General features: G+C 38.7%; 1 protein-coding gene and 1 long non-coding RNA gene across 2 annotated transcripts; both read left to right on the forward strand.

Annotated features, from left to right (window-relative positions):
- Positions 1-7,844: 7,844 nt before the first annotated feature.
- LOC133089806 (V-type proton ATPase subunit S1-like protein) lies at positions 7,845-33,048 on the forward strand. Its single transcript, XM_061187970.1, is given in 8 exon segments — positions 7,845-7,939; positions 14,703-14,749; positions 14,991-15,052; positions 16,556-16,582; positions 16,584-16,789; positions 21,916-21,966; positions 28,075-28,317; positions 32,748-33,048. Coding segments are annotated over 8 exon segments (1,032 nt in total).
- On the forward strand, positions 17,086-19,527 carry LOC133089805 (uncharacterized). Its single transcript, XR_009700746.1, has 3 exons — positions 17,086-17,174; positions 18,624-18,679; positions 19,293-19,527. It is a non-coding gene; the product is annotated as an uncharacterized LOC133089805 (long non-coding RNA).
- Positions 33,049-72,089: the final 39,041 nt, after the last annotated feature.

The following is a 72,089-nucleotide window of genomic DNA, read 5'->3' on the forward strand; positions in this document are numbered from 1 at the left end:
ATAAGCAGTAAAAGTAAGACCAGTGCTTACACGCTCTGTATAACTACTATTAATAAATGTTGAGTGCTTCATTTTACCTGATTAAATTATTAAACACAACTTTTCCTTTATCCAAAATTAATGAGATTTCTTATCCTCTCATTCTAGCTACTTTTTGATGTAGTTGTTGTTTCTTCTCATATACCTATTCTGTGGAACTAAAGAAATATGTGTATTGCCATATAATCTTACTAACATTCAAACCTGATCTTTAAAATCTTGTTATTTAATTGAACTTCTGTGTAGGATCTAAGGGGAATTGACAGTGCTGTTCTTTGATGCCCTTTGTGAAGTTCCTGGAAGAGAGTTGTCATTTTAATATGCATGTTAAAAGTTATTCTCCAGGTGTTCTCTAACTTGGCTGAAAACCAAACAAAAGAAAATAGGCCTCTATTTCATCAGGGACCTTTGAATTATAAGAAATGAAAGATAATTTTTCTCACTAGGAAAAGAAAATAACTTTCTTCACTCAGTGGAACATTAAGTTTTAGAATCTTATTCCCTGGAGAGGTTTAAGAACCTGTAGATGGGCCAAATCTGTGCTGTCTGAGTTCAGTGGGGACCAGTTGATGTTTGCGATGGAGAATGGCTGGTGTCACTCTTTCTGCCTTTTCATTCCATAGTAAAATGAAGTTTCACCGGGACTATTTCTAGATTATTTAAATGTAATAATATTATAATATATAAATATAAAACTTTTATGAAAGTAGATGTGTAAAATTTTGAGCATTTTCTGTTACTAAGATTTTTATTGTTTAAAGGACTTTAAATAAGGTTAAACAAGATTTTTTTCCATAAATTTAAAAAAAAAAAAAGGAAAAAAGAAGGAATGAGGAAGTGGAGGAAGAGAGGAAGAGAAGAAGTAGTGAGGGGTTCTGGGTTTTTATAGCTACAAAAAGACAGAGGTAATTTTTCCACTGCTCTAAAACATTACTTTTTGATCTTGTTGGTTCTAGCAGTCATTACTGATTATGAAGATAACCCAAATGAATGAATCTATAACCAGTTCATATATAAGATCATTTTTTGTACTATGTGCCGATGAATTTTGAAATTTACTTAGATAGGTTTTCAGTTAAAATTTCCAGGTTTATGTTAATTATGTAGCAGACAACATCTTGGATTTTTACCGAGTAGTTGTACATAATGCTCTCTGAAGTATTAATTTTTGTCCAAAGAATCCATTTTGCTCTTTCTATAAATGGCAGCCTAAAGTATAGGGCAACATCAAATAGCACATATTCTCAATGTGAGTTTTATTTTATGAATTAAAACTCTGATTCCTGTCTGTTGAGGTGAGGACTCTGCAGGTGCCTGTGAGAGCATTTTTGAGAATAGTGGAGGCATTTTCTTCCCTAGGAAAGCTGCTTCAACTCTTCAAAAGAGATAGTTATGACTCATCTTTTATCTCTTTATCTATTATATACCTGCCTCTCTCCCCCTCATCTAATCAGCCGTTGCTTGGAGTGGAGGTGGGACTTCAGAGAAGTTTGCTAGGTGAAACGTCCCCAAAGTGTTTACCCCAGCAATTATGTGTTCACATCTCTGCATATCACTCGCTTGGGATCTTTTTGGGGGCGAAGACTAGGTCCTTTTTACCTTGTATTCCTGGCATCTAGCATATGACAATCAATGTTTGCATAATGGACAGATTTATGAAACATCAGGCCTCCTGGTTCAGTTTAGCTTGAGAAACAAGAATGTAAAAGTGTGCCACTAATTTGGCACATTATCCACATTCCACGAAGTCAAAGGGGGATCTCAAGTAAGAAACATTAACATTTAAATCAAAAGCACTTGTGTTTCATTTGCTAACCTGACTCTAATCAACTCAAGTTAATTTGATGAAAATTGGTAGAAATCGTGGCAGCAGTTAGGCTCTGAACTTGATAAAGAGTCTGTATTAAGATTCTCCAAAGAAAACCAATAGGAGATATATACATATATATGCACACATATGAATATGAATATATGATTTAATATAGGAGTTGGCTTTTGCAGTTATAGAGGCTGAGAAGTCCCAACATCTATAGCCAGCAAGCTAGAGACCCAGGAGAGCCAATGTTGTATAGTTCCAGTTGTAGTCTGAGTCAGGCAGGAAAAGACTGATGTCCTTGCTACAAGACAGGTAGAGAAAGTGCAGTCTCCCTTACTCCACCTTTTTGTTCTGTTTGGACCTTCAGTGGGTTGGATGAGGACCACTCACCTTGGAAAGGGCAATCTGCTTTGCTCAATCTACTGATTCAAAATGTTCATCTCATTCAGAAACACCCTGAGGGACACAACCAAGTATCTGGGTACTTAACAGCCCAGTTAAGTTGACAGACATTAACCATCACAGAGTCATACCCCTGACAACGAGCAAGAAGTACATACATACTATGGTATTTTGCTAATAAACTAATGTAATGTGGGTTTTGTCCATTTGCATTTTCAAGTTACTGAATTTGATGGAATACTTGAATTAATTGATTTTCTAGCTACAGTTACCTAAATATTCAGGCCCTAGGAGTCACAGCCATGTGGCATGAAGTGGGAATTAATTTTGTAACATTTTTGATAGGTTTATTCATTATTCTGTACACTTTATTTAACACCAACTTGGACCAGCAGCGTCTTGGTGTACATCAGTTAATTAGACATGTTCCCTGCCCTCATGGAGCAGGCCTTCTGATGAGGAAATGCAATGTAAATAAGTAACAAGAAAATAAATGTCTTGGTACAAATTGTGATATATGTTATGATGAGAGTGAACAGAAGGCAGGGAGAGCTAGAGGGGTGTGAGGTGATCCCTACAGAGGAACAATATGTGCAGAGTCATTGAGGTGCAAAAAAGCTTGGCCTATGGAGGGTGTTGAGAAGCTGAGTGCAAGCCAGTGTGCTGGAGCATGGTGGGAGAAGGGCGGTCATAAATGAGGCGAGAGAGACCAGCAAGGGCCAGGTCATGCAGGCTTTGTAGGAGGTATATGGATTTGGATTTTGAATCAGTGTGCAAAGACCATTGTAATTGCTTTGAACATTTGACTAATGCGATTTTCAGTCTGAGAGCATTTGGATGAATAGAGACTGTGGTCTGACAAATGCTAGATGCTCCTTGAAGTAAATATTAGAATTAAGATAGATCCATTTTTTTCCCATGAGAACTCAATTCTGTATAGTTATATATGATTATGGAAGATAGATTTTTGATATTCATATTTTCAGGTAACATTTCATTTAATAATATATAGTAAATCAGAAAATGAAGCAAATCCAAGTATTTTCAGTTGAAAAGAAGGCAGCATGGATTTACAACTTCCTGTTCTCTCATGGAAAATGTTGAGGGAATATTTTCCATGCACCTCTGTATTTTCTGTTTATCTTGTAAGTCACTGATTGCCCTTCGTTTTGGAATATCTTTAGGATGTTTGTATAGCAAACAGCCTTGAAAGGTAGAAATAATGTCTTTCTGTCTAGCAGAGGGGCAGGTTTGTTTATAGCCTTGGAAACTCAGGGTTTTTCTCCTGAAATGAAACCCACCGTGTGTACAAGCGTCCATCTGGGCCTGCCTATATTGCTTTATGGGCAAAGGGAACTAACACAAATAGACTGACGCTCATACTGCTTGTTCTGTGGTGAGTGGTAAATAAAGTCCTTTGTCTCTGACCCATGAGTCTTGTCTTCTGCTAGCATCCATGAAGCCACAGCAGGCTAACTTGTTAGCTTCCAAGTTGGGAAAACCTCAGACCTTCAAAGTTTTGGACAGAGACCCCTTAGCCGTCTGAGCAGGCAGGTACAGTGCCACACAGGTGGCACCCTGTGCTTTGCAGCCTGCAAGCTATCATATTAGCATTTTTTTTGTCACTGATTTTCTCCTCCAGAGTCACAAGATGAGCTATTCTCAGACAATCACATTTTAAGTATGACTTCTATTCTAAAATACATGTGTGAAACCTACTAACTACTAATTATTCTGCCTTAAATATTCTTAACCAAGTGGGAGAAAATTTCGACAACAGAAAGAATGCTATATTAAAATTTTAGAATCATCCAGTCATAAAATATATTAAAATGATACTTGATTTAAATAAAAAATGTAGCATATGTGTATGTGCCTGAAAATATAAATGAAGTGTATTTTCAAGCAAGTTTGTTACATGATAAGCACTAAGGGACTAACACTGTGGTTTCTGAGTGTTCACAGAACCATTATTATCACAGTACAGGATCATCATGGGCTTGGGCTCTCACCTTCTCCTGACAGGAGTTTGAGGAGCAATGTGATCAGGTACTACTTCTACTACCGTGGGAGACTATGAGGTGTTGCTCCGGCAGCTGGAGATGTTCTGTGTTTGCACTGTCCAGTACAGTGGCCATTAGCCACATGTGGTTATTGAGCACTTAAAGTTTGGTTAGTCTGAATTGAGATGTGTGTAAGTGTAGATTAAATCAATGTACCAGATTTCAGACTTAGGGCAGAAAAGGAAGGTAAAATATCTCATTAATAATTTTAAAAATTACTTATGTTTGGAATAATATTTTAGATGTATCAGGTTAAATAAAATATATTATTAAAACTAATTTCACCTGCTTATTTTTAATTCTTTCAATGTGGCTACTAGAAAACTTTAAATTACATATGTACAATAGCTCTTATTTTATTTCTACTGAACAATGTTTTATCTTTGCTACTCACAGAGCAGTCCTCAGGCAAGCAGCATCAGCATCATCCGGAAACTTGTTAGAAACAAAGAAGCTCATGCCCCACCCCAGACCTACTGAATCAGAATTTGCATTTTTAGAAAATCTCATGCGATTTGTATGCATGTTAAAATTTGAGTAACAAAGAGTCCCTAAGACTAGGATTGCCAGATTTAGCAAATAAAAATACAAGATGTCCAGTGGAATTTAGTTTTCAGATAAACAACAAATAATTTCTTAGTATAATATGTCCCAAGTGTTGCATGGGGCATACTTAGTAATAAAATTATTTGTTTTTTTATCTGAAGTTCACATTTAACCCAGTGTCCCGAATTCTATTTGGCAACACTGCCTATGACAAAACTCCTCCTGCCCAGGCCTGTCTTGCTCCTTGAAATTCCATGGAATCAGGAAGAGGACAGAAAGGTAAAAGAAAAGGTGAAGGGTGGAAGTTGGGTGCAATGAAAGAACAGAGAAGAAAAGAAATACATGCTGAGAAGCAGGAATAAGATGGGGCATGGACAGACCTTTTTTATTTTATAATTTTTATTATCAGTTTTCTTCCTTATTTCTGTTTTCTCCCACTTCTCCCAGTCATTGTGATTTAATCTCCTCATTTTCTATAGGGCTCCCTAGAGCCATGTTAGAAGATGGTATTTGTGCAAAGTGGACAGTGAGGAAGGTAGTATCTCATCAGGGTCAAGTCCCAAGTCTTCCTATAATGCACCCTCTCTGAAATGCCACTACAAATAGCCCCTTTCAGCTACCAGTACTTTGCCATTAAAAAGATCAAGGTTCTTAAGTGTCAAAAATGCTGACACTTTAATTTTGGAGGATTTTCTTTATTGTGGCTTTTTAATTGTATGTTTTTATATAAAACAACTGTTAGGAATTTTGTTGTTTGTTTGATGCTTTTTAGGTGGTGGTGGGTGGGAGTGGAGGCTGACAAAGAAGGAATAACAATAGATATTCTTTATTTAGCTAGACATTGAAGTAAGAAAAGGCTTTCATCTGTGTTAAGTATTTATTTAAAATTTTATTGTATTGTGATAAAAACACAATATGAGATACACTCTCTTAGCAAATTTTTAAGTGTGCAGTACAGTATTGTTAAATATAGATGCAGTCTTGTACAGCAGATCTCTAGAATGTATTAATATTGCTTAACTGAAGCTTTGTGCCAGTTAATTAGCAAGTCCCATTTCCTCGTTCCCCAGCCCTTGGCAACCACCATTCCACTCTTTGATTCTATGAATTTGCCTGTGTTAGACACCTCGTATAAATGGAATCATGTAGTATTTGTGACTGGCTTATTTCACTTAGGTAATGTCCTCGAGGTTCATCCATGTTGTCACATATCGCAGAATTTCCTTTTTATTTAAAGGCTGAATGATATTTCATTGTACGTATATATCACGTATTGTTTATCCATTCATCCATCAACAGAGACTTAGGTTTTTTCTACCTCTTGGCTATAGTGAATAGTGCTGCAGTGAACATGGGAGTGCTAATATCTCTTTGAGATCCTGATTTCAATTCTTGTGGATAATGATCCATAAGAGCAATTGTAGGATCATATGGTAGTTCTATTTTTAATTTTTTGAGGAGTCTGCATATTGTTTTCCATAGCAACTGCACCATTTTGTATTCCCACCAACAGTGTACATGGGTTCCAATTTCTCCACATCCTTGCCAACACTTCTTTTTTTGATAATAACCACCCTGACAGGTGTGAGATGATGTCTCTTTGTGGTTTTGATTTTTATTTCCCTGATGATTAGTGACACTGAGCACTTTTCATATACATGTTGGCCATTTGTGTGTCTTCTTTGGAGAAATGTCTAGTCAAATCGTTCGCCCATTTTAAAATTGTGTTATTGTTTTATGCTATTGAGTTGTAGGAGTTCCTTATATATTTTGGAAATTAACCCTATATCAGACGTATGTTTTGCAAATATTTCCTCTCATTCTATAGGTTGCCTTTTTACTCTGTTGATGGTTTCCTTTGCTGTGCAGGAGCTTTTTAGTTTGATGTAGTCCTATGTCTGTTTTTGCTTTTATTGCCCATGCTTTGGGAGCATAGCCATAAAATTACTGATGAAACCAATGTCCTGAAGCTTTTCCCCTATGCTTTCTTCTAGGTTTTAAGTCTTTAATCCATTTTGAGTTGATTTTTGTGTATGGTGTGAGATAAGGATCCAATTTCATTCTTTTGCATGTGGATATCCAGTTTTCCCAGCATCATTTGTTGAAGAGACTGTCCTTTCCCCATTGTATGTTCTTGGCACCCTTGTTGACCAGTTACCCTTTTGTGCATGTATTTATTTCTAGGGTCTCTAGTCTGTTCTATTGTTCCATATGTCTGTCTTTATGCCAGTACTGTTCTGTTTTAATTACTATAGCTTTGTAATGTATTTTGAAATCATGAAGTGTGGTGCCTCCAGCTTTGTTCTTCTTTCTCAAGGTAGATTTGGCTATTCAGGGCCTTGTTTAATCTTCACAACAATTCTTTGAGTTAAGTACTTTTGTCCCCAACTCTGCAAATGAGGAAAAGTAACTTGCCTGATACCAGATAGCTAGTAAGAGCTGGAGCTGGGAATGTACTTGAGTGCGGTCTGACTCCAAAGCCAGTGTGCTTTACCATTGCATTCCATGCTTCTCAGCAAATGGACAGTCATGAATTCAATAGGAAACTGTGTTCTAGGACACATACATAAAATTAGTTTAGCCTCAGAGAGTTTTACTTAGTTATTCACCTGAAAAATGCATATGATATTGTATACTTCATAGATTTTTGAGGAGAATTTGTTTCCTGAAAAGCATTATGAGATTCTTAAGAGAGTACCAAAACTATGCCAGTTTATAAAAAGAGCTTAATAATCTTTCATTGCGATGAATAATCAAACAACCTAAACAGACTGATTAGTTTCACTCTGTACTCTAAATTAAACAGTATCAGGCCCCTCCTTCCACCCTCTCCCACACATAATACATCCTGGAAAAGCTATCTTTTTATTGGTTGAATATATTAGTCAGTCACAAGGCGTAAAAAGTACTGCCTCTGCTCTGTTTGCATTTATGAATTAACAGATGTGCCTGGTTTGAAAAAATGGATTCATTTCTTGATGGGAAGAAAAATCTTCTTTAGTTTTTCACTTATTTTTTTATGTATGGGATTTTCACTAACCTTGGACCAGTTACTTGCCAGGAAGAATATAAGGTGAGTAACTGCACATCTTTTAATATAATGCATCTGCGAACTTCAGTGCAAGTATGAAATTAGGTGGTTCTGTAATTTCTTTATATTGTTGCACAGCTACATTTGTTAACAATTCAAAATGGATATACTATATTAGATCATTTGGTAGCTACTAAAATCACTGAATGAGAGTTTATAAATAAGAGATTAAAATATAATCTTTATTATAAGAGGGAAGAGTTAATTTATTTGTTCAAAATATCCAAGAAACATTTGTATTATGTATCAAAGTATATCTCTATGAGAAAATGACTCAAATCAGTGTTCATGTTTCTTTTATACTTATAAGTAAATGCTAATTTTGGTTTCTCCTGCTGTTTTTATGTGAGAAGAGAGTAAGAAAACTTTTAAAAACCTCAGAAATATGTTACCTGTCCCCCAAAGAACAGGTATTAAATCACTTTAACTGGTAGGAGACGGTAAATGTGTGGAGTACATACTATTTAAAACTAACAAGCAAAATTTCTATTTCTATTTCCTTTGTCCTTTTGGCTTCTTTCCATACCATGTAAGGGAACATATAGAGATTTCTATATAAAGAAGAACATGCAAAATCTGAATAGCAATTAACTTATGTCACATTCCCCAGTTACTCATTATGTGCTCTCGCAACAAATCCATCAGGGGATTTAGTGTGAGCACAAAGGAAGGTGTCAAGCAGGAAGATCTGCCAAAACTTGTGTTAAGGAATTCTTAAGTCATCAGCTAATAAAAACAGTAAGTACAGGTATTTTTTATTTGTTTCCCCACATTGTTTCCAAATCAGTTAGTGCTTTCCTTCAGGTTCACTTTCAAGTAATAAATGACCTATACTCCTTAGGTGGTTAAAGCTTAGTAATGTTTCCTCACCTGGTTTATACAGAAATGACTGATTTGTGTATTACACTGGTAAAATATACACCAAGAACTGTAAAAATCCTAATTCTGTTTTTGAAGCAAGATTAATGGGTTTAAATAATTTTAGCTCCAGAAGAGACCCTAGAAATCATACAAATCAATGATCATTTGAATCTAATAATATGTCATATTAATTCATTATGAAAGAAACAACAGTTGCTGTTTTGTGAATGTTCTTTCAAATCATAGATCTGGAATTTAAAATATATTTCAATTCTATGAGTAATTCAAGGTTCTTAAGTCTCTAGGAAGGGTGATTGTATTTTAAGCCTGATACATGTTAACTAAGCTTAGAGAAAGTAGGGGTCATCACTCTTCATTTATATATTCCTTCCTCAAATTGGGTTTATACTTAAACAAAAAGGAAATCTTTTCCCTCTCACACAGCACCCCCTGTGATCTCCCATTTCCTACTTGCCTTTCAGAGTTTGTTCGTTCATTAAATTGTTAGTTCATTTATGCATGTAACACATATTTTTAATACTTGATACTTTTAAATAGGCAGAGTGCTAGGTGCTGGTTGTACAATGGTGAGCAAAACAGATATAGTCTCTGCTCTCATGGACCTTTAAATCTAGAGCAGAGGTGCTCATTAATCAAATGAATGATATTCTTACAAATAAACTGTGAAATGTACTTTGAAAGAAAAGTATGGTAGACTGTGAACACATATAATAGGGGGATCTGAACTAGTCTGAAAAGTTAGGGACAGTGTTTCTGAGGAAGTTATATTTGAGCTGTGATCTGGAGAATATGGAGGACATGACAAGGAGGTAGGGGGAAGGGCAGGATGGAGAACATTCCAGGTAGAGGGGACAGCAGGTGCTAAGACTCTTATGAGGGAAGAAGGGAACATGAAGCATTCAGGGAACTGAACTAAAGAATGCTAGTGTAGCTGTAGGAGAGAGGGGCGGAGGCGAAATGAGCACAGCTAGCAGGCTGAGGCCTTTCAGGGCCTTGTAGGCCTTGGTAGGAACCTGATCTTCACCCTGAGCAGAGCCATGAAGGAGCTACTTCACCTTCATCTTCATGAAGGCATACTTGGGAGACTCATGATGGAACACCTGGTAAATCAAAAATATTTCACCAGCCACTGCAAGCCTAGGGCTCTTGATTACTTTTCATATATTGCAGAGTTCCCTTTTACTGGAAAAGGGTCTGAATATTTTAGTGCTAATGTAGGTTTACTTTTTTTACATTAAAAATCAGTGTTTCTTAGTTTATTCACATGGATAATTTTAACCAGATAATCCTTTAGTTCTACTTTAGTTCAGAGATCATGTAGTGATGTGAAAATTCTTGTGTACAGTATTTTGTCTTTGGTTGAGATTATGGCTTCCTTTAAAACCTCATTAGTTTAGGCTTATGGGTGTGGGCAAGGCCTATCCAAATTAGAGTTTATTTGAAAAAGAAGTATAGCAGCATTATTGTATGTCCATAGATTCATTGAAATGAAAATAAGCCTATTTTGTGTGCTAAAAGCTTTTCATTAGTGAACACGTGGAAAATTTTAATTAGTAGAGTCTCAATCCAAACATATTAATGATATGATAACTCATTCATTTATTCATATACTTTTATTCAGTAAACATTAAACTCCTTTGCTGACTAGATATTTTCAAATGACTTGATATCTTATTATCTTATTTAGGTAAAATATATCTCAATTTTCTGTTTTTGTTCATTAAAACATTTTAAAATTGAATCCTTAACCTTGTATCATGAATTATGATTTTTGGATAAAGTTCAAATTAAAAAAATTTAAAAATCTATTTGTATATGGTGATATTAGAAAGCTTAAAACTTTTCAAGAAATATTTCTGGGGTATTAGTGTTTCTTTCATATATTCAGTTACTGTTTTACTTGTACTATAGAATTTGGAGTTTAGGTAGGTAGAGATCTTTTGGCTAAAGCATATCTCTATTGTGGTTATATGATTATTTTGATTGGAGCCTCATGCTTGCTGCTCAGGAAATTTAATTTCTTAGTGCTCCTAGGTGTGATTTGATTCAGAGGACTGATGAATGCTAACCCTACTCACAAGAGACATAGTATAAATCAGAATGCTAATTTATAAATTTTTAAAGTAAGGCACCTTTTAAAAAAGAATAAATTAGAAAAATTTATCAAAGTAATACATATACATGGTTAAAACAATCAAATGGTACCAAGACACATAATAAATTATTAAAAAACTGTCTCCTATTTCGTCAGCTTTTCTCTAGTAACAAACAACTCCAAAATTCCAGAATCTTACAATCTCAAACATTTATTTCTCACTCCTGTTACATGTTGACAGCTACAGGTGGGCTGCCATGGCCCTGCTCCAGCTCTGTTTCCCATGTCTTCTCATTTCAAGACCCAGACTTGAAAGAGCAGCCTCTATTTGGACATGCCATTATCATGTCAAAGAGAAAAGGGCAAGGGGTGGCAGACGCATGTAACGTCTCTTAAAGTTTCTGTGGAACTGGCACATTATTGCTTCCACTCATATTCCATTGCCCCATATTCCAAGACATATAGCCAAGCCTGATGATGGGGCAGGAAATATTCCCCCCACAGGGAGGTACTACAAGGAATATGGCCAAAGACAAGGATATATTCATCTCTGGGATTGCTGTTCCTAGGGAGTTAGTTGGGAACAATCATACAGTCCACCACTGTATGTATTAAATATTATTATTTAAATGATATATGCAGATGATTTCTCAATTTATACATTTTAGATTTTGTGTAACAACTTCCTTTTATTATCAACAGAGTATTTAACATATAACATGGTCTCTCAGATCCTCCTTTTGCGTAGAGATCTCCCTCTAGGTTTCCCTTCTTCAGAGCCTTTTTGTCCTGTTACTCCGATCTGGATTGATTCTCTCTAGGTCTGATGTGCAGTAGTCATCCTTAGGTTTCTCGTCATTGTTCTTCTGAGTTTGATCCACTGTTTATTGGAACCTATGCTTTCCTCTTTCTTGGTTTTATCCCTTACTTTGGTGGAGCATGTCCTCCATTAGCTTTTGAAAGGGTGTAAGAAATACATTTTCTGAATCCTTGCATGATTCTTGTTTTTTATTTCTGGAAGCTTATAGGACATTTTCTTTCTTCCAGTCTTCAAAATGTTACACGTACCTTATCTCACAAATATCAACTCAAAATTGATCCTCACATAGCTAAATGTAAATGCTGAAACTTTAAAACTTCTAGATAAAATGCAAGAAAAAATCTTTGTGACCTTATGTTAGGAAATATTTCTTTTAGACACAAAAAAATGGACAATAAAAGAAAAACAAATTCATTAGACTTTTGAAAGTTAAAACTTTTGCTTTTTGAAAGTCACCATTAGAAAATGAAAAAGACATAGAATGGAAAAAATGATTTTCAATGCATATATCTGACAGAGAACTTGTATCTAGAACATACAAAGAATTCTTTCAACCCGTAAGAGGACCATGAACTTATTTTTAAAAATTGGAAAAAGTTTTAAACACACTTTACAAAAGAAAATATATGAATGGCCATTAGACACAAGAAAAGATGCTCAGCATCATTAGTCATCAGGGAAATGAAAATTAAAACTACAATGAGATAGCAACCCACACCCATTAGAATGGCTACAATTAAGCAGACTGACAATACCAAATGTTATAAGAATGTGGAGCTACAGGAAAGCTCACATGCTGAAACTGATTGGCAGTTTAAAAGTTAAACAAACTTATACATTATGACTCAGCCATTCTACTTTGGGTATGTATTCAAGAGAAACAAAAACATATTCCACAAAACCCCATAAATGTCCATCAATGGGTTCATAGACAAAATGTGGTATATCCATACAATGAAATATTTCTCAGTAATAAAAAGGAATGAAATATTGATACATGTAACAACATCAGTGAATTTTAGTCATTATAAATCTGAAAGAATCCAAGCACCAAAGAATATATGTTATATGCTTCTATTTATAATTGGAGAAGATACAAACTAATCTAAAGTGACAGAAAGTAAGTCTGTAGTTGCCTGTGGCTGAGGTGGAGGAAACATGTCTTCACTGCAAAAGTGCATGAGGAAACTTCTGTGGGATGTAAATATTCTGTATCTTTATTGTGGCAGTGTGTCATAGGTATATGCCTATGCCCAAATCCATCAAATTGTACGCATTGAATGGATTAATGCAGTTTATTGTACTTAAATTATATGTCAATAGAGCTGATAAAGTGAAAAAATAATTGCATGCATATATGAGTTTATTAACAGCATCTAGTAGACATTATAGTTATCAATTTATCATCTTAAGAACTTCTTACTAGCTGTTAGAGGTTGTATTACAAGGAGAATGGTGCATTTAATTTGTAATTGGTTCCATATAATTAATTCTAAAGCATTTCACTATAATATAGATTTAGTAACTCTTTATCCAAAATTATGTTTTGCATATAGATAATAATGTATAATATATATATTTCTCTAATTGTAAAAATGTTGAGTTTATATGATAGTTATATATATAGGTCTTGGATAGGAGTCTCTAAATATAGAATTTGATCTGCATTCTCATATATTACAGGTACAACTTATGAAAAATTAAAAATATGCAATAAACTAAAAATTTTTGTGACATGACACAATTGGAGATTTAAACTGATGTGATATTTAATATTAAAGAATTATTAATATTTTCTAGATATAATTGGGCTGTTACTTTTTAAAGTCCTTATCTTTTAGAAATACATACCTAAATAGATATAATTTCTGATATTTTCTTCATAATAATACCAGAGTGGGGAAGTGGGTGGGCACATAGGTAAAACAAGATTCGTTTTGACTTGATAATTACTAAAGCTGGATGATGGGCACAGGTACTCGGGGAGGGTGAAGGAGCTTATATTTTTCTGTTTAAATTTGTATATGTTTGCAATATTCCACGATAAAAAGATGTATATATCTTCTAACATAGCAATTTCACTTCTAGGAATTTATCTTAAGGAACTTCTCAGGAGTATGAACAAATAATCCATGATAATGTTCAATGTAGTATTGTTTATTAATTGGAAACAACTTAAATACTTAGTAGGTTTTTAGTTAAATAAATTAATACATTTGTATGTTGTAATACTACATGGAATTCAAAATTATGTCAAAAATACGTAATAACGTGGGAAAATATTTGTGATATATTTTTAAGTAAAAAAAATTACGTGCTTTAAAACAGGATGTTTATAAAAATCTGTTTAAATGATAAAAAATAAATTATATTTGTGTGTAGGGTGTGTATGCATGTATGTAGAGTGAAACGCTGGAAGGATATATTATTATAATTTATATCTTCATAATTTTCAGAAATATCTTTTTGGCAATAGAGTCTGTCTTTTTTTTAAATAAAAAGGGTTGAATACTTTTGCTTTAATATGTTGACAGTACAATGTGGAATAAAATTTCACTGTAAAATATTTTATTACGTTTTATTATTTGGTTATTTGATTTATTATTTGGTTATTATTTATTTTTGGTTAAACCTCAGTGTCTAGCATACTGCTTGGCACATAGTAAACTCTCAGAGTAGATTGTTTATTCAATGAATGAACATTAGGGTTGATATTTAAAAATTTTTTCTACTTTAAAGTTTTCAGTCTTTTCCTTATTTTCTTTGAAGAACATATATAGTATTACTTTTTAAATCAGAAATTCACTATTCAAAAGTGAACAGTTTTGACAGGCTAAGGTTCTGCTCCTCTACTCTGAGATGTAATAAACCAAAATGTCTTTAAAATTACATATAAAATCTAAAATGTAGATATTTGTTCAGCATCTTTTTATTTTTGTTTCTTCTAGTTTCAGCTCTCCAACATCTTCAAATAAAGAAGTGGTTATGAACAATGGTAAGACTTGTAATTTCCCTTATGATTCCTTGGGGGGTTGAGGAAGGGTTCTGTCTGTGATGGGCTTCCCTGAACACCAGTACTGGCACCAGCAGTCTGATGTGAAAATCTCTTAAACTACAGTATTCTAAATTATGAGCCAAAAGAGACTTAAGCCTGTGCTTAGCATATTATTGTCACTCAACTACATTAATAAATATATGACACTTAGCCTTTGTACTCATATCATTTTATTTGACAGATCAACAGAATAATGGAGGTATGAAACCAGTGCAGGATTTGACAACAATACCAATCACACAGGTATGAACATGTTAGGAAACTAGATTGTATCATAAAAAAAAGTAAACACATTTCAATCAGGTCAGAGCCACTGTGAAAATATAAGTAATAATTCTATTAATAACTAACATTCTTGAACTTTGGGTGAGGAAATGTATTATGGTAATCTTATAGTTGAGAAAACACTAAAGTTTCACTTGCTGTCATATACAGTATTTTCATTACAATATTCAGTTTTACTTTTGTTGCTTTCCAGATAGGATCACTATAGTAACAGTTTATCTTTGGTTACTGGTAAACTTGGGTTGCTGCTGCCTGTTCAATTTCTCTTTTATCTCTGTTTACACTGGAGTAATTGGTATGGAATAGCTGCTCTAGATAAGTGGATCTTCTTTCGGATAGAGACCTGCCTTTATGATCTCCAGAGTGACATACTGAAGTGCATTGTCTTGGGCTTCCTGGAAATCTGCAAAGGTTTCATAAGATGTAGAATAAGGTTAGAATACCTTGCTAGTTTATGTATATTAAATGACCTGGAACTACACTCTCCAAGACAGTAGACACTAGCCACATGCCGCTATTTAAATTTAAATTCAAATTGGATAATGTTAAGTAAAATTAAAAATTAAGCTCCTCAATTGTACTGGCTACATTTCCAGTGCATAATAGCCAATATCACAGGAAGTTCTGTTGGACATTAATGGTCTGGGGAATTACGCTTGATTTTCAGAAACCTCTTGTTTTCTTTGTTTAACATATTAATGAATTTATTTAAAGTTCTGAATTATTTGGGTTCTTATGATATTATTTTTTGAAAAGATTACCACCATTAGTTTCAAGGCATGGTGGATTTTTTAAAAAAATTAATAGACTTTTTTTTTTAGTAGTTTTAGGTTTACAGAAAAAATTGACCACAAGTACAGAATATTCCCATATACCTCTCCAGTCTGCAGCCCCCACCCCTGCTAATTTCCCCTGTATTTAAAATCTTTCATCAGTGTGATGCATTTGTTAAAACTGATAATCCACTAGATACATTATTAACTAAAGTCCATAGTTTACATTAGCATTCATTCTTCGTGTCGCACATTTTATGAGTTTTAACAAATGTATAATGATATCTATCTACTATTACAGTATTATACAGACTAGTAGTTTCACGGCCCTAAAAATCTGGTGCACTCCACCTATTTATCCCCTCTTCCTCCCCCAGCATGGTGACTGGTGACTTTTTAAAGTCATTATTGCTAATATTATTACTTTCAAAGTTGGTTTTTGGTTTGTTTGTTTTTATAATTTGTTCCTTTACATTTTTGGTGCTTTGTGGAACTGGGTTCATGTGCCTTTCAGGTACACCTATCATTTTTAGGCTTGATAGGTCCACCCATCTTTTCCCCACAATAGCATGGACTCTAGAGCTAGTAGAGTTTCAACAGGTTTTGAATTGGCTCTTTTACTTCCAAGAAGCCTTTTGTACCATGGATACAAATTCATATCTTAAATTTCATTTGTTTGGTTAATTAGGCTCTCAACTACAATCTGAGCAGACAAAGATTTAGAAAAAGAACCTTGGAATGCATTCAGCCATCATAGCCCGGTTAATGTCTCCGTGGATGGAATTTCCTGCATTCTCTTTTGGGCCAAAAGAATAACAATTAAATTTAAGAATCAGACCTGGCTGGACCTTACAGATGAAGCCATTGGCCAGAAGGCAACAGTGGGCGCTGGCAACTCAAATTGCAGTGAAGGAAGTGCCATGTAAGTTGACTGCTTTGCTGGAGCAAACCTTTAGGGCGTGTGTAGCCTGTTAACTGGGTGGTCCAGTTTTCTGTCATTTCGGAAAGTAGAAGTAGGCTCCTTTGTACATGACCCTGACATACATTTCTGAGGAAATGTCTAACGTCTAAAATGAAAGAACAAGTCAAGTCAGAAATTAATTTTTTTATTTCTTTTTTTTTTCCCCAGGAATTTTCTTCTGAACACTTTAGCTAATTGTTATAATACTTTGTGGAAGTTCAGGATTCTGAAAAATGAAGTTTCCCAAACTCGTTCTGAAAAAGAGAAAGGATTCCAGGCTCTGTGTCAACTCCAAATGTGAGGTGTCAAACTACTTTTGTCCCAGCAGGAAGGAAATTGCATATCGGTGAGCAGAGTCATACATATTCTAGTGGGTGAAACAAAGAAAGCTGACTCCATCTAGCCAGGGCAGATATTTGATTCTAGGAAGTATTCTGAAGTTATGGAACATTGCCTGTTTGCAAATGTGCAAGGGTACCTTTGAATGGCCAAATTTCAGAGAATTCTTTAGGACATGTAAAAAATGATTAGAATAATTATTTTTGACTTGAGATAAGCAGATTAAACAACTATCCCTTTCGAAGAGGAAGTCGATTTCCAGTGCCTTTCTCTGCTTTTCAGCCATCCAAGCAAATATTTTTTGCTTGTATTTGTTTTGGTCCAGAGGGAGGAAGTCTGGCATGTCCCACTTGCTTTCTATAAAGCTCCTTGCTTTCAACATTTGTTGGCATAATGGAGGCTTTTGGAAGATGCTCTGCATTTGTTCTGGCCTGGTTTAGATGGGCAGAATGCTTTGTATAAACCATAACATGCTCTGTGTTTGTGTGTGTGTGTGTGTTTCTCTGTATTATTCTTATATACTTTGGTGGAAACACGTTTTTATTTCTGAACTTTACTTCTCATTTAAAAATTCTTGATGATGGGTAAAAAATGGATTATACTCATGTATGCTTACAAGTTACATTACAAGTTTTAGTAAGTATCTTGCTATTCAGAATGACTATCTCTTATCAGAGAGCTAGGGAATTGTAAGCAAAATCCAGAGTCCTCCCGGATTTGTTTATTCTGTTACAGCATAACTATCAAAGAGACTCCAGCATTGCTGAGAGCTCAGGACTTTTTCCTCAGCCTCTAATTAATTCCCTACAGTGCTCTTTATTTGTGGTCAGCTGCGGGGAGAGAGGCTGATTGCCTGGGGATAGTCTTGCCTGTCCATGGCTGACTGGCCCTGCTTGATTCCATTTATCCTGACCCCAGGGAATTTGTGGGGAAGATCAGGGCACCACAGCTTTTTGCTGGACTTGAGAAACCTTGATTATCACTGGGAACCTAGAGACAGAAAGAATGAAAACTTAGCTTCTAGGCCCAGTTCTGCCAGTGAGCTCTGTGACTTTATAAACAGGAGCCACTCTGTTATTCCTCACAATGCTATTGCGAGTGAGTCCCTGAGTCACAGGTACAGTTATCATCGGTGTTTCAGGTGAGAAAATCAAAGCTCGTGAGGTTAGGAAACTTGCTAAGATCATACAGCCTGTATGGTAATAGAGCTGGGGTCTAAAACATCTTTAACAATGCCATTTTCCCTCCTCTCTCTTGGCCCTATCTCATTGGGGTGTGAAAATCAAATGAGGAAATGTATGCATGAGAACTTTGCCAAGTGCTACTCAAAGTATAAGATACTAATGACAACTAGAGTAAAATAGTGTCTAGTTACCTGGTAGAGAGGCCTAAGGAACCTTTGGTTTTCATAATATACAAATTAATGATTTTTTATTTTTCTTTGTCACTGCCCAAGAATTCTAGTGGGTGAGTTCTGAGCGTGTATCATCCACCTTTCGGAGTCCTGCTCAGGTGAGTGTGCAGGCATCCTGGAGAGCCCACCCAAGGGCATGAGGGGGAGGCTTCCACGGCATGAGGATGTGAGGCGTTCAAGGACCAGCTGCTGAGACTGTCCCTGACTCCTGTGAATTGCATAGATTAGTGAGATGCCTTTGTTGTGCTGGCAAGGAAATCTTACATTCAAGAACCAGAAAGGGAGTTGCGGAAAGAACAAACCCAAGCTAAGACATAACCATGTAAGGTCAAAAGCACAGATTTAAAAAAAAAAATGACCATATTTTAGTGCTTGGAAACAAAATGTTCAGGGAAAGGCAAATTGTTGGCAGACAGATTTGCTACAGAAGTCTTTTTAAATAGTGAAAGCCTTACAAACAGCATAATCCCAGCATCTGTGTGTATTTTGAATTTAGGCAATTAAAGTCTCAAGAATTCAGAATCTGTTTTAAACATGGGAGGGTAGGGCGCTTGGAAGAGTAAATGAAGCTCTTTTTTGAGTGACTCCCTAGGTTGTATTTCCCCTTTATGGTGCAGCATGTGGTGCAGTGCTTGGCACATAAAAAAATCTCACTGAATGATTGCTGAATTTGCTTTGTTTAAATTGGGCCTCATGTTCTTTACTCCACAGCAGAGCACGTTAACAGCTTTCATTGAAACCAGGACTGCTGGAGAAAGCTCTTGGGGCATCAGGAGCATGGAGGCCATTGAGCTGCTCCACCAGAGATTCGGGTGGGCACAGCGTGGCTTTGCTTGGAGCTTTAGTTCATTAGCTGGAGACCCCATTTGTGAGTAGCTAAGCTATTCTGATTCCTTGGAAGAACTAGAGAACTTCTGTTAGAGTAAGTGACCAGTCAAATTTATAAAGTACAATCCAAGAAATGCACTTCATTTCTTTAAAGTATTTTCAGTAATTTCTAACAGATTATCAGAATATTGTTAGAGAAAAATCCTCCTGAAAACTTGCTTTACCGAGTAAATTAGCTTATAAAGTGTTTGTAAATGAGCGCTTCTAAGGTATCTAAGCTTATGATGTTAGGAAATAAAGATATTTCTTTCAGCGATCTTATTAATATGGTTAATTTTGTAAATACTCCTTCCCTTTCTCCATAAGTAGTAGGAAGATAAACGAGCTCAGTCACTGACATTTCTATTTCTTGATAAGTGGGACCAAATTGATGAGATTATATTTGTGTGATTTTTTTCAAATTTGTAATTGGACATTTTGTAACCATCTACTTTGGCTTTTTTGTTTTTATGATGTATATTGAGGTGTTATAACTTCAAGACATAATGTCACATATCAGCGTCATCCTTTATATATTTAAATTTCTCACATTTTCCCATTTCAATTGTATTTAGCTTTTCATCATTCTTATTTTTCAACCTTATTGAAATTTAAATGAAATATAATAAACTGCACATATTTCAGGTATACAGTTTGGTCAGTTTTGACATACGTTTATACCTGTGAAACCATCATCACAAGCAAGACAGCAAACATTTTCATCACACTCAGAAGTTTCCTTATGCCCCTTTGTAATCCATCCCTCTGCCATTCCCACCTTTCTAGGTAACCACTGTTCTGCTTCCTATTGTTATAGATTAGTTTGCATTTTCTAGAATTTTATATAACTATAATCATATAGTGTACACTCTTTTTTAGTTTAGCTTCCTTCACTTAGTATAATGATTTTGATATTCTTCTACATTGTTGCATGTATCAAAGGTGTATTTCTTTTTACTGATGAGTAGTAAGTATTCCTTTGTATGGATATATCACAACTTATTTATCTTGATGGAAATTTGTTTTTTCCTCCAGTTTTTAGATAACTTTCCAAATAAAGTTGCTGTAAATATTCATGTACAAGTCTTTATAGGAACATATATTTTCATTTCTCTTAGGTGAATACCTAGGAGTGGAATGGCTAGATCATATGGTATGTGTATGTTTAGCTTATTAAGAAACTGCCAAATGGTTTTTTAACGTGGTTGTAGCGTTTACCTTTCTACCAGCGTTGTATGAGAGTTCCAGCTACTTCACATCCTTACCAACATTAGGTATGATCAGTGTGGGACTACAGAGAAAATATTATTATGTTTCTGTATGGTTAGCAATTTCTAAACAAATTTTGCTCGGACCTGGGTTAAAAGATAAGTCTTGGAGTTAGTAAGAGATGTACCTCCTCAGAGGAATGTGATTACATGTCAAGGAGTAATGAAGCTCAGTACCATCGAGATATTCCAGGGCTTAGAAACCCAGAGAAGCTTCTTATCGTCTCCTTGGAGACTTTATTTACCTATATGGGTATTAGACATGCACCCATTTGTTTCCTTTATGGTGAGCTGTTTGCTCCCATCCAAAGGCTAATAAAACTCGTACACTTTTATTTTTCCAAGGAAAATTTCTGACACTAGGGAAGCAAATGTCTTTCTCCTTCTCTCAGGAGTTGAAGGAGGAACCACTGTCTCCTCTATGAGCTCCCAGGTTCATAATTTTAGTGTTCCTTACCTGTGTTGTAAATCCCAGTATGTGCAGGATGGCATCTGGCTTTCAGCAGGGGAAGAATTGGGCTAAAAGGGGAACCAATGTGGTTATTGCTCTGGGTTAGTGATAATCTATCTCCTCTCCAGGAAATCTTGTGTTAATGTTCCAAAAAATGTGAATAAATATAGATACTAAAAGCTTAAGAGTGTTTTTTTTTTTGAAAAAAGTTTTAACCATACCAATTACTGTACCATGGCATCTTATTGTGGTTTTATTTTATATTTGCTTGATGACTAATGATATTGACACCTTTATATGTACTTACTGGTTATTTGTATATCTTCCTTTGTGAAGTTCATGTCTTTTGAACACTTTAAAGTTGGGTTGTCTCCTTATTATTGAGTTGTTAGTGCTATTTCTGTATTTCAGATACAAATTCTTTGTGTATATGTGTTGTGAATATTTTCTCCCATTCTGTGACTTGCCTTTTTCATTTTCTTAACAGTATCTTTTGAAGAGCAAAAGTTTTTAAAATTTGATAAAGTGCAATTTATCAGTTTTTTCTTTTATAGTTCATACTTTTACATTTTTTCAAGAAGCTGTTTCTTACCCCAAGATTACACAAATGTTATTTTATGTTTCTTCTATGTGTTTTATAGTTTTAGTTGTTACATTTAGACCTGTGATCCATTTGGAGGTAATTTTTGAGTATAGTGTGGAGTAAGGGTTATTCCTATTTTGATGGACTGTGTTTCTGTTTTCTAAGATTGTCTCTGAAGTTTGGTGATGCTGAAAATCCCAGAGGTATTAATATAAGGTAGGTATGGATAGCACTTTGGAATGTCATAGGCTCAGCACTTCAGATTAGCTCCATATAATTTATTCATTCAACATGTAAGTATCAAGGGGCTGCTGTGTGCCCAGTATTGTGACACATGAAATGCCACATTTATCTAATTACACTGAAAAGTCAGTGATGTTATGATGGGATCCTGTAGCAATGCTTTCTTTAGTTTCTACCAAAGCAGCTATACTTTTTCCTTCTTCCTTTAGCGACCTAGAAAATACATGAACCTGAGAATGTGATACCTCTTTCCTCTGAGCAAAGAATAAAATATGTTTAAAGCTCCAAAACTGAGGCTCTAGTTTGAAGTTATTTTCTGTATAGCTCCTTACAACTGAGTCACACTTATCATTTAACTGTAACTAAAAATTCTCTGTTAGCTGAATTCCCCAGCAGACAAGCAACATAAGCCTGCATTTTTCTGTGTTTATGTATGGAATAATGCATCTGCCAACATTGGCTTATCCAAGGAGTTAGGAACTGCTCCGGGGGGGGGAACAATTTGAAGGCATTAAAAATTTTTTTCTTATAAAAATATAATGTTTCTTTTCCTATAGGAGCAACCCTTTTAGTGGAGATAAGCAGCCGTGTCATTAACATTTCTTGAAAAACCAGAAGGATGTGCTAGGGCAGTCTTTCCTAAGCTGTGTTCTATGGAACACTTTTGCTCTGTGTAAATGTTTATAATATTTCCAGAAAAGGGGTCCTGTGGTCAAACGTGTTTGAGAAAGACTGCACACCGTGTCCTCTTGGAGATTCACGGTATAAATCTGTATATTGAAGTTTCCATGAAGACGCGCTCTTAAGGAAGATTGCTTCACTTGGTGACTTTGATTAACCTAGCATTTCCTGTCTTTTTTTGTTGTTGTTGATGGTTGTTCAGCAGTTAGTTGTGATTTTGGTGTTTTCGTAAGAGGAGATGAGCTCAAGTCCTTCTACTCTGCCGTCTTGTCTCCAGTCCCCCTTTCTTTCTTTTTTTGCCTCTAACCTAGCATTTCCTATGTTTAACCTTGAAAGCTCTTTCTTCAACATGTGCCTACATATCATGGGATACGAGTGTTTCACTGGTCATAATTTAGAACATACATGCCATCATCTTTCAGAGACACTTTATAGAATCTCACAAGGTGACCAAACACATATACATATCTGTTTGATATAGGAATGGGGAATATTTTTGATTCAAATAGCACCTTTTTAAAATTTTTTCCCTAGAGGGAAGTAGCTTTTTGTTGATTATTCTTTCTGATGATAAAGCTATGTGGCTGACATTGTCAGTGTACCTTGTCTATATCCTCTTGGGCATTTACATTTGAGAGCACTATAGTCCACCAGCTCAACTTTTTTTAAAAAAAAATGATTATTTATTTATTTAAAGATTTATTTATCATTTATTTATTTATTTTATTTATTTTTGGCTGCGTCAGGTCTTAGTTGCAGCATGCGGGATCTTGCATTGCGGTGCGTGGGCTCCTCTCTAGTTGTGGCATGCAGGTTTTCTCTCTTTAGTTGTGGAGCACAGGTTCCAGGGTGCATGGGCTCTGTAGTTTGCGGTACGCAGGCTGTAGTTGAGGTGTGCGAGTTCAGTAGTTGTGGCGCATGGGCTTAGTTGCTCCATGGCTTCTGGGATCTTAGTTCCCTGACCAGGGATCGAACCCGCGTCCCCTGCATTGGAAGGTGGATTCTTTACCACTGGACCCCCAGGGAAGTCCCCACCAGCTCAACTTTCAACTGCCAGCCTTTCTTTGCCTAAAAGCTTTCTCTGTCCAAAGGGGCCCACTGCCTCCCATCTGTACCCCAGCAATGACTGAAAGAAGTCTGTAAATATCCTAGCTCCCTCACCCTCGGGTGAGATAACTCAGAGGTGTGTGTTCTATGCTGTCTCCCAGGATTCCCTGTGGGCATTAAGCCCCCCGTCGCCCATGGTGGAAACTTGCTTACCTTTGTCCTTTGGGGCTGCCTTCCATTCCTCTGTCATTTCTCTTCTCTCTATTCTACATACTTTTGTTTGTTTGTTTTTATTTGCAATACTTTATTTAAAAATTTTTTTAATTGAAGTATACTTCAACTATAGTTCATTCACAATGCTGTATAAGTTTTGTACAGCAAAGTGATTCAGTTATACACACACACATATATGTGTGTGTATATATATATATTCTTTTTTATATTCTTTTCCATTATGGTTTATTTCAGGATACTGAATATAGTTCCCTGTGCTATACAGTAGGATCTTGTTTATTTATTATATATATAGTAGTTTGTATCTGCTAATCCCAAACTCCTAATTTATCCCTCCCCACCCCTTCCCCTTTGGTAACCATAAGTTTGTTTTTTATGTCTGTAAGTCTGTTTCTGTTTTGTATCAGTTTTTAGATTCCACATATAAGTGAGCATTTGTAGAGACGTGGATGGACCTAGAGACTGTCATACAGAGTAAAGTAAGTCAGAAAGAGAAAAACAAATATCGTATTTTTTTTTTTTTTTATTAACACATATATGTGGAATCTAGAAAAATGGTACAGATGAACCAGTTTGCAAGGCAGAAATAGAGACACAGATGTACAGAACAAATGTATGGACACCAAGGGGGAAAGAGGAGGGGTGGGATGAATTGGGAGATTGGGATTGACATGTATACACTAATATGTATAAAATAGATAACTAATGAGAACCTGCTGTATAACACAGGGAATTCTACCTCACTTTGCTGTACAGTAGAAACTAACAAAACATTGTAAAACAACTGTACCCCATTTAAAAAAAAACCAATAGAATACTACTCAGCCATAAAAAAGAATGAAATAATGTCATTTGCAGCAACATGGATGGACCTAGAGATTATCATACTAAGTGAAGTAAGTCAGAAAGAGAAAGACAAATGTCATATGATATTCTACATTTTTTTTAAATGTTTTTTTTTTAAATTTTTATTTATTTATTTATTTTTGGCTGTGTTGGGTCTTCGTTTCTGTGCGTGGGCTTTCTCCAGTTGTGGCAAGTGGGGGCCACTCTTCATCGCGGTGCGCGGGCCTCTCACTATCGCGGCCTCTCCCGTTGCGGAGCACAGGCTCCAGACGCGCAGGCTCAGCAATTGTGGCTCACGGGCCTAGTCGCTCCGCGGCATGTGGGATCTTCCCAGACCAGGGCTCGAACCCGTGTCCCCTGCATTGGCAGGCAGATTCTCAACCACTGCGCCACCAGGGAAGCCCCTCTACATTTTTTGAATGACTAAATTCCCCAATAAATTTGGGATCACCTCCACAAAATACTTATATTCACATCCTTGTCTCAGGGTCTGCTTCTGTAGGAGCCCAAACTAAGACAAGGTTATATATATCTGTTGAAAACAGAAAGATTGGAAAATACTGAGCTATAAAAAGAAAATGAAAATCATTCATAATCCAACCACCATTGGTCATCACAATTAACATTTGTTTTTTCTATTTATACTTTTTTTTATTGTGGTAAAAGTTACATAACATAAAAATTACCATTTTAAAGTGTTCACTTCTGTGGCACTTAGTACATTCACAATATTGTACAACCATCACCTCTGTGTAGTTCCAGAGCACTTTATCACTCCAAAAGGAAACTCCCTGCCCCTTAGCAGTCACTCCCCATTCCCCCTCCTAACCCCTGGCAACCACCAGTCTGCTTTCTGTCTCTGGATTTGCCTGTTCTGGACATTTCATATAAATGGGATCATACAACATAATGACCTTTTATGTCTGACTTTTCCAACGTATCCTTTTAAAAGAGCAACTTGGAAGGGCAGGAACAGAAGTAGGCACTGTGCTGCTCCATCCACTTCCCTCCCTCCCTCTCCTCGTTTAACAACAGGCACCTGTGTGATTGCCGGGGGCTCCCCTGGGCTGCTGGAGCACCCTTTGTCTGCATGTCCACCAGAGGGCCAGACATCCCCCAGGACAGCCCTAACCAACAGGCGTTTCCAGATATCCCAGCAGGACAGAGCCAAAGTCGCCCTCCAGGGACCCTGCTGGATGCACGCCCTTACTTGTTCTCCCCTCCCTCCACCTGTTTCACATCTTTCCTCTCCTGTCCTCCTGGGATTTTCTTAAAAAATCACTCGCCCACAAATCCTTGCTCAGGCTCTGCTCCAGGAACCAGCACAGGTTTGAGAGGCCGGGGCAGAGGGTGTCATGTCCTCCAGGCGCATGGGCATGCCATTCCTGCCCTCAAGTGGGCCAAGAGACACAGAACCAAAGACCCTGTGGGCTGGACAGCTGTTTGGCAAAACGACCTGGTGTTTTCACCAGGAAGGATTTCTTCGAGCCGTTCTGTTGGTGCATTAATGTTCCCATCTCACTGAGGCTGTGTCAGAACAGCCTCAATCTCAGGCCATTATCTGAAACAGGGCTGCAAACAATGTGGCAGGCTCCACCCCAGCCCTGAGCACAACAGAAGTCACTTCCAGGGAATCCAGAGCCAGCCTGCCCTTTCTGGGAATGGCTTGTCTCTCCCATTGCCCTCTGGAACAGCTGACTCCAGAGTCCAGATCTGAGATGTCCACCACCTCCGTCCTTCTGGCCTTCAGCGTTCTCGGTGGATTGTTGCAGTGGGCAGGGGTGGCCAGGCTCAGTTGCATCCCTCAAAAAACCTTTCTGTATCTGAGTCAGGAGGCCAGGGTGAGCAGGGGCTGTCCCAGATAACGTCGAATGTTTTATAACACCAGGCCAGCACAGAGCACTCTATTTAAGCAAGCACAACCTATTTTACGGATGAGGAAAGCAAGGCCCAGTGAGGTTGTTTAACAACACTTACCATACCACTAATAAGAGCTGTATTTGTGAGAACTCTTTTGGCTGCATAAAGTCAAAAGGTAACTGATTGATTAATAGGATTGAAAGTGTTAGCTTCAGACGCTTAACTTACCTCACCAGGGCAGCATCTTTCTCCATCTCTTGGCTCTGCTGTCCTTGTGTCAGTTCCATTCTCAGGCTGGAAAGATGGTGGCCAGCTGACAGTTATCCACTTAGGCAACATAAAAGAACTCTGTTGCTTGATAGCTGTAGCACAGCGTACATCTTATTGACCCAGCCTGGGGCATATGCCTCTCTCTAAACCGATCACAGTGATTAAAGGGCCGCAATACACTGATTGGCAGGGTCCGGGAGACTTCACTGAGAGGGGAGAGTGTCAGCCCTATACACACCAAGATGCTGTTTCCAGGAGGAGCAGGAACATAACCTACAGGTGGGCAGAGCCAGGATCAAAACCCAGGCTTTCACCCTGAGCTATACTGATCTCAGCTGCTTTTTTTTTCTTTTTTCCATTTTAAAAAATTGAAATATAGTTGATTTACAATGTTGTGTTAGTTTCAGGTGTATAACAAAGTGGGTAATCATATTAACATTTTGATCTCTATCTTTCCAGAATTTTTTTCTATGCAGTCACACGTTTTTAATGAAAAAAGTGATCATGACATATGCATATTATAATTTTTTATTGCTAGAGAATATTCCATTCCAAAATGGCTAAGAGTAAGGGCTCTGGTCTCAGATGGGATTCTAAGCCCAGCTCCAGTGCTTACTCTCTGAGTAAACTTGCACAAGTTAGTTACTTAACCCCTTTGTGTCTTAGATTCCTCATCTGCAAAATGAGGATAATAATATTCTCTATCTCATGGTGTCGTAGTGAAGATTAAATAAAATATACATAAAGAATTTAGAGAGATGCTTGACACATAGTAAGAGCTATTACTTTTAGTTTTGACCATTATTTATTTAGCTAATTCTATATTATTGTCCATTTAGTTTTTCTCAATTTTTTTGCAATAATAAAATTATTTTAATTTTAAAAGAGAAAAAATCCTCAAGCTTTTTGTGTTTTTCCTTTTGTAGGAATTTGTATTGCTCACTTTGGGGGGCTCTCCTGTTACTTGCTTTCATTCCCACCCGTCAGGAAGCTCTTGTTCAGAACTAGAAAGTAAAAGCCTCTCTCTGAGCCAGTTCTACTACCTGACAAAAGAGGGCGCAGTTGTACTGTTCGTCAACAGTGTCCTGCATCAGCAAATGTAAAAGTGCTTTGGGGGTAATACTGTTTTATAATCATTGTCAGATTCACCCTTACCAGTTACAACAAGTTGTCCATCCAGAGCTGGTTTAGTTTGCACCGAGTCGAGGTTATTTTCAATAATTCAATTCCAGCAACTTTTAATGCAACTGGCATATTTGCTCTGTCAAGTTACTCCTACCACTGCCAACACGTCTGCAGCCTGCAGCGGTATGATGCCCTTTTGTTGCCCAGCGACACCAATCATATGTCAAGCCTGTGGGCGGTCACTTTTGTTGATTTCCAGATAATAAACTAAAGCATATGCTCAATGCGCCTGTGTGTTTGGTGCCAAAGAAATTCTGTTTGTTTGAAAACATAGATGTTTAAGGAAAAGAGAAGAGTAGATATTGTTAAAATTATATTGGTATAAATTATGTTCTTTATCTTCTAAGGTATGAAATAGAATAGGGTCAAGTATTTCCTCTTCCTGCACAGTGATCCCCCCTGCCCCCCACAAGGACTTTCTTTTATATAAAGGTTTATCCAGTCACTAATAATTATCAGTGAGGAATGCCAACAATGTAAGCCAGAGTGAAGCTGTGGCATGAGCCCAGTGACTGACACTTCCTGGAGCAAGAGGCCCTTCTGGGGAGAGGAATTGTCAGACAATTATTTTATTTCCTTCAGGGAGAGGAGCAGTGATCCTATCAGGGCAGATAAGAAGTACATCTGAAGTGTGAGTGACAGCTTTGGCATTTAGCATAGGAATGGAACTGTCAGCCAAGGAGTCAAAAATATCCTAAAGATCCTCTTGAAAGTATTTGGGGAAAGGCATAGAGGCATAAGAAGTTCCTTTTCACCAACAGAATCTCGGGCTGAGAGACATTTGTCAACTTCCTCTGACCTGTTTACCTGTGAAAAGAGCTTAACTTGTTCTTCCAACTCGCTGAAATAGGCAGGGTTTTACATGTCCCTTTTATGGGTTCTTCCCAATCTTTTCCATATATAAATATATATTTATTCCCCTTCCCCCGAGCTTGGAGAAGTGTGGTGAGGTAGTTTGGGGTAGGGAAGGAGTTTGCATTTTGGAGTTCGAAAGACATGGTTTTTAATTACTTCTCAGCCACTTGGGCAAGTTACTCCACCCTCTCGATTTCTGACCTATCTTTATGGATGTAAAGAATTCATGGCCTAATATATATGTGGCAACACCCAGGACTGTGTCAGGCATGGATTAACAATAACTAATACTTATGAGTCCTCTTTGTGTGTTGGCACTGTTGTAGTTATTTTACATATTTTGTCTTCAAAACTTATCATGATGCTGCAAGATAGCTGTTATTATCCCTGTTTTACAAATGAGATGACTGAAACTGATGATTACATAATTGTTCAAAGTGATATAATTGGTAACTGGTAGAGGCAGAATTTGAATTGTGGACTGGCTCCAAAGACACTTTATAATACGTGTAATGTATATATCTATTTATATAACATTTATAAAGTATATATTGTATCTATTTCTCTCGCACTTTTAAAAGAGAAGTAGGTGGAAAGGGCAATGAGGAAGTAATAATGAAAACAAGGAATAATTCACACATAATCTTGCCTAACAGGTGAATTGACTGATTTATATCTCTACCTTGTTCCAGAAATGACTTACAATGACTTATAGAAATACTTCAAGAAAAATAACTTTGAAAAATGGGCAAACCACTTCACACCCATTAGGTTGATTATTATAAAAAAAAAAAAATCCCCCAAACTGAAAATAACAGCTATTGCAAGGATGTGGAGAAATTAGAACCCTTGTACATTGCTGGTGGAAATGTAAAATGGTGCAGCCACTATGGAAAACAGTATGATGGTCCCTCAAAAAATTAAACATAGAATTACCATGTGATTCAGTAATTCCACTTCCGATTATATACCTAAAAGAATTGAAAACAGAGACATGAACAGATATTTGCGCATCCATGTTCATAGCAGCATTATTGACAGTAGCCAAAAGAGGGACATAACCCAAATGTCTATCAGTGGATGATTGAAAAACAAAATCTATCATATACATACAATGAAATATTATTTAGCCTTAGAAAGGAAGGAAATTCAGATAAATGCAACAGCATGAATGAACCTTGAGGGTATTATGCTAAGTGAAATAAACCAGACACAAAAGGACAAATATTTGTATGATTCTACTTATGAGGTACTAGAGTAGGCACATTTGAAGACAGAAAGTAGAATGGCAGTTGCTAGGGGCTGGGGGAAGAGGGGACTGGAGAGTTAGTGTTTAATTGGTACAGAGTGTCAGTTTTGCAAGATGAAAAGAGTTTTGGAGATGGATGGTGGTGATGGTTGCACAATGATGTGAATGTACTTGATGCCACTGAACTGTACACCTAAAAATGGTTAAGATGGTAGATTTTATGCGTATTTTACAATAAAAAATATAAAACCAAAAATGAGCCAAGACATGGGATTAAGGAAAACAAAAGGAAGAAAAGATCAGCTAAACCACTAGTGAAGCTGGTACACAAAACCATGAGATCATCTGTCTGCCCTGGCTGGAAGCAGCACAGTAATTTCGCTCTGAAGCTTTTGAGCAGCCAGCATAAGAAAGAATCACCCTTTACGTGTTCATGGGGTTCACAAGACTGCTGAGAATGTGCTTGTGAGGAGCACGTTCATCCCTGGTGTTGTGCAGTGCGTGACAGCATCCTCAGCAGCAGCCTCATGGGGGGCAGAGCACTGGGTGTCAGAGGTGGGCCTTGTAAAACGCTCTTCATGTGGACAGATGCAGAAGCAAACCCAGTCCAGGGAAGAGGTAGTGCTGGTGGTGATGGGGGTTAAGGGATGCATACAAAAGGCTGCGTTCCACATCTACAGCTTTGCTGATCTATCTGGTTTATTCTAGGATTAAAGTATAGAGTGATGTCACATGCATGGCAAACTCAGGTGCCTCAGGTGAAAGCTCACATGCCTCAGGTGGGCCAACTGGGGACTTTGGCAAAATGTAGCCGGCATCACAAGAAGTATATTTTATAAAACTTCAGCTAATTTTTGCTTTGTAGGAATGCAGGCCCAATCTTGCTGGATCTTCTGACTTTTCAATTAAAGATAGAAATGTAGATTCCTGGGGGAGGTTTTCAGGATGTTCAGAACTCTGGGCCAAACAAAACTTACCCGTGGGTTAGATACAGAGTGTTTGCAATCTCTAGTCCAGAACATGGATAGACAACGTGTCCCTCAGGCATCCTCCACAGATATTGTTCTCAGTCAGGTCTTAAGAGTTAAGTGGCAGTCAATGTGAGGACATTCTCTTTGGCTGGAGTTGTAGCATCAAATGAGGCCATCTTTTGTCATTGAGGAGCTTGACTCTTCAGGCTAGTGCCTGAAGAGAAGGCCACTTTGCCTCTTCATAGCGTGGGCAGGCCAAGTATCCTAAAAGCCAGGCCTAGAGTCTCCTTCAGTAGTTGTTTTGGTTCAGTCTAAGTACAGGTAGTAGGGCAAGCAAGGCCCCTAATGTCTATGGTATGATGGGTGGCTACAATCATTTTAGCATGGAAACATGGTAAAGTGCCCACCTAAGTCTTAAAAATGAATCCTCAGTAAAGCATTCATGGATAATTCAATATTCTGATGTACCCTTTTAAAACCAACTAGGTGACTGAATGAGGTGACACTGTAGGGTTATATTCTAAAAGCCAGCTGAATGTGGAAGCTGCCTTCTACAAATGATTGTTCTCATTTAGAATCATTACTCTGTAGACTCTGTAGCCCCTGTTTCTTTATTGTGATAGTATTTAGATAACGGGGCCAGTTGTCGATTAGAACCTCTCCTAGTTCCAAGTAATTAAATCACTTCATTTGCACATATGAGAAAGCTTTTCTTTCTATTATCTGGGCAGACTGCAAGTGGTATACAGCTCTTCCAAAAACAGTACCAAGTCTGCATGGTACAACTGATAAAGAAGGAGAGTTAGTGATGGGGGGAAAAAGAGACACAATATACCAGGAGTTATGGAGTTGTAAACCGAGAAGTGACTCTGAAACCAGACTGCCAAGGTTTGAATTACAGCTTCATTGTACTTAATGCTGTGTGACTCTGGGCAAGTTACTTAACTATTCTGTGCCTATTTCCTCATCCATAAATTAGGATAAAATAGTAACTTATTCATAGGCTCTTGTAAGTATTAAATGAGTTAAGGCAGTGTCTGGTACGTAAAAAAAAAATCTTCAATAAGTGTTAGCTTTTATTATCTATATTTTACATCACTGGGAATCATATCTTCCCTTAAAAGACTCTTCCTATCTACTTCCTGTCAACAGAATCAAAGGCAGAGAAAGTGAGAATTAATGTTCTTTGGGAAATTTATATTAACACATAAAATTTTGAGTAGGCTTTGAATTTTAGAGACACCAGACGTGGTTTTAGGTGAACTAAGGATCAGATAAAAGAGGTTTTATTTCAGAGCCTTGAATTTCTCTGGCCACTTAATTATGACAACCATATATCCCAGAGTTTCTGGGTCAGTCTTGATTTAAAATTAAGTTTCACTGTCCCCAAGAGCACACTCACATTTGTTAGATAATGTGTTTAAATTATTCAGCAAGTATGGCCCCAGTATTTAAATTTGACTGATTAGGGCTCCAGAACCCCTAGCCCAACAGTGAAGCAGATTTTCAGAGGAAAAAGTATGTCACTTCAGCTCTTTTATTTCTCCTGACAGATCCAAGGCTTTACCATTAAGGGGGGGACAGTTTGCCAAGGCCCGAGACTGCACCTCTTCCTTCTCACCAGCCATTGCAATCAGCCTGGTAATGTCCCTGATCCTGCTGCTGGTGTTGGCCTGTGCCCTGCACATGCTCATCTACCTGCGCTCTCTGGATTGGCACTATGATTTCATTGCCTCTCCGGCTCACTTCTGCCAGTTGAAAGCTCGAGATGCATCCGAAGAGAAGGAGCTGCTGAGGAGGCAGGGAGTCAAATGCTATGAACTGAGAAGCCAGCAGATCTGCAAAATTTATGTTTAACAGCACAGGTCCCTCTTCCTCAGGAGGTCCACGATAGGCTCTGAAAGGATGTGTTCCTGTTCTGTGCTGTTTGACTTGTGATATAAGATTTTCACCAAAAGGCGTGATTTTCTTTTTTTAAAGGAAATACATGCAAAGAATACATTTTGGAACATCCACTGGCCTTCTTAGATAGACTTGGAGCAATGATAAAGGTATCTCAGGAATCCCACGGAGATAAATATGATTGCTGCCCCAAGGTGTCTTGAAAGTAAAAGAATATTTCAAGTTAGGGACACCACCGCCCCCCCCAAAAAAAGAATGATGCAATATAAAGAAGGGAAAACACACTTGGTCTTCCTTGCCTTTGTCAGTTTGGATGTGAGAAATATAGAAATGATAAATATAAGGTTATCTGGAAGTTCAGAATTTAAAGTATTTTGTAACATAGTTTGCATTTCTCAGAAGTTATATCCCAATTTTGTTTTAAAAAATAGTCTTTTTTTTCTCTGTCACAGAACTGTTTAGGGAAGACTCCTGTCAATATGGTGGAACACTTTATTCAAGGGCATTCTTGTCTTTTTCTTTGCTATTCGGAGGCAGCCCGATTCAGTCTCTGAAGGAGCAATGATAGTCTTGGCAGTATCTTACCTTTCTTATTTCATTGTGGTGCCAAGACTTGCCTCGTGTGTCTGATTTAGACTTCCATCAGCTCTCCTAGGTACCACTGAAAATAAACAACTAAGCTAAATAAAAACAATTTGCTTACTGTGCAAATACATCTCCAGGTCCCCTTCCAGTGAGAGAGCGTTCCCTAAAGAAATTCTGGAACCACCACTGATCTTCTTACAACCATTTTCTTCCACATGGATTTCCCCATAATCCTTTTCAGTTCTTGGCAGATACTGAAGAATGGCTCACTCTGCATCCTCACCAAAGCTTCTCTAGTATGCCTTCTGTGTTAAAGAGATCTTACGTGTAAAAACTACATTGCATTTCCATAACTAAGGTTTCACACATGAGCTAGGTTCTACTAAGATACCCTGCTCAAAACCTCGAAAGCAGTTGAGAACAATGCAAGATAGGGGGTCATGCACAGAGAAATTGGATCCTCTGGGCAGCTGTGGTGATGGGTCTATAGTCTAGTCTCATCTTTGATGCCAAGTGTGACTGATCATGACTGTGGGATTTCTGATAAAAACAGTCTCATGTTGGACATTTCTTTAGGCTGCATTATTCTTGGCTGTGAATGTAGATTTGGTTGCAGCCCTCTCAGAATTCCGTAAGCTCCTATTAGTCTGTAGTGAATTCCTTTTTGTTTTTTTTAATTGAAGCGTACTTGATTTACATCCTTTCTGTTTTAATACCTGGAGTAGACTCTGTAGCCTGCAACTAAGAATCTTAATTTATGTACTTATTTGTACCAAAGATGATTGCAGGGAGCACACCCTCAAGAAAATGGGAATCTAGGATTGATTATCTGACTCTGTTTAGCTTAAAATTAGAGGGGACTTTGTTAGCATTAGAGGATGGAAACTGAGAGCCCATGCCATTCCATAAAGAAATTTTCATTGTGGTTGCTTTGAGTGTCCACTGGTGGTATAAATGGTTGCTGTGAGAGTCTGTAAGTACATGAAGGGTCAACATAATTTATTGTTCAAGCTGGGACACTTTTGAAAGTAAAAGTGAGTGTCATTGACCATTCTAAGATAACAGACATAAACGGGATGGCTCCAGGCAAACTGGGGTATATAGTCACCTTAGGTATGGTGGTAACCCTGTAAGGTAGGCTAGCTCTTTCTAGCTGTGCTGGAGGGCTTACAGAAAGAAAAATTATAGCTCAGGATTTTAAATTCACAGCTCAAGGCATGGTTAAAAAAAATCCAGGGAGTTTCTATAACTGATCTGCAAGGATCTCTTACCTCTTGTCAAAGGGCTGACATAGTTGAAAAATCAGACACAGGTCTGATCCTGCAAATTGGTAAACTGCATTGCATGTGGAATTCACAGCCTTGCCAGGTCTCTTACATATACATGAGAACATTTGTTTCAAAATAGAAGGAGACTGAAATAGGAATGGTAACTGTTGGGAGAATTTAGACAACTTAAGGTATATTGAATCCCAAACTCCATTAAGTTTTTCTTGCTAGCAGAAGCATCCTCTCTGAGATGAAATGATTCTTGCCTTGCTTGAAGGTCCTGTGATGACCTCATCAGAGACAGTTACCTTGCCCATTTTCCTCAATGTCTCTAGACAATTAGTGTCATATTCTAGCATATCCCAGGGAACCAATTGCAAAGTTAAATATGGGAGAATAAAATTGCAAGGTTTTGCTAATTTATGCAGCATAAGACTTGGGGAATATATGTGTGAATGGATTCTGGAGGTGCTAGCTCAGAGAGTGAGGTGTATAATTTTAGATCAGGCTGAATCTTTTGAGATAGGTTCCCTTACCAGATTTTGGGTTAATTGTGGTGGTTTGAGCAGCCGGGAGTATTTCTAACAGTTTTCTCAGTTGGTTGATTACAATCTGAAACTCAACAGTGACAGACACAAAATAAAATAGGCCAGAAATTTCTTGGTATACTATGGAGAAAAAAAAAAAATTTAAACTTAGAAAATTGGGATATAGGAATGGATTTATCATGTATGACCTGTTCTCCATCCTTATAACCATTTTCCTCTGTGAAGGACCAGAGGATACTCCTTTTGTCATAGCACTGAGAAACACATTGGGAACATAGTATCAGCATTTTTGAAAAGTGTTCCAGCAACTGTCCTCTGTAGTCTATGGGTGAAGGTAAGAGGTGCTATCCTTGAACTAAAGATTCCACTTAGTCTCATAGGGAAGCTGGGATCCTGGAGTGGCAGGGGTCAAATAGCAGCAGAGCAGCCTTAAGGGGCTGAAGGGCAGGAGTGTTAATCAGATTAGATTATGTTTATTAATGGTAAAGTGTTCTATGGTAGATGTGACTAGACAGTCCATTGGAATACTTATTTATCTTAATAATAATAATAATAATAATAATAAATGATCTAGTTCTGGTGTAAAAAAGACCTTACTTGAGCCATCATGGTGGACTCATGGAGCTGAGTCTGTTCATGACTTAAGAAGAGAGCCCTTGACTGAAGAAGAGACCTATTAAAAGAAGGTCTTTGGTCTTCGTATCTAATGTTGAGTATTATCATGAACAATTTTATGTTTGTCCATCAGGTATCTGTCTTTTTGTGTCACTTCTGGTATGTTCTCACTTTTAGGTAAAGAACTGACAGTATTCCCATGGGTACTTTTATTATTAACCTAGTAGGTATGTGATTATTGTCCTGTAATTGTTAGTGATGCAGGAGCACAGCCTAAGAGATGTCTGTCTTCCTGGGAGGTCTGGAAAAATATGGCAAAGAAAGTGATGTTTGACATGAGTAGCAGTTAACCAGACAGGTAACATGGAAAAGGACAGATATGGCAGAAGGAAACACATATGCAAAGATTGGACCTTATCGTGTGCAGAGAACATGATAAATACATGTATATGGGTTGGCACATACAATGTATTTGGTGAGTGAAAGAGAGATGCAGCTGGAAATGGAGAGAGGAAACAGATCATTGTGCTCAAGTAAAGACTTAGAATCATGACTTGAGTTAATGGAGAGGCCACTGAGAGGATTTTGGAGGATTCAGAGGTTGGTTCAATAAGATATAGCGACCAGGTGGCAAGTCACAAATGACTGGTAGATAACTTATTTTGGGTGCTGGTGGAAGGTGATGCCGATCTCTGCAATCAGGGGGAAACAGGTGAGGGTGGGAGTGGGAAATGGGAGATTCCTGTAGGCAGGTCCTGTAGTAGAGGTCCAAGTAGGTGGTTGAATGTATGAATATGGGGTACAATGAAGAGGTCTGGACTAGAAATAGAAATTTGGAAATGTAGCAGCTGCTGTCAGTGTCCACCTTTGCACCTTACCATTTCAGTGCATCTTGGCCCATCTCTCCTTTGCCAGTGACTGCCCTCAGAGGCTGCTCTGCCTGTGTTCATGGCAGGCTGGAAGTGCTGAGGAATTAACGTCCCCTGGGAGTAACCTTCATATAATGACTCTCAGGAGTTGTGTGTAAATACCCCAGCTCATTTTCCCCTTGACTGGAATAATTCTAGAGTGTTTTACACCATTTCCTGGAGCTCCTCAAAGACTATGCTCATTTGCCCATTGGGGCATCTTTGCTTGATAATGTTCATTTTATTAACTCCCTTCTTTGCCCTGTCTTACTTTCCTGCTCCCCTAATGATGTTTCCTGGCATCACCTCCAAAATAAACCGCTTGCATTCAAATCCTTGTCTTGAGATCTGCTTCTCAGGAAACCCAAACTAAGACAAGCAGTAGTGGTCATAGGGGGAAGGTTGAAAACAAGGTGGTAGTGGTGATGGAGAAATGAACGAGATCAGCCAAGGAGAAAGGGTAGTTTGATAATGGATCTCTGGGGAATGCCATTATTTATGGAGTAGGATGAGAAAGAGAACTCTGTAAAGGAGCTAGAGTAGGAGCAATCCAAGAAGAAAGAAGGCAAACCAAGAAAAGAATATTGTCTTAGAAATTAAAGGGAAAAAGGCTTTCAGGATGAGGGGAGTAGTCAGTTATGTCAAATTCTGGAGACAGATCAAGTAAGAAAAGAACTTAAGTGTTTATTCCTTGGATTGATCAATAGGAGGTCATCGATGAACATCAAACTTCATGGAAAAAGAGAGATTAGAGATACTCAGGGTATTTATTGCCCCAGTTTTCTCCTGGAGGGAATACCTTGGACTGGTTGTATCCCTTCTCTGAAGGTCACTGCCTCTTTTAACATGGCCTCCTACACATGACTCTCTCCTGGCTTTCAGTAATTTCTTATTCCCTTGTCTCTTTGGACTCAGAGATGGTAACAACGCCATTGATAGTAGCCCCAGGTTACTGCATTGTCCCTTATGGATCTCCTGTACCCTACTGGGACCTGCGTAATGGTTTCTTTGTAAATAAACCCTCCTTAAATTATCCTATTTTGAGGGTGCCTGCTTCCTGTTGGGAATCAGACTTATACAGAGGTTTAGAAAAATTAAAATTTATTTGTTTATTTGTTTAATTTTTTATAGCTAGCAGTTTTTCAGAAAGAATTTAAAACATTTTAATAAGATAGAAGAAACTTGAGTATGTTGTAGGGTAAGTTAGCAGTTCTGAGGTTGTGGTGGATTTTTTTTTTTTTTTGCCTCCTGTGACATTATGAATGATGATGTTCACATGTGTAATACTCTCCCATAGACATGCCCACATGTTGTTACTCTGTGCACCAATTTTCAGGGCCCTACAGCCTGGTAGTCTTCTGAGATCCCTGCTGCATAAAGGTCCATGGGTAACAGAAATAGGTAGCTACAGGCTACAGACAATTCCCAGGTAACAAACTGAGGCTTTCTTACTTAAAAAAGCATATTGGAATGTGAGTGTGTTATTATAGGGCAGCCCTTGACTATTCTCTGATTTATGCAAATAGTATAAACAATCATTGCCAACAAGTTGTATGGGCATCCCATAAAGTTGATTGCCTCTATAGTTGGGAACCCTTGGACTGGAAGGAAGGATATAGAGTCCAGGGTGTAGAGAAAGGTTAAAAATATATACTCCAGAGAGGGGAGAAAATTGGTGGAACAAGGTCCTCTGTGTTACAGATTTTCTTCTGGGGATGGGGTGGAGAAGGTAGTTGTGCTTCCTCAGTGGAGACACATAGAAGGAACAATCTTCCGGGGAGAACACTGAACAGTTGTCCCTTCTGTCTCTATCCCTGCTTGTGCTTTTCATGACCTCACCTTTAAGAGTTAGACAGTAATGAAATGAACAGATCCAGTTTTCCTGTAACTCTTTGGGACAATCTCTTTATTTCAGATTCCTCTTTTTATGATAGAACTTGCAATGTTTGCTATATGATACTTACAGTTACTGAGATGAGATCAACAACAGTTTATAAGGACCAAAAGAGCAAAACCTCTAGTTCCAAATAAATGGAATTTAAAATGTGGTTTGGACCTTCTGATATTTTATGAAGGAAAAATAGGACAAATGTTGGTAGTCAAATTTAGTTGTTCTAATGTTTATTATTTTGTAACACATGTAACCCTGATGGTGGCCACCTGGATGTCCCCAAATCCTCTGGAGTCATCCTTTAGTTTACTCTCCTAATAAGGTGGCTTGAGTCTCCTTAATATGAGAAATAAGTCTGTTCCCCAAGATAGCTGAGAATTCAGCAGGAGGGTGGATTGGTGGCATGAGCAGTAGTGACTTGTATTCTTGTTGTTTCTTCTAGTTCTGATTTCTTGCCTGTCTTGATTTTCAGACACCCCCTCGGTGGCCTCACCTTCTCCCATTGCTCTCAGTTCCTGGAGCTGCTGTCTGACATTGACACGAGTGTCACAGACTTTTACTGAAAGTTAGGGAATAATATATGGTGTAGCTCTTAAAGAAAAGAGCCTGTCTCCCTCTTCAGAATTCTTTCTTTTTAATCTACCTGGATTAAACTGCAGTCAGGTTTAAAATAATAACATCTCTTCATCTATTGACCCATCTCTCTCTCTCTTTCCTTTATCCATCCATCTGGTACATATGTAAGATGAATGTGGTTTTACAATGTTAAAAAAACTTGAAAGATGTTTTAAAAGTCTATATGTTTAGGCTGTAAAAGATGCATACTAGCTCTTCAAAAGCTATCACAGAAAAGCTTAGGAAATATGAAGCAAAGAAATTTTTGTGTTCTTAGTAAAATACTTAACTGTAGAATGCATATTATCACAGTTTTTAAGAAGCTAAATTTTATTTCCCACTCTCTTACAGTGAAAAAGTGTTCATTTTTATCCAGCAATGGCATTCTGAGCAAAACTCATCTCTGGCCTTAAGAGTTTGTTGTCACGTTTATGTGAAGCATTGGATTTAGAAACCTACTCAGTAGTCTCAGTTCTTCTCCTTAAACAAGGCATACTCTTGTTCCTACTTCAATGAATCATTTCAATGAGATCTGAAAATCTCTTTATGTGTTACAAATTTTTCTGCTTTTTGGAGGATCCAAGGTCCAGGAGATTATGCTTGTGGAGGTTTGGATTAAATGTTCTAACCTTAATTAGTCTTTCCGCCCTTTCTGTAGCTCCTGTGCCCTCGATTCCATCCCTCTTCCTGTTGAGGATGTGCATGTTCCCAAGACTGAGCCTGATTTTCCAGTACAGCCCTCCTTCTTACAATGATGTTTTCCTTAATGCAGACTGAAATGAGTTCACTTCATGTTTAAATGCCTTGTGGTTAGAACTCAGGACTTGCCAGCCTTCTCCATTTGTTTGCAGTTTGCATCTATTTCACCCTGCAGCTGCAAAAGGGTTTTCTGATTTGGTTTCCAGGAGATCAATTCTGAACTGACCTCGAGTGCAGGAAGACCTCTGCAGGGACAGATGCAGATTTTGAAGCACTATTTAGAAGACCCTCTTTAGGAAAATGAATATAAAATTATAAATATAAATTAGGTATAAAGGTGATTATCTATTTAGAAAGAGAAAACAAATAATAACAAAAATTTTAAAAGTTGACTGAGTTTGAAATAGTTTATTTTTACAACTTTTTCAAAAACATACTTTCATGAGAATGTAATGCTAGGGACCCTTCCAGGGCCATGGAAGAGACCTGTATAAATTGTGTGTGTGTGTGTGTGTGTATGGGATTTTTACAGAGATTTGACATTATACACAACTGTGGATGCTGGTTAAATAGTCTCTTTGGGCCTGTTGTCTTCATGTCAGATGCTAAAACTTGAAGTCTGCATAGCAAACAATTGGGAAGGGAAGATGGATGTAAAGTTGGGGAGAGCAAGGACAAGCTAGAATCCACGAAGAGGAGCCAGGATCATGAGAATGAACTGGGACCTGTGTCAGTTTTCACTGCCTTCATCTTTATAAAATAGTGCCCTTTTTTACAGAGCTAAACAAATGTCTCAGGAAGATGTTGAAGGAGGATCCCAGGAGAAGGTGGAGCAGCTGCAGGCCTGGGTGCTGCCCTGTGGCCAACAAGGTAAACCAGCAGATCAATGATAATGTGCTTGAGCTACAAATGTACCTGACTCCACCTTTTGAAGGTTAAATATAATATGGCTGCTGCTTCACTTCCGCCTTCTAAATCTCATGCAAATAGGTCTCTCAAATATGGTTCACCATAACCAGAAACATACAGGGAAGTGAATGCTAGGAAACATGGTTCAGCCTAGGTATACTGATGTATTACAAAACCACCATAGTCTGCCCATTGTCACCTTGCCACCCATATACATCTCTGTAAACTATACTTATTTTAAAAATAAATACATTAACAAAGTCATACTTCTGCCTAACCTGATACAACTACCCTATGTACAACTGAAAATATGCTAACCCTTTCCCCCTAGGTGGATACTAATTCCCTTTTGTGTTATTTATTTATTTATTTATTTTTGGCTGTGTTGGGTCTTCGTTTCTGTGCGAGGGCTTTCTCTAGTTGCGGCGAGCGGGGGCCACTCTTCATCACGGTGCGTGGGCCTTTCACTGTCGCGGCCTCTCTTGTTGTGGAGCACAGGCTCCAGACGCGCAGGCTCAGCAATTGTGGCTCACGGGCCTAGTCGCTCCGCGGCATGTGGGATCTTCCCAGACCAGGGCTCGAACCCGTGTCCCCTGCATTGGCAGGTAGATTCTTAACCACTGCGCCACCAGGGAAGCCCCCCTTTTGTGTTTTTGATCATGTTCATTCTTAAGTTATTCAAACTCCCCCTTTGTTATCCTGTAACTTAAATACTGAGATATAAGGTTAACAATTATCCATATATCTTATGTTAGTTGCTCAGGAAATGGGAGTAGGAAAGAAAATTAAAGTATTTGTTTAGTGTATAGTATTTTGATATGATACATTCATATCAAAATAAGGAAGAAATACAACTACCATACTTCTCATTTCTGCAGTTAGTTACATGGTCTAGCTGGTATTTATAATTGCCGCCTTCTGCTAGTTGGAGTTCCTCTCCTGGTGAGGTAACCTGAATATTTATTCCTGAAGTTTCTGGACCATTAGTAGTCTTGCATGAATTGACTTGTTTTAGTTTTCCATTGACTTTAATCACATAACAAAGGACTGCTGAAAGGCTCTCCCAGGGTTTCCCTCTGCCCCCACTGTGCAGTAGCAATCCAATTTCCTCTTGATAGTGAGGATCAATCACCGGGATGATCTGAGCAATCCAGGATTTCCATACTATTGGCATTTTGGGCTAGATAATTCTTTGTTGTAGTGGGCTGTCCTGTGCATTGTACGATGTTTAGCCACATCCTTGACCTCTAACCACCAGGTACTAGTTCACTCTCCTCCTGCAATTATCGCAACAACAACAAAAAATGTCTCTAGACGTTACGAATGTCCTCTGGACAAAATTGCCCCCAGTAACCCTTTTCTTTTGCCAGTTGATTCATAGACATAAGTACCCCAAAGTGGCTATGTGATAGTCTCAATTTCCAGTTAATGGAATCACTGTTTTGTCTCTTGCTGAAAGCATTGCTCTTTGGGGAACTACAGCCTCCAAATCAGCGGAGCCTAAAGTTGCAGGGATGGAAAGCAAACACTTTGTTAGTGAATCACTAGAGGTATTAGTGAGAGCTGCTATTCCTATTTCTATTCCTTGATTCCTAGATTCATGAATCCTGGTTATGGGAGAAACAGGACTATACATTTGTTGTCAGGTTATATACTACCTCCTGGTCCATATTGCCGTAGCTTTAAAAGGTACTGTCAACTATCTGGCACTATAACTGAGTGTTCAAAAAGCCATTCCATTGTTCTATCAAGTCAGCTACTTCAGGATGATGGGCATCATGGGAAGACCAGTGAATTCCATGGGGATGGGCCCATTGGCTGCACTTCATTTGCTGTGAAATGCTTGGCTGGAAGCAATGCTGTATTATACCATGATGGTGGATAAGGCATTCTGTAAGGCCACAGACAATGGCAGAAGCATTGTGGGCAGGGAAGAGAAATCCATGCCTATGGTAAGTGCTTATCCAGTGAGAACAAAGTGCAGCTCCTTTCATGACAGAAGTGGTAATGTAATCAGTCCACCATCAGGTATCTGGCTGATTGTCCCTAGGGAATGGTGCCATTTTAGGGGCTCAGTTTTGGTCTCTGCTCCTGGCAGATTGAGTACTCAGCAGTGCTGTATCCAGATAAGCCTTGATGAGTAGAAGTCCATTTTACTAGGTTCATGCATTACCTCTATCCCTGCCAATATGGCCATTATATTTGAGCCCATTTGACAATAACAGAAGTAGATGGAGAAAGAAGTTCACTGACAGCCCCAGAATATCTCATCCTATCCACTCAACTATTAAAATCCCTCTCTGTTGAGGTCACACTTTGGTGAGCATACACATGGGACACAAAACATTTTGCATTCTGTGCCCATTTAGAGATGTTTATCCAATACTTCTCCAGATCTTTATGTTACCAATTTTCCAATTGTGTTTCATCTAATTCCTTGACCACCCAGCCAGACCATTAACCATACCTCAGGAATTACTGTAGACCCATACCTCTGGTTATTGTTCCTACCAGGAAAAATGAACAGCCAGGTACATCACTCAAAGTTCTGTCTATAGGGAAGATTTCCCTTTACCACTGTTCATGAAGGCCATCCCAGCATAGGGCTATAGTGCTATAGCCACCCACTTTCAGGTTCTGCCTGCATATATTAAGTAGAACCATCTGTAAACCAAGCCTGAGTTTTTTCTTTCTTAGTTAACTGTTCATAGAGAACTCCCCACAAGGCCATAGGTGTGGGTTGAGAGAGAGAAGGCAGTTATCAGGAGTGGGGGCATGGGCATCTCGGCAACTTTCTCATGCAGCTGACTTGTGCCTTCAAGACCTTTTTGAGCCTGCTTTCTATATACCACTTTTACTTGATGGAATGCTGCAGCTGTACATGCCTAGCTTTATAGGCTTGGTGAGTCAGACTATCTACTTCATGATGGGCGCCTCAGGCCACATGGTAACTTGGTGGCCCATGGTCAGGTGTTCAGGTCTACTAAGGTCAAGTAGAAAGCCAAAAGCTGTTTCTCAAAAGGAGAGTAGTTATTTGCACAGGATAGCGTGGTTCTGCTTCAAAATCCTAAGGGTCTTCATTGTGATTCACTAAGAGCAGCGGGCCATAGGCTTCATACAACATCCGTATCCATCACTGACACTTCAAGCTGACTCCTTATGCACAATCTCCCAGGATTTCAGCTTTTGTTTCTCATTACTCCTAATTATACTTACTTCTAGGGGAAGGATATATAATCCCTAAACTCTTGGTGTGTGTGTTTGATATGGACCCTGTGGTGAACAGAATAATGCCCCTCCCACAAAGTTGTCCATGTCCGAACCCCTGGAATCTGTGAATGTGTTAGCTTTCGTGGCAAAAGGGACTTTGCAGATGTGATTAAGTTAAGGGTCTTGAGATGGGGAACTTACTCTCTTTTATCCAGGTGGACCCAATGTAACTGCCAAAGTTCTTATAAGAGAAAGAGGGAGACAGGAGAGAGACAATCAGAGAGTAGGATGTGGATGTGACAACGGAAGTGGAGGCTGAAGTGATACAAGGAAGGAGCCATGAACCAAAGAATGCAGGTGGCCTTAAGAAGTGGAAGAGGTAAGGAAATAAATTCTCCTGTAGAGGCTCCAGAAGGAATACAACCCTGCTGTCACCTTGATTTTAGGACTTCTGACCTCCAGAACTATAAGATAATAAATTTGAGTTTTAAGCCACTAAGTTTGTGGTGATTTGTCACAGTGGCAGTAGGAAATCTTGACATGAAACTAGACCCAAAAGGAAACGCCAGGTGTCTGGGTAGAGTCCTCTCCCTCCCTGTGCACTCCTCCTCCCCTTCCCAGTCTCCATCATTCTCCACAAGACTGGCTCCAGACAAACTATTGAAGGACACAAAGTCATTGCAAGACTCTTCTTTCTACCCCTTCTGTGCCCTGTGTCTTTATGTAAACCCCTGGCTACCTGAGGTTCCTGAGTTCTTCCTCTGTCTCATCAACTTTTTTTCATCAAGCCTTCCTTTTAAATTCTTCTTTTGCTCAGGATTTGAACTCTGATAGAAAAATGATAAATTGTTAATGAATCCGTGACTTCTATTTTCAAATATATCTGAAACACCTTTATATTTCTATAGTGGTTTCTTGCAGACTCTAAGTCACAGAAAGAGTTACTCTAACGATGAAAAATTTCAGTTTTGTGGCAAGCTAATCCTGGGAAATTTGGAGTCTTTCAAATTACTTCAGGTAAATGCCAGTCTACATGCAGGGCATTTTCTGACTGCTTATTGCTTATCCCCAAGTATCCATTAATGTTTCCTATTGTTGTGTCTGGAAAATCATAAAATTTTCAAAGGTTTTTGCTGTTCACACACAAACTTGCATTTGGGATGTTATTTAGGATCCACAGCTCACTGAAGTAACTAAGTTCTCTTATCTTGTCTAGTTTGTTTTGCTATTAGGTTCTGTTAGATGTGACAGTAAGACATTTTCTGCTGCTCCATCCTCTGTGTCACTCAAATCATTGTTGCTGGTCTCCTTGGTACTGGTAGCCTGGATGAGTAGAGTTTGTGTTAGTGGCTCTGGAAAGACTGTGAGTTCATGCAAGAATGGGAGAGGTGCTTAAGGAAGATGAACTCTTCCATCTTTGTAGCCAAGGAATGTCAATTGAAACAGCACACCAAAGAGATACTGTTTTTTATACTTTGATTTTCTTTTTTTATCCCAGCTTTATTGATATATAATGACATATAGTATTTTGTAAGTTTAGAATGTACAACCTATTGATTTGATACACTTACATATTGCAAAATGATTACCACCATAGTGTTAGCTAACACCTTTGTAGTGTAGCATAATTACCATATCTTTTTTGTGGTGAGATCATTGAAGATACAATCACTTAACAACTTTCAAGTATACAATACAGTATTATTAGTTATAATAAACATGTACATTAGATCCCCAGAACTTATTCATCTTATAACTGGAAGTTTATAGTTAAAGAGATACTTTTTTTTTTTTATTTTGGTGCTGGTGTTTTATTTTTATTTTTAAAATAAATTTATTTATTTATTTATTTATTTATGGCTGCGTTGGGTCTTTGTTGCTGCGTGTGGGTTTTCTCTAGTTGCAGCGAGCAGGGGCTACTCTTCGTTGTGGTGCACGGGCTTATCATTGCCGTGGCTTCTCTTGTTGCAGAGTACGGGCTCTAGGCACATGGGCTTCAGTAGTTGTGGCACATGGGCTCAGTAGTTGCGGCACACGGCCTCAGTAGTTGTGGCTCGTGGACTCTAGAGCGCAGGCTCAGTAGTTGTGGTGCACAGGCTTAGTTGCTCCATGTGACATCTTCCCGGACCAAGGCTCGAACCCGTGTCCCCTGTATTGGCAGGCAGATTCTTAACCACTGCACCACCATAGAAGTCCCTAAAGAGATACTTACTTTTAAATTGCTATGGTCACAATGCACCATCCCCACACTGACACAGTTTGCAATGCTGTTCTTTGGATAGAGTCTTCTCTTAGACTATTAAAACCAGCTGTCTTAGGCTTTCCAGATTCTAGGCTTCAGTCTTGCAACCATCCCAGTCCACGGTTCGGCTTTGTGAGCCCATGCCCTGAATTTGGTCCTCTGTGTCCTATGACTCTGTATATGACAGGAGGAAGCCAGTAGGGAAATGGAAAATAGCTTTTCTTCTGGGGCCTTAGAGCAGAGATGGACTAAGCACCATTCCACATCTCTTTTGTTAATAGACCATACCCTAGGCCTGGGAGGCCACCTGTGGTGGACTTTTTGCAAAATGACCACTATTATTCCCCTCTCTTTATCTGCATCCCTTGTGATGTAACTGTGCAGTTGCTTACCTTAAGAGGTAGAGTATATTTCCCCAGCATTTGAATCTGGGCTAGCCTGATGATTTGTTTTGGAATGCAGCAGAAGTGTTGCTGGGTCGATTCTGAGCCTAAGGATCCACCTGTTCTCCTGGAACACTGCTCAGCTGCCAAGTAAATAATCAAAGGGGCAAAGCTTGCTAGAGGGCGAGAGACCACCTGGAAGAGAGAGGAGCCATCTGAGCAGAGGTCACCCTAGACTAGCCAGTGTCGAGCTGACCCAGCAGCTGACCACAGATGTCTAGTGACCCTGGCTGAGACCTGAAGAACTGCCAAGCTGAAGTTAGCCTAATTGCCCACCTGCAGAATTATGGCTAAAAATTGGTTGTTTTCAGCCACTATGGCTTGGAGTGGTTTGTTATGCAGCCAAAGTTTATTGATTTGTCATCAAGGTTAGAAGCATTTCCAAATTACAAGTTACATCCACTGCTGAATTATCACACCTGCCACATAAGAGGAAAGAAAAGGCAAAGGATGAGCCATATATGGAAGAGAAGAGATATAAAAGGAGGAATATATAGGCAGGTTGCTATTACTCTCAGGTAGTTCTGATTATAATCAAGTTTCTTCTCCCACTAAATGGATCACTTTACAATTCAACTGGAATCTTTTGTTTACAAGACTCAGAAACTCCCCCACACTGGCTTAAGTAAAGGAAAACTAGTCTCAGGGGTATCTCATGGATCCCAAGACCCAGCTAGGTCTTCTTGAGTGACTGGCCCTAGAACTGGAATATAGTTTGGATACAAGAGAGCTACTTTCTCTGCCTTGTTTTTTCCACCTCTTTCTCAAGATCTCTCATCACTTCTGTATGTTTGCTTCACTTTTTCTCTCTTCAGTTCTCTGCTTGCACATAGCTTCATTGTGCCCATTCCAAAATAGCAGGCTCAGACTCCAGTCCTCAGGACCTTCTAGCTCACCTTCCATAAATTAAAATTCCCATTCAGAGAGAATCCTATTTGGTCCACTGTGGACCAGTCAGTTGTGCTTGAGTGGTGGTTGGCAAGGCCAATAAAGATACCCCATTTTTTTTGCCTTTTAAAAAAAAAATTTTTTTTTTAATTATTATTTTTTAACATCTTTATTGGAGTATAATTGCTTTGCAACGGTGTGTTAGTTTCTGCTTTATAACAAAGTGAATCAGCTATACATATACATATATCCCCATATCTCCTCCCTCTTGCGTTCTCCCTCCCATCCTCCCTATCCCACCCCTCTAGATGGTCACAAAGCACTGAGCTGATCTCCCTGTGCTATGAGGCTGCTTCCCACTCTTTTGACATTGGGCAGGTATCTTTTGTAAGAACCAGAGGACTGCATTAATATTCTTAATCTCTACTACTGGCAGGAACTACACCTTACTTTCTGGAACTCCTTTTTTACCAAGTTACCAAATAGATTTTTACCTTTGCTTTCCAGTGGAGGATCAACTTCTGCGTCCTTCCATTGGAGGAATATGAATGACAATAATCAGCAATTTCCTTTCCTGATCAGGCTGGGGCAGGGATTGGAAAGTCTTTCTTAGCCCTGAGTCCTGCCTCATGTGTCTTTATGATGCTCCTGGTGTCCCAAGACTCAGGACTTCCAGCCTCTCCTTCCTATGAAGCTAGCTTCCAGTGTCCTTAACATTCTATTCAGCATCTGGGTCTGTTTTCCTTTTTTTAAAAAATTGTGTTTTGTTTTGTTTTATTTTACAATAGTCAAAATCTAGAAGCCTGCTGATCGAGACACTCTCTAATAGCAATTTATAGTTATATGGATTTTATGGAATAGAAAATTTTCAAAAATAAATCTGGGTACTGACATATGGTTACCAGGTCTATATTTTGCCACAGAAAGCCATTACAAGCTCCCATATCCAATCATCATCATTTAATGTTAGATTGAAACCAAGGAAATTGCCATTTTTGTAGGTCAAAAACAGTTGAATATTGGCAATTTCCTGTGGTTCAATGTAATATATTGAAGCATATTTTAACTTGGGAACTGTAGGAAGGATATACTCTTATAATAAAGAACTGACCTTTACAGTGAGTTTATTTAACTTTATGAAAAATGCACTACACTTTCCTTAATTTTCTTATTTCATCATGAACCATGAACACTTTATAATGGTCTGGCACTAGTTTTTGATGTGTTCTTTTTTTAAACACAGGTCTGGGGAAACACATCTGTGTGATCCTCTCAGGATCACTCTCATTCCTAAGAATGCTTTTTTCCTAGCCTCCGAGGCAGGATTCTGGCCTTCCCTTGATTCAAAGTCATTTTCAAAGAGCAGTCCTCTTCTCTCTGAGGCCCTCTCAGACTGTTGTTGGGTGAATCCTTCACTTGCACCAAACTTGGGTATTTAGGGGACATGTTTTCAGCACTCAATTCATTGTCACATTCCCCCTCATGAAGAACATGGTTACATTTACAAAAGGATCCTCAGTAACCTCCCATGATTCCGCAATGAAATATGCAAACCAGTTTTTCTATCAACCATGAGTTAAAGATCTTCCCTTTGGATTGTGTTTCTTGCACAACTTTTCTATCTCAGACAACTCCCCCATCACCCTCTATTTCCTACCCAAGGGATCGTCATCTCTTACAAGCAAGATCCAGACAGATTGTATGACAAACTGGCTGTGGTTATTAAAAACATCTTTTTAGCTCTTGGCACAATAAGCAAAACCACCCCTGATGAAAAGAAAGTCTCTCTCTACCATATGGTTCTTGAAAGAAGTACAATTTTCTGAATTTACTGTACATGTGAAAACAATAAACAATTTGCATTTCTTTCTTTTTCTAGTAACTCAAACTCTAACCTGAGGGTTTTTAAAGAATGGATTTTGTAATTTCAACATTGTACCACTTTCTGAAATATTACTGATTCTCAGCAAAGTAACTAAGCCTTAGCCAAATGTTTCAGTTTATCTCTCTTTTTTTGTGTGAATCTGTAAATGCGTCAGAAAAACGTTTACTGTAATGTTAGAATGTGCATGTGTTGGCATTAAAACTGTGGTTTTGTCCCTACGGGGAATCAAATGGAAGCAAAATTACAGTTAATTCCTGGTATCTATGGTAATGGGGAACAGACAGAGTTTGTACCAGTAATATTTGAAAAATTTATTTTAGAAATTAGGTTGAACCTTGTCCTACACTAAACCTTTTGCCAGAGATCCACAAGTAGTCAAGTTGTTCTTTTCCCTCCTCCTGGTTCACCAGACTCTGGGGTAGAGAAATGGCCAGCAGGAAAGAAGGGTAGAATCAAAAAACTTATTCACAAATCTCATGATCATTAGATTTTTCTCAGCATGTTGACTATAGCTCTCTTGTGGGAAAAGGAAACTACTCTATAGGAAAAGAGGATGACAGTCTTCCTGTTCCTTTAGTAAGGTGTCTTGTCTTTCCTTATGATTTAAGAGATAATCATACACCGAAACTCATGTTACCTCCTTTCCAAATTCAGTTTTCAGTTTGTAACTGAAAAAAAGAAGTAAAAGGATTTTAGAGAATTCTGAAGCCTCTTTGAATCTATTCTCTCAAAAAGGGAAGATTTGAAATATAGCTGAATGGGAAGGAAGAATGCTACCACAGAGCCTTCTACATCTAGCCAGTAGCCTGCAAGAGAAAGGATTTATTTTATCTGGTTCAGTCTCTGACTGTTTGGGAGAAGGAGATGATATATAAACTCTTTATGGCCTCATGGCTCCCACAAGGGTTTTCAATAGACTGGAGGGGCAGGGTCTCACTTATTCTGGATCTGGAGTGTTTCTTGAATGCAAAAGCTCATACACTTGTAGGGACAAGAGTGCATTGCATTTGTGGTGTCCAGATGTAATGCTCTAATGATGTAAACCACTAATTTGTTCTGGAAATATTATTGCTGGAACTATTATTGTTATCCGTTGAAGAAGACTTGGAAAATGACTTCCAGTTTTAAAAAGTCCTGGAGGACTTTCCTGGTGGCACAGTGGTTAAGAATCTGCCTGCCAATGCAGGGGACACGGGTTCGATCTCTGGTCCAGGAAGATCCCATATGCCGCGGAGCAACTAAGCCCATGAGCCACAACTACTGGAGCCTGCGTGCCACAACTATTGAAGCCCGTGCTCCGTAACAAGAGAAGCCACCCCAATGAGAAGCCTGCGCACCACAACGAAGTGTAGCCCCCGCTCGCTGCAACTAGAGAAAGCCCGTGCGCAGCAACAAAGACCCAATGCAGCCAAAAATAAATAAAAATAAAATAAATAAATTGTTAAATAAATAAATAAAAAGTCCTGGAGAATTTTGTAACTCACTGCTATTCATAGCGGTAATCCTTACACAACTCTGCAAAAGCTTTGTGTGTGTGTGTGTGTGTGTGTGTGTATGATTATGGTATGGTTAGGGATAGGGGAAACCTTAATTAACTACACTAGAAACTCAAAATACAAATGAAATGATGGTTTTAAATAAGCCTGGATATCATAATTAGTCCCAGATGGTTCCTTTGTAGTCAGGAGAGTTCTCCCAAACAGCTACATTTCTTTGTTTGAATGTCAAAATAGAAATTGAATTAGACCCCTGCACTCTGTCCTCACACTCACAGCTTTTTGGGGGTTTTGCTGCATAGACTTTGGGAGATGTCCATTGAGACAAAGAGATTGTGTCCTCCATAATATATTCTTTAGAAGGCAGCAGATGTTCTCTGAACCAACTTTTACAATCTCGGAACCAAGGGTTTCTCTTTCCTACTGGTTTTCTGTATCTGCTTTTGGAGATAGAAAACATTTTCTGTTTCTATGGTTCATCTGTTCAGTAGACTCACTGCCCTGGGGGAACAGGCCTCATAGGCCTCAGGGTATCAACTCCATTTGCTGTAGGAAACCAGATTTATCATCAGATAGGGAGCTCTGATTCCCATGGAGAATAGGCAGAGCAGGGAGAGGTGTCTTTAAGCAAATACTGTTTGCCATGGAAAACCAGGGAAAATCAAACCAAAGAAAACACACAGCTGATGCCAAAGAGGGTGTTGTCTTTAGTTATTTCCAAGAGACATCAGTTGTTCCTTGATATCTCTAATAGAAAACTTGTCAGAATAAGTAAATTTATTTCCAGTTCTGTCCTACTAACAAGTTTTGCCGATTAAATTAATTGGTTGCAGTTATCAGTAAGGAAAATGTAGACACACCCAGTCTTTTCCTATAAACAATTCCCCCAAATCTGCATTTATTTGTTTTTGGGATTCAAGTTTCCTTTTGAAAATCTTCAAAATATTTCCCTTTTAAGTGGATGGATTAACACACTCAGTCTGTTTCTTCCTCACTCAGAGAAGACTAAGTTAATGATTCGTTGCTTTTCCATCAGCTGGTATTTGATTCACAACAGAATGAAGTAGGCCTTATTTCTCATGATGTAAATGGTGGACTTCTCAAAGTCCATGTGACAGCAAGGAGTGGAGTAAGGCATTTTGTGTCTAGTCAGATTCATTTGTATTTAGAGTCAAAAAATGATATTTATTGTGTAACATTTGGGTGAATAAACAATGGTATTTCCTCCCTCTCTCTAGATCAATATATTCATTTTATATGCTCTTTTATTTTTGATTAGTAATATAGTAACAGTATAGTATTATATTAGTAATATAATAAAAAGTAATGCATTTTGTAATAAATGTAACACGTAGGTGACCAGTGAATCACGCTAAAATTAAGTTTTACTGTGGAATAAAGATTACTCATTACGTGTAACTACCAGCTTTTCAGGAGCAAACTGAGACTGTTTCTCCGATCAGGTGAAACAAAACCATCCCTTAGTTTTGTATGAGATATCTAATGGCATAAGCAAAATATATTTCCCCTTTTGCAATAGGTGGATAATTGCTGAAATTCTCCACTTTCCTCTTTAGTGAGTATATTGAATTCTGCATTGAATTCAGTGCATTGAATAACTGAATACTGCAATTTTGAAATAGAAATATGTATTTCACTTACTGATATAAAAACACCTTATTTGTTTTTAATCACCCCATTATTTGTACTTTTCCCAAAGGACATCTTGCTTTTACAGCTAATTTGAAACAAGTGATCGATATGCAAACACTGACTAACCAGCAAAATTGTCATCAGCTTGGCATTCTCTTATCAATATCAAGGTGATATTGATTATGCATTCAGGAATTGTCAAATGCTTGAGTATCATAATACCATCTAAATTATAGTGCATATGTTAAACTATAGTACATCTTTTATTAATATTTATATAGTTTATTAATATATCACACACACTTTTGATTTTGGGCTTTGTGCCTATAAGCTCATATAGATTCATATAGCCCTATTATTATATTTAATACCTTCTTGATGGAGCTGATTTCCCAACTGTGGCATTTTTTTTTTTTTTAGATTAGGAGCACTGAAATTTTGGTATTAGAATTGTGAGAAACTGGGCAAGTCATTTAAATTAGTTTTATATTATTTAAGACTGAAAGTAAGACTGCTGTAAGACAGTAAATATGAAGTGTCTGTTATTAGTGCTATATAGCATTTGTCATCCTTAAAATAGATATTTGGAATAAGTGATCTCTCATTTATTCATCATTCATTTACTTATTTATTTGTTCATTAATTCAGTAAATAGATATTGAGCACCTACTATGTGCCAGATACTCTGGTGGGTGCTGAGATACATTGATGAGAAAATTCAGATACAGGCCTTGCTTAGAGTTTAGTGGAATAATAGGTAACATTTATTGAACATCTAATCTCCAGTTACCTTTCGAATTCAGACATTCCACAAATCTACGAACCATTCAATTATATTAGAGAATCTTTAATCCTGGTGGAAGTCAGGGTGGTAAAAGTGAGAGCCTGCCTATTCCTTGCTCACACCCTTGAACGTGGAGAGCAGAGGGCTTGGAAAGGTGACATGGTGGGAATGTGAGTGGAAGAGTAGGTAACTACCCTTGGGAAGCCCATGGTAGGGATGGCTTTATTTTTGTTGGAGGGTGAATGTAGCTCTATGTGTTTGTTGGGTACATGAAGGTGATGATTGTGTTCAGATTAAGGAAAAACAAAGTGCAAATCTCCTTGTCTTTCAGTGATTGAAGGAATGTCCACACCAGCCTGGGAAATACACACTCTGGAAAAATACCTCTGAGGTCTTCTGTTTTGAGGTCTTTCCATTTCTTCTGTTGTCTAAAAAATTGTGTTTTCTCTGAGATCTTTATTGATTTTACTCCTCTATGGAATGAGGAGTAAAAGAGATGCCTTAAGGCCAATGAAATAAAGGAAGTCACTTTTCTGAAAGGAATTTATGTGTTAACCCCTCTCTAGTCTCTTGAATTTCTTGGGCTTGCCACTAATGGATTGGAGATAATAATCTTGCCCATAGTTGTGTTTCTAAATGAACAACTCTCTGGATATGCTGAGTACTGTTCTTTGTACAATAGATTTGTTAGGGGACTGAAGAGAGTAACAGTAGATTATTTGACTAGATTTTAGTGCAGCATCTTTTTTAGGATTTGATGAAATATGACCTGTGAAGCGAGTTATGGATGTGCTGGACAATATGGGTTTTTTGATGTATGGGTGGAGACAGACTGCGAGAATCAAGGGCTGAGACTATATAGATGTCTACCACATTGTGGAGAGACAGATGTCCTAGGCATTGAAGAGGTTGTGAGGTGCAGGCTTATTGAACATCTTTAGAAATGTTTTGCTGAAAGAAGACAATAACACATAACTGACATTGAGTGAAGAAGCGTATTAGGAGAGCCTTCCAATGCCAGTGAGCAGAGGCAGCCAGAAAAGTCTGAAGCTTGGGAGATGATTTTTGGAAAGTGTAGGTCATTTGAGAAAGAGGGCATAGAGGTTAAAATTTGATGAACTGGACACAAAGCTGATGCTTATGTTGACACTGATGAATGGCAAACTCTATGTACTGGGAAAATGACTCTTTTAACCTGAACCTTGATTCTCAAGAAAAGCAGATGGACAGAGAGAAGTTCTAGAAATGAGCAATTCAGATGGGGAAAGTGAGAAATGTTTGAAAGAAACAAGCAAGTAGAAGAACTAAAGGTGATAATGTGAGCATAAGGAGCTCATTGTCTACCTCAGTCTATTTTATATATTATAAATAATTATTCCTGCCAGGAAGAATTATCCTTCAAATAGGGTAAGTATGTTGAGAAGGAGAAAGAGCAATAACTTTTAAAACTCAGAGTAAAGTTCCTTAAGTAAGAGGGCTATTTTAGACCATATAATAGGTAACACTGCCAGGGGTCAAGGAATCCAACATGTGTAGAGTACAGAGCTTTGCCCCTAACTATCTCAGGAGCAGTGGCCCCCCTGACCCCTCAGGTTGTACACTGAGTGACTTCTTCTTTTGGGGGTGTGTCCTGAACCTTGTATTCGGACTATTTCATCCTCTCAGATCTGAGGCTATGAAGGACCACATCAAGGCTGCCATTTCCACCATTGATGGTGTGATGCTACACAGAGTCTGAGATGAATTAGATGCAGGATTGAGCCCTGCCAGGTGACATGCAGGATGCATAATGAACATCTGCAGGAGTAAAGAAATAACCATGAAGGCTTCTTAATAAATTGGTTTGACTGAATGTTCATATAAAACTTAGGCACTGAAAATAAATTTCAGAAGTGTTCAATTAATTTTGAATAACCATACAGGTATTCAATAAATATTTGAAATGAATCAGTTAGGAAGCAGTGTTTATTACATGTCTAGTATGTTCCTAGAACTCTGATAGAACTGTAGGAAAATCTTTAAAAAGCTCCAAGGAGTTTATAATTATGTTGATGTTTAAAAACAGATGTACTAAATTCTTAAACTTTTTATTTAACAAACATTTATATACATAAAGAATATTATGTACTCAGGATTTTTCTAGGTGCTTTATAAATATTAACTCCTATACTCATCTAGATTAAAGGACCCTTTATTGAAGTGAATTTATGTAGGACTTTTATATGTTAGTCTTTTGAGCAGAGGAATATGAGAGGTTGGATATGTGCTGTGAATTTATGAAAGCCTAGAAATGGACTGTAATCTACTATTTTTCATGTCCAGAGTGCACTCCATGTAGATTTGTCAAGTAGGCAAAATTGGCTTACATGTTATTCTGCCTTCTGATGTCAACTGAGCCCTAAGGTTGTTTTTTGCTTCATAAAAAGCAAAGGTGGTTTTTTGCTTCTCTCTCTGGCTTCCTGATTGAGTTTATCTACTTGTGATGTCTAAGACACTGCATGCTGATGCCAGTGTTGGGTGCCAGGAATTATGGTAAGCTGTTTAGGGAGCTATGTGGGATGTGTTTTGGGAAGGTGTCCAGTGATCATTCTTGTGTCTGAAGTTTTTGTCTTTCAACAGTGGAAGATGTAGTGAATTTAACCAATTAACATGATGGTTAGGCTCATGCTGACTGGAAGTACCCCTCACCTTTCATGAGAAAACTCAGAGCTACAGGTAAATTATGTTGAGGAATTGGGTTGCGGGAACTTCTGTTTACCCACAGGATGATTTAAAATGTTCAAACTGAGGTTACAATCCCCATGCTCCCTTCCTCACCAGAGCAGACATTCCTCTAGTGGAGGCGCCAACCTGATCCCATCCAAATTCAGTGTCATTCCTAGAATAGCTAACAATCACTGCTAAACATTTCCCAAGTAATCCTAGCTAAGAATAGTGTCTTATTTCTAGAGCTCTGACACAAGAAACTCAACACCCTGTTGGACTCAGATAAGCCAAACTTTTTTTTTGAGAGCTTTGTCCAAGTGAGACTGAGAAGGATGGAGCCTGAGAAAGACTCAGGTTGATGGAGTCTAGTAAGACTCTCTATGTCATCTGTGACATGGCATTGAGTGATGCTATATGAGACTAAAAGTGCCTGTGGGTCTGCCTAAATGCTAAATCGACTACCTGTCAGTGCCTTGGGCACCAAAGAAACATTCGTTAACTCTGCCCAACAATCAAATGGCATATATGGAACTAGATCCCAGGTCTTTGGACTTTTCTTGTGTGATATTCTCATTACTTTATCCCATCTCTGCTCACATGCCCAAGTGTCCAAGGCCTGGTCCCCCACCTGCTCCAGCTCATGTATCTGCTTTAGTTTGGCAAGAAAAAAAGGCTTTGGGACTAGGAATAGGTCTGTGCCCACAGCACAATGTTTGAGGTAAATGCTCTAATTTTCCCCAGTACCAAAAAGGGTCATTTCTATAATATTTATTGTATGATTTTTCTGTAACCCATGAGAAAATTACAATATTTTTTTGTCTGAAGCACAAATTATATTGTTTCAGCATGGCTGCATTTGTTTAACATAGATGGTTTGCATACCTTGTGCTTTCTTCTTTGGCCTGAATTCTTCTTTCCAAGTTAGAATGTTTTTTCTTCTTTGGCATCCATTAAAAATCATCAGTAACATGGCCACCCTCCAGAAACACTTCTGTAATGCCAACCACAGGACTCAGTGTCTAAAAATAAGAATTGAAAATGAGATTTAAGTTAATGCTCAGAAAGAAATCTTTCCATGTGTCTTTATTAAAATTTGGTAAAACCTATTCTAGGGAGAAGTGTGAAATACATGAAACCTTTATTGCTGCTTCCTATAAAAACTTTGGCTGAGTAATTAGTGAGAGCTTGTCCTCTTTAATCTGGTTCTCTCCTATTAGCTGCGTTTCATTCTTTAACTTAAGGTTATGTAAATTCAGAGGAGATTCTCATTCTCATATCCAGAGCCCACAGCTGAGCAGGCTTCCTGGGAAGAAACATGGCTCCTCGCTAATGATTCCCAAGCTCTTGAAGTTTATATTTTCATTTGGCCATCATTTGTTGCTTCCTTTATGGAACTGATTAAACTCACCAAATGATGAAACATGAAGTCAAATAGTTTTGGAATGGTGTGGGCAGTTTAAAATTTTTTAGAAATTTAGTGTGGAAACTGTAAAATTTACCAAAAAAAAAATCGAAATTAATTAGCTGGGATTTCCCCACCTTTTCTTCCGTCTAAAACTCCCTTCTGGTTTGTTCCATAAGAATAATTATATCCTAAAACAAATCATTCATATTTACTTTTTATATGCTTTATTCAGTTTTCCCCTATATTTTTCATCTTACTTCTGATTTTGAAGCACACAGTCTAATGATAAAGCTTTAAATTCAGTCTAGTCATTTACAATTCCTCAAATGCTCCAAATCTGGTGTGTTACTAGCCCTTCCTTCCTCCCTTCCTTCCTTCACACAAACTATCATAGAAATTCTTAGGGCAAACTGTCAGGTATTAGTAAGTGTTACGATTACCTTTTCTAGAAGTTATGAAAATAAAAATCAGGCTGAATCCAAAGATGAGACAGTAAACCCATTTAATATGTAACGATTCCTGACTTTTTTCTTATTGCATTTTCACAGCTTTTATATGTGTTTGGAGAAGTGTTAGGGACATTAAATCTGGAGAATAGCAGGACAATTCTGCAGCTGATTTTTGCTCTTCAATAGTCTATAAACCTCACAGCAACGCATCTCATACCTTCACCCAGATTTCACTTTAGATTAAGATATTTAGTCACTCATCCAGGTTTGTAATGTGTCAGCCTTATTGTTACTTTCTAAGAAACCTTAGTTTGTTACTTTCTAAAGTTGACTGTTTTGTCTACTGTGGATTACTGTGGATTGATACAAACCTAAAACTTATTTTTTCCCAGAATAATTTTGTTCCCTATTGATCTTTTGGACTCAGATATTTCTGGCAGACCTTCTCTTGTGTACATAAATTATGATGTCACAAAGTTATGGATTTTAAATTTATATGGCAGCCCTTAGGACGTATCCATATTTTTTCAGTAAGACAGTCTTTTGTCCCAGGCTGAACCTAGATTGATCAACTTTCAAAATGTTTTCTCTTGAGTTTCTGGGGTCATGCTAGGACCCATTGAACCAAAAACATGACTAACAAGTCTACGGTTCATAGCCCATAGGTTTTCTTTTTCCATTTAATTTCATTCCAATTTACTTCATCTCATTTTTACCTTATTATACTCCTACTGTTTTTCAGCTTTATTGAAGTATGATTGACAAGTAAAATTGTATATAAAGTACAGTGTGATGATTGTATATACATACATGTTGTGAAATGATTACCACAATCAAGTTAACATATCTATCTCCTCATGCGGTTACCTTTTTTGTTTTGGTGGCAAGAATACTTACAATCTATTCTTTTAGCAAATTTCAAGTATACAATAATTATTAACTACAGTCACCATACTGTACACTAGGTCTCCAAACTTTTTCATGTTATAACTGAACTTTTGTACCCTTTGGCAAACATCTCCCCGTTTTCCCCATCCCCCAGCTACCATTCTTCTCTTTGCTTCTGTAAAAAGTTCTGTTCAGCTTTTATAGATTCCACTTATAAGTGACACCATGCCATAATTGTCTTTCTCTGGCTTATTTCAATTTTCACAATGTCCTCCAGTTTATTTGTGATGTTGCAAATGGCAGGATTTCCTTCTTTTATTAAGGCTGAATAATATTTCGTTATATACATAGATTTTAGACATTTTATTTATCCATTTTTCTGTTGAGAGACACTTAGGCTGTTTTCATATCTTGACAATTGTAAATAATGCTGACGTGAACATGGGAGTACAGCTATCTCTTTGATAGTTATATACAGAAGTGGAATTGCTAGATCATATGGTAGTATAGTTCTATTCTTAATTTTTTGAGGAAACTCCATACTATTTTCCATAAAGGCAGTATGAATTTACATTCCCACCAACAGTGTAAAATGGTTCCCTTTCCCCACACTTAGCCAAAACTTATCTTTTGACTTTTTTTGATAATAACCATCCTAACAGGCGTGAGGTGATATCTCACTGTGGTTTTGGCTTGTATTTCCCTAATACTTAGTGATGTTGAGCATCTTTTTATACACCTGTTGGCCATTTGTATGTCTTCTTTGGAAAAATATCTAGTCAGGTCCTTTGCCCATTTAAAAAATCTGATTAGTTGTTTTTCTGCTATTGAGTTATATGTGTGCCTTATATATTTTGAATATTAACCCCTGATCAGATATATGGTTTGCAAATATTTTCTCCCGTTACATAGATTTTCTTTTCATTTTGTTGTTTCTTTTGCTGTGCAGAAGCTTTTAATTTGATGTAGTCCCTCTTGTTTAGTTTTGCTTTTGTTGTTTGTACTTTTGGTGTCAAATCCAAAATATCATCACCAAGACCAATGTCAAGGAGCTTTTCTCCTATGCTTTCTTCTAGGAGTTGTATGGCTTTAGGTCTTATGTTTAAATTTTTAATCCAGTTTGAGTTGATTTTTGTGTATTTGTGTATGGTGTAAGGTAAGGTCCAATTTCATTCTTTTGCAAGTGGATATCCAGTTTTCCCGGAGAAAAGCAGATGAGTTCACCTGTGATGTGTCCGCCTGAGATGTGTCCACCTGCAGGCAGCATGTGTCCTGTGGGATGGTACACAATTGGGCCTCATGGATGATCTATCACATAGTCTGCACTCATTTGGTAAACTGAACATGTGACTTGTCAGGAACATTTTTCTTCAGTGCTTTAGCATGCGCCTTGTAAGGGAAATTTAATCCATATGTGTCAAAGATTCATTTACACTTAAAATCATTAAATCATTGTTCTGAGTTTTTGATGTCTAACAAGTCTTTTGACTTTTTCCAAGCAGTTCTAAGTGCTTTGCGGAGGGTAAACCTAATGCCCAGCACCAGAAAATTCAGGTTTTCTCCTTGAGTCTAAAATTCGTACTTCCATCTTACGGAAAAGTTCCTTAGTTTCCTAAGTTAGGAAATAAGTTCCTACCTGCTTCCATTTCTAAGTGACTCAGAGCAGCGGAGCTCTGGAAGGGCAAAATATGATATGGCGTGATTTACACATCTGGCCCCTATCTGGGCCTGTTTTCTAACTTGGCAGGAAGTACAGGATGTATTTTACTTTCATCTACCTCTGCTTCATTGCATACATTGTGCAATACAAACACCAGATGATTCTGAATTCATTTGGTCTATGGAAACAGAAAGGAAGAAGCCTTTTTTCATTGCAAGGATTTGGGACAAACATATGAAAGAGCATGAATACTCAGAGAAGAAGTATTATATTTTCATTCTTTCCAAGACTAAAGCTACTCTGACACTGGTGGATCTGTGTTTTGCCAACAGTCTTATGTTCCTCACCTTACTAATAACTTCAGTTATCTTGGTTAGATTAAGGCTGATCCTAGGACGACGTGGCCATGCAGGGAAGGCTGCCGCAAGAAGGCACCTCTTTCAGTATCTCTTCCTTCTTTTTCCCTTTTGGCATTTTTCTTTAACTCTTTCCCTCACTCATCTCTGCTTGGAGACTGTCCCAGGTCCTTCCAGTCATCTAGGAAAACTTAGATAAATTAAGTCCTATGAAGTTGTTTCTGAGAATATGCTACTCTTCTAGGACTGGTGACAAATTGAGGAATGGATTATGTGCCTTTCATTTCTGTGTTCCTGGTGTCTTGGACAGTGCCTGGCATACAATTGGTACTTAAGTCATGTTTGCTAATAAATATAGTATCTTTGTACAAGAGACAGTCAAGCTAAATTCAAAAGACTGAGCACCTGACCATGAAATTTCAGTTGTTGGCCTAATCTCAACAAACATCCTTGTCTTTCTGTATCTTGCCTAGTGGCTTCACCCATACAAACCTTAAATCCACAGCAGAAAATACACCAACTAATGACAGCCCATGGGGCAGTGTTTTTGAGTGGAAGTCTTTCCCCTATCCTTCAATCGCCCCTGGAAGTGTAGGAAGTGTCCTGCCTTCAGGACAGAATGAGGCTGACCCTTCTCAGCCAATTGGCTTGCCCTTGCGTGCAGTGTGTGGGGCTATCACTTGCTTTCTGGGAGATTCTGGTCTCTTCTCTGTGAGTTGAAGTTTTCACCTCTATAGTGGGAGGGTTAGGCAACTTCAGTCATTCCATACCTTTCATTTTAAAAAATTAAAAAATTTTTTATTGCATAGTTAATGTACAATATTATACAACTTACAGGTGTACAATATTGTGATTCACGATTTTTAAAGGTTATACTCCATTCATAGTTATTATAAAATATTGGCTATATTCCCTGTGTTGTATAATATATCCTTGTAGCTTATTTTATACATAATAGTTTGTACCTCTTAATCCCCTACCCATCTCTTGCCCCTCTCCCCCCTTTCCTATCCCTACTGGTAACCATTAGTTTGTTCTCTGTATCTGTGAGTCTGCTTCTTTTTTGTTATATTCACTAGTTTGTTGTACTTTTTTAGATTCCACATATAAATGATATCATACAGTATTTGTCTTTCTCCATCTGACTTATTTCACTTCACATAATACCTTCCAAGTCCATCCATGTAGTTACAAATGGCAAACTTTCATTCTTTTTTACGACTGAGTAATATTCCATTATATGTATGTACTGCATCTTCTTTATCCATTCATCTGTTGATGGACACTTTGGTTGCTTCCTTATCTTAGCAATTATAAATAATGCTGCTATGAGCACTGTGGTGCACGTATCTTTTTGAATTAGTGTTTTTGTTTTTTTCAGATATATACCCAGGAGTGGGATTGCTGGGTCATATGGTAGTTCTAATTTTAGTGTTTTTGAGAAACCTCCATACTGTTTTCCACAGTGTCTGCACGATTTACATTCCTACCACCAGTGTACGAGGGTTCCCTTTTCTCTACATTCTTGCCAACGTTTGTTGTATTCTTGTTGATGATAGCCATTCTGACAGGTACAGGGTGATATCTCATTGTGGTTTTGATTTGCATTTCCCTGATGATTAGTGATGTTGAGCATCTTTTCGTGTGCCTACCTTTCATTTTGTATGGCAATTTTTCTGAGCATAGTTAGGCTTTAGAAAGGATTCGGCCTCAGGTTATTTGGGAGAGGGACATGGCCAGTCTATTTCTGGCTATCCCTACTGGTCTCCCTACTACAATTTTGAGAACTCATGTAAGCCAATTCACCCAATGACAGTGTCAGCTTATTTTGGTGATTATTGGTAGCCTCCAACAGTTAGAAGTAAGTGGTAACTGGAAAGCTCCTTCCCTACACCCCTAGCCACCAGGTGTTAGGAATCAGTGAAAGCAAGTCTCAGGCAGAATTCTACTGTAATCCAACATTTATTAGCAGGCAGTCATGCAATTGGCTTCATGAGGTTTTTGTCCTTTTAGGCACTTGGGCTGAACGTGTTGCATGAACATTCATTTTAAGGCAGTAGAACAGTACTCTTGGAAGGGAAAAATCCTTTTAGTTTAACAGGCAACATGGAGGACTGGACCAGACCTAGGGTCTCACACTGAAGGTGAATGTGGCAAATTTTTATACTTTGTCCATGCAAAGGTTGGGGTGCCTGCATAAAATTTTCATTTGACTGCAGATCTAGAATAATTCTTATTTCACCTATGAAAATTTATCTAATATCTTTATTTAAATTAATCTTCTGGTGCAGATTTGGAAAGCCATATTGAAAGCTGCTTGCAATAGGCTCCTCAGAGAATGACCGATTAGGGTCTTTTAAATTCTAACTAATCACCCCTGGGGAGTTACATTAGCTAAGGTTCACTTACAAATACCCTGTTTGAGGGCAAGTATTTTAGAATAAATTAGACACTATAACACAACATTGAGAACTGATAGTCTTTACCATCCTAACAATAAAGATGAGGTTAGGTTCCTTCTAAATATATGTACACAAAAGACTAAAATGTCAAACTAAAACAATTTTGAGCCCAGGTTAGAAAGTTTTGCATGGTTCTTTTACCTTAACATCAAACGATATTCAAAATGATCTCAGGCATCTGTTGTTTTTAATGTGTTTATTTTAAATGAAAAATTGAAGTAATGCTTTTTAAAATGGAATCATTTATGTAATTAATTTATTATTCACTACACAGTCAACATAGATATTTTTTAGAGTCTTGAAATATTTTTGAATGTCATTTTGATAGTTTTAAAAATTATATAATATGGCATCTTTGTGAAATCATGTATTTGTATAAGGGAATGCATTTTAGTCACAGCAGGGAAATTTCATCTGACTCATTCAAGCGTGACTCTTACATTTGTTAGGAATATGGTCATTGTATTCTCATAGTAAAAGATTCTTTTATTTTGTCATTATATATTGCCGTTTTAGATACAGAATTAATTTCTGTCATATCTTGCCAAAATAATTGACCCCATTTCCAAGCAATCCACATTATTTATTCGTACTCTGAGCATTTTTTCTAATATAGAAAGGTTTCCCCTTTATCATCCATGCATAAATCCAGACCTCAAAATCCATCACTGTATATACATGATGGTTAAATATGGCGGTGGGATGTCTTGCTTCATTCAGTCTATAACTCTCTCTGAGTGCCTACTATGTGCCGGGCACTGTGCTGAGCACAGGATTGGATGTGTGTGTGCAGCAATAAGCCAACAGGTGTGTCCCCAGCCTCTTGGAGCTACAGCCATGTACCAAAGGGGAGATGTGTGCCGGATTAATTGGCCAGATAACAATCTTGTGTCTTCCCACTCTGAGTTTCATTGTGAGGTCAGCAGTTTTCTTGCTGATTTTGTTTCAGGGTATGTGTGTGTGTGTGGGGGGGGGGTACCAGAGAAAAGTAAATTATGACAGCAATTAATTAATTCTGCATGTAAAACATTATCATTCTCAAAGTTTTAATTGCTACCCATATACTGATAACTCTAAAATATTAATCTATAGTTCTGATTTTCCAGACTTGTATATGCAAATGCCTTTTGGGCATCTCCACACAGACATCCTTCAAGAACCTCAAATTCAAGGTGAACCAAGGTGTTGCCTCTCTATAACTGTGTGTCTCACCGTCTTTCAGTCAGTGGTGCACCCAATGCTGTGACAGAAATTTTGGGAGTCCTTCTGGACTTTTCTCACTCTTTTAGCTGACATCCAACCCAAGGCCTATTGGTGTCCTATTGCTCTGTGGGGAGCCCCAATAGCGACTGGGTTACATCTCCTGGGGGCTTGAGTTGGACTCAGGTTGATTTAAAGAATATGGAAGAAGTGTTCCCTCTTACCCACCTAGGTTTGTGGACTAAGTTTTATGTCTGTCATATTATCTTTTTTTGGCTTAACATTTGATATATATTTTTTCTTATCCCATTAATAGCTGACATTGATATAAGTACCTTGTGTACATCAGCTCATTTAATTCTCACAACAGTTCTTATAGGGTTGACCCCCATTAGTATCTTTAATTTGCAAATGAGAGACTAGTGACATAAACAACCTGCCCTAAATTCTGGCTAATGAGTGATGGAATGTGGATTTAAACCCAGGCCTACTGGATCTGGAGTCTGTACTCTCACCCCTGCACCACCCATCTTGCCCGTGCTGGGTTGTGAGTAGATGCCATCCATCCCTTTGAGGACCATACCTTGTGCTTCTGTCCTCTTCATAGGGCTCTAGTCAGTGAGGAGCAGCAGAGGTGATCAACAAATATGAGTTAATTCACTGGTTGATTCATTGGCACCATAAGCACTTACCTTCCTATGGAAGGGGTCTGGCTTCTCAGTCCTGGTCCCCACCTGATGTTGTTTGGCCAAGAGGAGAAGGGTGGTTTGAGATGACCTCCTTTCCATCTTGATCTCTCAATTCTCCTGACCTTTCTGCTGCTTGCCAAGCCATGGGGAGAGCAAAAGCTGCATTATCCACCAGCTGACTCTGTGTCCTTTCTATGGTTTTGGTCTTTCAGAATGTGTGTGTGTGTGTGTGTGGGGGTGCACAGTGGAGAGGTGAGGGCATTCTGAACCTCTGAATGCCACAGCTACTGTCCTTTCTCTGACAAACTCGGTAGTTTTACTCCTAGGAGTTTCCTTAGTGCTTGGGGACAGGAACCCAGGGGAGCCTCAGATGAACAGCAAGGATGTTTGGGGCTGTGGTGGTTAAAGAGGCAATCCCCAAGAAAAAAATTGCTTGTGATCTTTGTTAGAAGACATTTAAAAGTCTCTTCCAATGCAGAGCGATAAGGCCCCTGTGGAGAGCCAGATTCCCTCTCAAACTCACACTCTTATTTCCTGGGGAAGAGGTCACGTCGGCTTTTGTGACATGATTTGAAACCACTGAAATTGAATGTGCCAACAGACAGAAGAGCTCTGTGCAGGGCTGTCGGCACAACAAGGGTGACAGTGTGAACCCTCACGGCACACCACGCCAGGGCCTGGCCAGGGACGACAGAAGACGATTCATGCCCATCTGGGGCCGCTCCGCTCTGTGAACTTTGGCAGGAAGTGTATGACTGAGGGCTTTTGTAGCTCAGGGGCTAGAGGATGAAACATGAACCATTTCTGTTTCCCTGCCTTGTTCTCATCTAAGCCCAGGAAGTGGAATGGGCTGAGGGCTGAGGAGACAGTGGCGCAAGCTGTTTCTGGAAGGCTCGTGCTGGCTTCCCACAGGACCATGGGACATTTTCTGCTGACCCCTGTCAGGCTGACCCTAACCCGCTCAGTGTCAGGAATGTCAGACCTCCTTTCAAAATCAGAGCAACTCATCAAACACGAATGACCACAGGCCAAATTGGCCTCTCCCCAAGGATTCAACCTTGGTTGTTTGGGGTATTGAATTTGGTGGTTTCTGAAAAGTGCTCGTGCAGCTGCAGAGGCTGCCGGGGGGTATCTATCCCAGCTACATGCTGAGCATTGAATCCTGTAGCCTGTGTGCTGGCCTGGTTCCCAAGCAAATGAAGGAGTATTATTAATAATAGGTTGTGTCTAAGAATTGCTGGAGAGAGGGAGCCATGCACTAGTCTTCTGGCCTTTGCTTTAAGTTCCATATTTGTTCAGTTGCACAAATCTACCCCCTCCCCAAATCTGATTAGAGAGCCCAGGAGAGCCTTTGTTTCTTTACAATTACGCAACTTTTTAAACTTGAGCATAGAGCTGCTGAGACCCTATTCACAGAACTCCAACTCTGTGTCCGGAGGCCATTCATGAGGTAACTGTTCCCAATGCTCAATTGGCCTATAGCAGGAGGATCCCAGGTTTGAGGTTGGGTACACTGGTCATCCTGCTGCCCTCCCCTCCCCCCCATGGAAGGACAGAGGCCGATAGCCCCCTCCTTGGCTTGGTGCCAGGTAAGCCCTTGGGACCTGTGGATGGAGTGATGGGGGAGACTCACACCCTCATCTTTGCCCTCTTCCCCCGCATGGGACTCTACTGCGGCTACTGCATGGTGTGCATTTCTGCAGATGTATCTTTGGCTCTCAAGATGCAGAGTGTTGGCTGGTCCAGTGCTGGGGGCTGCCAACAGGGGTGTCGTGTACTCTGCGTGTTTTTGTGTGATTTTAACATTTCCATCTGGAGTTTTCCTGCTCACTGCAATAAGACCTCTCTTCGGTGTATGTTTAGCTCTCTTCTATCTGTCTTGGTGAGGGAGAGAGATGGTTTTAAAGTAAGAAGGGTAGATGTTCTCTCACTTTCTCCCCCACCATCAACATTCCTTTTGCTCTGTTTTTTTCCGGCAGGACCCAGCTCTGCTCTGGGCAGTCCAACCCTGTAAACTGGGCACACCCAGGATCTACATGAGAGCTCAGCCCTGGGCCACCTGGAAAGAGCATCCCTCAGGGGAGCAATGTGATCTCCCACCCAGTGGCAGAGTAGGGTATGGTTTCTCTGAAGGGCAGAGAATACCTTCACCAAAAAGGGGTCTGAGCCCTGCCTCCTTCATGGCATCTCGGGGTAAATTCCTGAATGATGCAATGAGTGAATTACAGGGGAAAAAGAGAGACATACATGAGCTTGATTTTTCTGTAGTCCCCTGGGCCTGCCCTTTGTCCCCCAGACAGTGCGGCTAAGATGAGATGTGGAGCTGAAGGGCAGGCCCTCCTTGGACCTGTGTACGTGTTCATTTTGTAGTCATGCCTTGTAGCCATGAATCCTAACCACTGGTCTATGCCCTGCTTCTGACATAATCTACTTGCCCAGGCTGATAGTAGCTTCTCTCATTTAAGGATATTTCTTCTTATGGGTAATCATTTTCTAGTTAATCATTTTCTCTTAATTTTTTGATTAAAGGAGGCCTGTAGAAATGAACTTTTGTCAGAGATGATCTCTCCAGGCCTAAGTCTAAACTGTTGATCTTCTCAGAGAATGAGGGCTGGTTCTTGAATTTCAGACACTTTGGCATTTACTGGGGAAACTAGGAGAATGGAGGGAGTGAACATCAAAGCACTGTATTGAATATAATGGTGGGCAGGCTTGCCAAAACCTGGAAATGATTTTCTTCTCCTAGCACTAAGACAATCGGTCCAATTTGCCAATTGTTGAATGACCAATTTGCTGAATTTACCGAATTTACTAATTTACCAAATTACTTTTACGCATTTATAAAGACTTGAGCAATTGGCTTGGGCTGGGTTGGCAGGGCCTGAAAGGGCTCTGGGGAGTCGGAAACAATGGTCTCTGCAAACAGCCCTGTAGGCAGTCAGGGCACAGGGGACTCCAGGGGGCGCCACTGACCAGATGGCCATGTGCACTGGGTAAATGGGTGGGGAGTTAGATGAGGATTCACTGCTGAAATACAAAGCATTTGTGACAACTGCTCAGTTGTTTTTAAACCAATTCTTACTTTTTTACCATTCTTATTTTTGAAAGTTGGCTCACCAGGGTGGACTCTTTACTGGCTACTTTGCCTTACACATTTCCCATCTTCCTACCATGTGTCATTGGTTTGGCTCTGCATCTCTCCTCTTTTCCCCTCTCAGTCTGGAGCAATACCAAATCCCTCTCATTTTCTCCTGTGGAGCTCTAGCAGGACAGTTTAGCTATCTCCTTTATTGCTTTTGTTCCTATGACCCTTGTACCTTCACGGTCCATCTTCTACCACAACAGACTGTCCAAAAGAAAAACAGTTTCTTCCCTAAAAGCAATCATAGTGCCAGATCTTCAGGTAATTAAAATTTTTTTCCTACACATAAGTATGCTCTTATGATTTTGGAAAATAGAAGGAAAATAAAACTAAAATTTTTGCAAATTCAGTGTGATAACCTTCATATATTAGGCACTCAATAAATATTTTAGGAATTAACAAATAGTTGGTTTTCGTAATGAAATAATATAATAGTTCTTTACTCTCTCCCCTCTGAAGTTGTAGGTTTGGAAGGGTGCCAGGAGATGCACTTTCAGAGCAGACTGCCTCACTTGGCTTCACCCTAGATCTTAGGTGAAAAAGAGGAAACTGAGCTCAGCAGACAGAGTCAGATTAGGGGCTAGACACAGAAGCTCTTGCTAGGAAATAAGAATTTTGTCCAGAGTCTCTGCTGACTTCTCAGAATCCTCAAGTGTGGCACCTGGGGCTGGGTGGTCATGGGCTGTAGGGTCTTTGGACGAAAGGTGAGAACACAAGACAGCAGGTCTTATATTGCACAATTAAAATGCATATATATAAAGGGGATTTGAAGGAATGACTTAAGTTTTAAGAGCAAAGGCAAAATGCCCCAGGGGAGAAGGTACCTAAGTGAAGAAGGGATCTAGATCAGTGCCTCTGGTCAGTGGGAATCAGGTCTTGGTGGGATTAACTTCTAGACTGGTAGTATATGCATTGTGTATGAAACTGGCATTGTGTATAAAATCTTAGTCTGCTTGGGCTGCTATAACAAAATACCATAGATTGGCTTAAATCACAGAAATTCTGGAGGCTGAAAGTCTGAGATCAAGGTGCCAACATGGCCAGTTTCTGGTGAAAATTCTTTTCCTGACTTGCAGGCAGTCATCTTCTTGCTGTGTCCTCACATGGAGGGGAGAGAGAGTACCAGCTCTCTGGGGTCTCTTCTTATAAGGGCACTAATCCCATCATGAGTGCCCCACCATTATGACTTCATCTAAACCTAATTACCTCTCAAATACCAAATCTCCAAAGGCTGTCATATTGGAGGTTAGGGCTTCAACATATGAAGTTTGGGGAGACATGTTTTAGCCCATAGCATTCCGCCTCTGGTCCACCAAAATTTATGTCATTCTAGCATACAAAATACATTCAGTTCATCCCAGCAGCTCCAAAAGTCTTAACTCATTCCAGCCTCAATTCTGAAATCTAAAATCCAAAGTCTCATCTAAATATCATCTAAATCAGACATTGGTGAGACCTGAGGTATGATTCATTCCTGTGGCAAAATTCCTCTCCAGCTGGGAACCAGACAAAATACAATTCCTTCCAAAATGCAGTGGTAGGTCAGGCATAGAATAGGCACTCCTGTTCCAAAAGGGAGAAATTGGAAAGAAGAAAGGGGTGATGGGTCCCAAGCATGTCCAAAACCTAGCAAGGCAAATTCCATTAGCTCTTAATACTCGAGAATAATCCTCTTTGGCTTGATGTCCTGCTTCCAGGCCCACTATGGTGGCAGTGTCACCCCAAGGTTCTAGGCAGGGGTCCCACCTGCTAGGCCAGGGTCCCAGCCCATGACTCTGTCATGCTGGGGTCCTGCCCCCAAGGCTTTGGGAGGCCCCACCCCTGAGGCTTCAGGTATAGGCCATCTGGCCTGTGAAACTGAAGCCGGGGCTCTGATGATCTCGGGGGGTCGTTTCCCACTCTTCTTGAAGAATAGCACAGTTAAATAGCTCTATCTTCCAGTCCTGTCAAGTGCAAGAAGTTCAATGGCCTTCCTTCACTTCATCCTGTCTCCATGCCCTTCAGTTCAAGCTGACAGTGTTTCTGCGCATAAAATCTCATAAGCTCTTTGTTGATAATCTAGCTACATACTTGGTATTTTCTAAAGAACATGCTTTCTTATTTTTTGTAATATGAATCGGCTGAGAATTTTCTAAATCTTCAAGGTCTAGTTCCATTTTGCTTAACAATTCCTTCTTCATCTGTCTCCTTTCGCATTTTACTATCAGCAGTCAGGAGGAGCCACGCCGCTCCTTCAACAGTTTGCTTAGAAATCTGCTCACTTAAACATCCAAGCTCATTGCTTGCAAGTTCTATCTTCCACAAAACACTAGAACACAGTTCACCAAGGTCTTTACCACTTTATAACAAGGGTTGCCTTTCCTCCACTTTACAGTAACATGTTCCTCGTTTCTGTCTGAGACCTCACCAGAATCACCTTTAACATCCATATTTCTAGTTTGCCTCTCAAAACTTATCCAGCCTCTACCTATTTCCAAGTTCCAAAGCCACTTCCACATATTTAGGTATTTGCTACAGTAGCACCTCACTTCTCAATACCAAAATGTGTCTTAGTCTGCTTGTGCTGCTGCAATGAAATACCATAGACTGGGTGGATTAAATAACAGAAACTTATTTTCTCACAGTTCTGGAGGCAGGAAGTCCAAGATCAGGGTGTCAGCACGATTTGTTTCTGGCGAGAACTGTCTTCCTGAGTTGTGGACAACTGCCTTCTTGTTGTGTGTTCACATTGCAGGAAGAGAGAGAAAAAGAGAGAGGGAAAATCTCTGATATCTCTTCATGTAAGGACACTAATCCCATCATGAGTGCCCCACCCTCATGACCTCATCTATACCTCATTATCTCACAAAAGCTCCATCTCTGAATAGCATCATATTGGGGACCAGGGCTTCAACATTTGAATTTGGGGGGAACAAAATGCAGTCCACAGTACTGATTGAGAAACTAGCTTGCTTTCACACAAAGATCATGGTCCTAGGTTTTGATATCTACGATAAAGATATTGTCAAGTGTTGTTCAGTTGTCTCTGCTATTTCCAAACTGGGTTGAGCTAAGGAAACAAACCAAAGCAAAAGTTTACCTGCTTCTTTTTTCCCCTCCTCTTAACCGTTTGATTAAAAAGCTCTCTGACACCATAAATGTCTGGGACATGACTCCCCATTAATCAACCATTTATAACTATGAATATGTTTATTTTTTGGACCAAACATGATGGATTTTCTGGGAAATCCTATGCTTCTATGAATGAGAGGAAACTGCCCAAAGATGAGTCCAGATTAAGTAGGTCCTTCTGGGCCTGTTTCTTCTATCACTGGCCTGACCTACTCAAATCCAGACCACTCAGAATTGAGAAGGGCTTCATCTGACGTGGTGATTTTTAATAATGAATTAGAGGAACGTG

The sequence above is a fragment of the Eubalaena glacialis genome, chromosome 4 (genome assembly GCF_028564815.1).
Source record: "Eubalaena glacialis isolate mEubGla1 chromosome 4, mEubGla1.1.hap2.+ XY, whole genome shotgun sequence".
Taxonomy (NCBI): Eukaryota; Metazoa; Chordata; class Mammalia; order Artiodactyla; family Balaenidae; genus Eubalaena; species Eubalaena glacialis.